At 44.2% G+C, this 72,089-nt stretch overlaps 1 long non-coding RNA gene across 1 annotated transcript; it reads right to left on the reverse strand.

Moving 5' to 3' along the window:
- Positions 1 to 18,021: 18,021 nt before the first annotated feature.
- LOC130267380 (uncharacterized) lies at positions 18,022 to 21,482 on the reverse strand. The gene is made up of 5 exons (XR_008843169.1): positions 21,264 to 21,482; positions 20,775 to 20,829; positions 19,071 to 20,555; positions 18,587 to 18,651; positions 18,022 to 18,364 (listed from the first exon to the last, which is right to left on the reverse strand). It is a non-coding gene; the product is annotated as an uncharacterized LOC130267380 (long non-coding RNA).
- Between the last annotated feature and the right edge of the window lie 50,607 nt (positions 21,483 to 72,089).

Consider the following 72,089-nt stretch of genomic DNA (forward strand, 5'->3'; position numbering starts at 1 on the left):
TGTAAGCTGTTAATTGTGAGCTCTGAATGGCTGTGTGAAACTGTCATAAATTTCATGCTGCCTGAACCACAAGTCATTGGGGTGCTCCCCGGTGGCTTCTACCTGCCTCATTGGCCTTGACTAATCTCTATGCCCAAACAGGGAAAGATCTTTCTATCAAGGCTGGTGGGGAGGAGAGAAGCCAGGATTTATATCAATGTCTTGTAGTTCAGGCAGCGTGAAAATGATGGCACGTTCCCTTTAAATTAAATAATAGAATAACTACATTTTTGGTTGTATAGCTGAAGCATTTATATCTGGCCTATGGTTCCTAAAAGTCCTTCTATCTCATAAGAAGACAACAGTATTATCTATAGCCCATGTTATGTGAAGTCTCTGGTACAGACTTTACATTGGGTATAAGAATATTTAAAGGTGGGGGTCACACATTCCATAGTTCCTTGTTTGTAAGTGTGAGGTCATTTTTTTTCCTCCTACAAATCAGCCACCCTACCCTTTAAAACACACCTGTGCTGCCTTCAATGCAGCAGACTAGTGTTTTCTCACTAAGGTGCCTCCAGCTGTTGCAAATTCTTGCAGAATGATCTCCCACTTAGCGGTCGCTCCACCCATTGAAGCAAAGACAGGCTCTCTCTGAACCCCTGACTAGTGATGTAATGTCTCGGGCTGCACTGCAATCTGGGAAAACCTGAGACAACACTCATTTTGTATGGTGTGAAAAATAAATGCAGTGGCAAAAAATCACAGAAGAATTGCGAGACCACCATAAAACACAGGTACAGACACTATATTATGAACTACACAAACTTTACAGCCCCTAGATTAGTCAAATAAAAAAAAAGAAATCCCAGAATACTCCTCTAACTTATACCTCTAATATACTTTAGCAACTCACAGCTCTTCACTGTAAGAACTATGGACACAAAACAAGGTAAGGATTGTGTCATGTACTGAAGCTCCTCCCCACTAAAGTGAATGGAGCCAAGCTGCATTATCACACATAACGCATGGACAGATATGTTGGCATTTTTGAAAGCTAGTTAACATGGACAAACCCTTTAAACCGGTGGTCTCCAAACTGCAGCCCTATAGATGTTGCAAAACTATAAATACCAGCATGCGCGGACAGATGTTGGCATGCTGGGATTTGTAGTTTTGCAACATCTGGAGGGCCAGAGACCCCTGCCTTAAACCATACATGATCTACTTGTTCTTTATACACAGCTCAAAAAAAATAAAGGGAACACTAAGATAACACATCCTAGATCTGAATGAATGAACTAATTATATGAAATACTTTCGTCTTTACATAGTTGAATGTGCTGACAACAAAATCACACAAAAATTATCAATGGAAATCAAATTTATCAACCCATGGAGGTCTGGATATTGAGTCTCACTCAAAATCAAAGTGGAAAACCACACTACAGGCTGATCCAACTTTGATGTAATATCCTTAAAACGAGTCAAAATGAGGCTCAGTAGTGTGTGTGGCCTCCACGTGCCCGTATGACCTCCCTACAATGCCTGGGTGGATGGTCTCCTGAGTTATGTTCTCCCAGACATGGACTAAAGCATCCGCCAACTCCTGAAAGTCTGTGGTGCAATGTGGTGTTGGTGGATGGAGCGAGACATGATGTCCCAGATGTGTTCAATCGGATTTAGGTCTGGGGAACGGGTGGGCCAGTCCATAGCATCAAATGCCTTCCTCTTGCAGAAACTGCTGACACACTCCAGCCACATGAGGTCTAGCATTGTCTTGCATTAGGAGGAACCCATGGCCAACCGCACTAGCATATGGTCTCACAAGGGGTCTGCGGGTCTCATCTCCGTACCTAATGACAGTCAGGCTACCTCTGGCAAGCATATGGAGGGCTGTGCGGCCCCCCAAAGAAATGCCACCCCACACCATTACTGACCCACCGCCAAACCGGTCATGCTGGAGGATGTTGCAGGCAGCAGATCGTTCTTCACTACGTCTCCAGACTCTGTCACGTCTGTTACATGTGCTCAGTGTGAACCTGCTTTCATCTATGAAGAGTACAGGGCGCTAGTGGCAAATTTGCCAATCTTGGTGTTCTCTAGCAAATGCCAAATGTCCTGAACGGTGTTGGGCTGTAAGCACAACCCCCACCTGTGGACATCAGGCCCTCATACCACCCTCATGGAATCTGTTTCTGACCGTTTGAGTGGACACATGCACATTTGTGGCCTGCTGGAGGTCATTTTGCAGGGCTCTGGCAGTGCTCCTCCTGCTCTTTCTTGCACAAAGCCGGAGGTAAGGGTCCTGCTGCTGGGTTGTTGCCCTCCTACGGCCTCCTCCGCGTCTCCTGATGTACTGGCCTTTCTCCTGGTAGTGCCTCCATGCTCTGGACACTATGCTGACAGACACAGCAAACCTTCTTGCCACAGCTCACATTGATGTGCCATCCTGGATGAGCTGCATTACCTGAGTTACTTGTGTGGGTTGTAGACTCCGCCTCATGCTACCACTAGAGTGAAAGCACCGCCAGCATTCAAAAGTGACCAAAACATCAGTCAGGAAGAATAAGAACTGAAAAGTTGTCTGTGGTCACCACCTGCAGAACCACTCCTTTCTTGGGGTGTCTTGCTAATTGCCTATAATTTCCACCTGTTTTCTGTTCCATTTGCACAACAGTATGTGAAATTGATTGTAAATCAGTGTTGCTTCCTGAGTGGACAGTGTGATTTCACACAAGTGTGATTGACTTGGAGTTACATTGTGTTGTTTAAATGTTCCCTTTATTTTTTTGAGCAGTGTAGTTTGGTCTATATGTTTTAACCTGATTGCCCACTTGTAGTTAGCGGCATATTCTCTTAAATTGGTCTTATTAGTAGCTCACTTTATCAATTTTGCACTATTAATAATACAGAAACAATTGTGAACCCACAACTAAGTAGAAAGTAGTACATTACAGCTCAGATCTTACCCTAACATGTCATGGAGACTCGCCGAGTGCTGTCAAGTTGTACAATATCCATCACACATAACTGCACTTGTATATACTCAGCATGCGAAGTATAGATTGTTGTTTATATTTCGGTATAATTTTCTTTTAATGTGATGATCCAATAGAAAGCTATTAACTTTAAGAGATAAAATTACGAAGCAGCAGGACACATAGATCAGTCTCATTGAGCAGTGCTAACTAGCATATGTCCTAAAGCCAAAACTATTGGCAGAGACATTATTTCACCATTTATCTAGCAAATGGTAGTGGTCAAGAAAAGCAGCACACCGCTGGAGATAAAGTAACGTTTGGTGTGATGATCTATCGATCATTTAGACATTTCTTCTTCTTTTTTTGTGATTGTTTATCATTGGTTAAATGGTCACATGACTTTTCATTCTGCCCTTTTTCAGATAAGTCTAAAGAAGAGATGTAGTAGGACAAAGGCCTTCAACTGGTCGATCAGTCCCAGCTTGGCCAGATGGTTATGTCTTTAAGACCCTTATGGAAACATGTCAAGGCAGAGTAGCTTGTTGGTGCCGACTTGGCAGCTAGTTTCTTTGGCATATTTTTCTGCCTTGAGGAATAGGTCAACTTATCCGATGATCACATCTAAAGGGTATGATAATAGAATGCTTTGGATTCACTTGGCTTGTTGTATTTTAGGTCATTCAATTCAATATTGCCATGATCTTAGAGGGGTACTCCAAGGAAATGAAACTTATCCCTTATCCATAAGTGTCTGAACGTGGGGGGGTCCAATTGCTGGGACTCCCCATTATCTTCTGTATGGGGCCCGCTACTCACATGTCCTTGGCCCACTCCTTCTGAGATGAACACAAGTGACAGCCGCTCAGCCAATCACTGGCTGGGATGGGGGTCTTGTCTCAGTTTGTTTGAGCGGTCCTTCACTTGCATTTGTCTCCAGAGGGTGGGGGCCAGAGCGTGCCGAGGATGGGTAAGTAGTGGGCCCTATGCAGGGGTGGGGAACCAGCAGTATGTGGAAGCAGCCTCAATAAGGGACCTGTGTATTTTACAGTACATCATTGCTGTCTGAACAGTGATGTAGATTTTCCTTTGATATCAATGGTAGAAGGATTGTTGGTGGATTTACATGGATTTCGATACAACATCTGTCTTGGGAATCCAAACAAAAAATCCATTGAGTATACATATTTGTGTAAAAAGATTTAGGTAAGATAATTAAGAATCAAATATTTTTCAACATATGCCATTAGTATTTGATCTGGAGTGTAAGAGTTGGATCTCTCTTCCTCTCTACTCCTGTGGACACTGTCAGATTCAAAAACGTTTTACATGATAAACATCTTGGCAAAACATTTACCTTTCTAATATACTTCATTAGAAAATTTGTATCTCCTTTTTATAAAAATCATGGCTTTTTTTTTCTTTCTTTTTTTTTAAAGGCCACTAGGGGTCCCCATACCATCCGGAACATAATCCTGTCCGGCTGCTGCATCATCTTTCTCTCAGCTGAAACACAGGCAGGGACAAAGTCCAGGAAGTAAAGGTTAGACTAGCACTCCTCTGTGCTCACTCCTGTCCTGTCTATCAGACTCCTTTCTGAGAGGAGGGGTTTACAGAGCAACCTTCTCTGATTAAATGAAGAGACTCAGCACAGCAGACACAGGGAGGAAGTTAATGCATGGTGAGTGAGGGCGGGCTCAGTGCTTGCCTCGGACACTCCCCTTCCTGAACAGAGTATGTCAGAATGAGTGAGCAGCAGGGGGATTTGTGAGCCAAATACAGTCATTGAAGAGATTATAAAAAAAGATGCATAAAGCGTCTGCAGGACCTAGTGAGCATCATATATACAGTACAGACCAAAAGTTTTGACACACCTTCTCATTCAGAGTTTTCTTTATTTTCATGACTATGAAAATTGTAGATTCAAACTGAAGGCATCAAAACTATGAATTAACACATGTGGAATGTGGAATTATGCACCCCCACACCATCACACCTCCTCCTCCACACCAGCACACCTTTGAAGTGAAAACCATTTCAGGTGACTATCTCTTGAATCTCAACAAGAGAATGCCAAGAGTGTGCAAAGCAGTAATCGAAGCAAAAGGATGCTACTTTGAAGAACCTAGAATATGACATATTTTCACACTTTTCTGTTTTGTCTATAATTCCACATGTGTTATCTCATAGTTTCGATGCCTTCAGTGTGAATCTACAATTTTCATAGTCATGAAAATAAAGAAAACTCTGAATGAGAAGGTGTGTAGGTGTGTCCAAACTTTTGGTCTGTACTGTACATAAATCTATTTTTGCATTTTAATCTTTTATTTGCCAGTTCTAGATCATACAGTTCTGTGTTGTATCATAACGTATGCATTATTTGTAAATGTATACTTACAATGTTTTACAGTAAAAGTCAGGATTTTATGAGCAGACGGGAAACTTGGAGCTCTTGGACTCTTGGATGTAAAACCTATAGAAGGGCCCCAATTACACACAAGTCATGGAGCAATGTGACCAAGAGTATCATCCAGTTTTCAGAACCTGGACATGACATTGCACCTCTATTTATGCATATGGCTATGGGTTATATATGACCATCAAGTACTAGATGGGCAGTAATATTATATAGTTACTGTTACATAAAGCATTAGCATGTAATAATTAGAACACTTTCTATTTGTATCATGTGGTGTTACAATATTAGTTCTCTAAAGCATCACATTGCTCCTGGGATTGCTTCTTATATATGACCACCTCCATGTACTGCACATGTACTATATCATGCTCCATAAATATAAGCTATAGAGGAGGTGATTAATCATTCCATTAGGAGAAGGGTGTTCATTCCATATTCAAGTCACTGCATATTACACACTTATACTAATAGATCTCTATGATTCATCTCTATGGCTTTGGAAAGAATCAAGAATAAACCATGCGGTCTCGCAGACTACAACACTTAATATAGGATGTAATGAAGTGCAATTATATATTATAATTCTTTGGAAAAGAAAAGTATCCGTCACTGCAACCTGGATAACTAGAACAATTGTATAACAATGAATATTATTGCCTCTGTGGTTAAGGGTATTGTGTCATTTGATATACCGTATATACTCGAGTATAAGCCGAGTTTTTCAGCACGATTTTTCGTGCTGAAAACACCCCCCTCGGCTTATACTCGAGTGAACTCCCCCACCCGCAGTGGTCTTCAACCTGCGGACCTCCAGAGGTTTCAAAACTACAACTCCCAGCAAGCCCGGGCAGCCATCGGCTGTCCGGGCTTGCTGGGAGTTGTAGTTTTGAAACCTCCGGAGGTCCGCAGGTTGAAGACCACTGCGGCCTTCAACATCATCCAGCCCCCTCTCACCCCCTTTAGTTCTGAGTACTCACCTCCGCTCGGCGCTGGTCCGGTCCTGCAGGACTGTCCGGTGAGGAGGTGGTCCGGTGGGATAGTGGTTCCGGGCTGCTATCTTCACCGGGGAGGCCTCTTCTAAGCGCTTCGGGCCCGGCCTCAGAATAGTCACGTTGCCGTGACAACGACGCAGAGGTGCGTCATTTGCGTCATTGTCAAGGCAACGCATCTATTCCGGGCCGGAAGCGCGGAGAAGAGGCGCCCCCGGTGAAGATAGCAGCCCGGACCACCTCCTCACCGGACCACCTCCTCACCGGACAGCCCTGCAGGACCGGACCAGCGCCGAGCGGAGGTGAGTACTCAGAACTAAAGGGGGTGAGAGGGGGGCTGGATGATGTTGAAGGCCGCAGTGGTCTTCAACCTGCGGACCTCCGGAGGTTTCAAAACTACAACTCCCAGCAAGCCCGGACAGCCGATGGCTGCCCGGGCTTGCTGGGAGTTGTAGTTTTGAAACCTCTGGAGGTCCGCAGGTTGAAGACCACTGAGGGCGAATGATGAGAAGAGGATGATGAAGGGGGGGTGTGGGGATGATGAAGGGGGGTGGGGATGATTACAAGGGGATGATGAAGGGGGGATGTGTGGGATGATAAGGGGATGATGAAGGGGGGATGTGCGGGATGATAAGGGGATGATGAAGGGGGGATGTGTGGGATGATAAGGGGATGATGAAGGGGGGATGTGCGGGATGATAAGGGGATGATGAAGGGGGGATGTGTGGGATGATAAGGGGATGATGAAGGGGGGATGTGCGGGATGATAAGGGGATGATGAAGGGGGGATGTGTGGGATGATGACAAGGGGATGATGAAGGGGGATGTGTGGGATGATAAGGGGATGATGAAGGGGGGATGTGTGGGATGATGACAAGGGGATGATGATGAGGATGTTAATGACGGGTCTGGATGATGACAGGGGGGGATAAGGTATTTCCCACCCTAGGCTTATACTCGAGTCAATAACTTTTCCTGGGATTTTGGGTTGAAATTAGGGGTCTCGGCTTATACTCGGGTCGGCTTATACTCGAGTATATACGGTAGTTATATTCTAGTTATGGCTTATGGCCTAAAGGCCCCATACACTTTAGCAGATTCGGCTAACTCTCTGAAGTGTTTGGGGTCTTCCCAACTCTCCCCTGAGAGATGATGTAGGGGAAGAGAGGGTTGTGCATGACCAACCATACTTAAAACCATCACTAAAAATCAGATAAAAAGCTATAGTTAACCCCTTAAGGACGCAGGACGTAAATGTACGTCCTGGTGCGGTGGTAATTAACGCACCAGGACGTACATTTACGTCCTGTGCATAACCGCAGGCATCGGAGCGATGCCCGTGTCATGCGCAGCTGATCCCGGCTGCTGATCGCAGCCAGGGACCCGCCGGCAATGGCCGACGCCCGCGATCTTGCGGGCGTCCGCCATTAACCCCTCAGGTTCCGGGATCAATACAGATCCCGGCATCTGCGGCAGTGCGCGATTTAAATGAACGATCGGATCGCCCGCAGCGCTGCTGCGGGAATCCGATCATTCAGAGCGCCGCACGGAGGTCCCCTCACCTTCGTCCTTCCGGCTCCCGGCGTCTTCTGTTCTGGTCTGAGATCGAGCAGACCAGAACAGAAGATGGCCGATAACACTGATCTGTTCTATGTCCTATACATAGAACAGATCAGTATTAGCAATCATGGTATTGCTATGAATAGTCCCCTATGGGGACTATTCAAGTGTAAAAAAAAATTAAAAAAATGTAAAAGTAAAAGTAAAAAAAAAGTGAAAAATCCCCTTCCCCAATAAAAAAGTAAAACGTCTGTTTTTTCCTATTTTACCCCCCAAAAGCGTAAAAAATAAATTTTATAGACATATTTGGTATCGCCGCGTGCATAAATGTCCGAAATATTAAAATAAAATGTTAATGATCCCGTACGGCGAACGGCGTGAACGTAAAAAAAAAAAATCCAAAATTGCTACTTTTTTAATACATTTTATTTAAAAAAATGATAAAAAATGTATTAAAAGTTTTTTATATGCAAATGTGCTATCAAAAAAAGTACAGATCATGGCGCAAAAAATGAGCCCTCATACCGCCGCTTATACGGAAAAATAAAAAAGTTAGAGGTCATCAAAATAAATGATTATAAACGTACTAATTTGGTTAAAAAGTTTGTGATTTTTTTTAAGCACAACAATAATATAAAAGTATATAATAATGGGTATCCTTTTAATCGTATTGACCCTCAGAATAAAGAACACACGTCATTTTTACCGTAAATTGTACGGCGTGAAAACGAAACCTTCCAAAATTAGCAAAATTGCGTTTTTCTTTTTCATTTCCCCACAAAAATAGTGTTTTTTGGTTGCGCCATACATTTTATGATATAATGAGTTATGTCATTACAAAGGACAACTGGTCGCGCAAAAAACAAGCCTTCATACTAGTCTGGCAATGAAAATATAAAAGAGTTATGATTTTTAGAAGGCGAGGAGGAAAAAATGAAAACGTAAAAAGTCCTTAAGGCCAAAATGGGCTGAGTCCTTAAGGGGTTAAGTATAGCACCAGAGATCATGCAAAAAATTCCAATCCGTTTCTTCATTCTAACATCTCCCTACACATATGGCACAAAATTTACTGTTTAATTAAGTCCATTTGGAGCTATGATATTAAGTCTATGTACCCATTTTACTTCCATTGTGCTAGGGGTTTCTTCCAATCTCCCCCCCTGGGGCTAATCAGGATTCAGTCAATGCCCCTTACCCGGAATCCTGTGGGGTCACTTCCATGGAATTATTTAATGTGTTTTGGAATTGTAGTTAAATTAGAGGTATCTTCTACATCTGCCACAGCCAAGATCCCCTGTACATATTCACGAACATATCGTCATAGTTCTCTCGATGTCAGTCCTACATAAATAAGGTTACAAGGACAGGTAGCATGGTAAATCACACCAATGGTGCTGCAGTTAATACTCTGAGTGATCATATATGTCTTGCCATTTACATCTGTACATTCGTTAGTTGTCTCAATGTTAGAACAAGCAATGCATTTCCCACTTGTCTTGCAACCCCATTTTGGGCCCTTAGTACCAAACACATTTTCAGGTTTTGTACCCGTGTGGTGGCTCTGTACTAAAACATCCCGTAGATTTCTTGACCTTTTATAGGTAATAGATGGAAATTCCTAGATATATAGTTTCAGTATTGGGTCTGTTAATAGCAGATCCCAATGTTTGGCTAGTACCTGTCGAACATCATTGGCTTGTGCGTGAAATTTTGTAATAAATGTCACCTGACTGTTCCTGTCCTTGCTCCTTTTGTTGTGTAACAGGGAATCTCTTCTTGAGCATTTCACTCGACGATAGTCGTGTCTGATGTATCTTTCACTATATCCTCATTCACAAAAGCGAGCACCAAGTTCCATGGCCTGTTCTTAAAAATTCTGGTCTGTTGAGCAGATTCCTCTTATCCTTAAGAATTGTCCCACTGGTATACTCTGGACTATTCTAGGGTGAGAGGAGTCAGCCTGTAAGAGTGAGTGACTGGTGTTGTTTTTCAAGACAAATTAAACTGTATACATCCCCCTCATCCACATAGAAGTTCACGTCCAAAATGTCCATATCTTTGCGACCAAATTTATATGTTAGTTTGATGTTCATATCGTTCTCATTGAGCTCTGTCATAAATTGTTGTAATTTATCAGTCGGGCCCTACCGCACAAATATGATGCCATCTATGTAGCGGGCCTAACATTGTACATGGTCGATCAGTGGATGTGGATTAGTGAGGAAGATGGTCCTCTCCCAGAATCCAAGAAATAGATTTGCGTAGGCCGCTCCCATCGCAGTGCCTTCCAATTGGACGTAAAACATTTGACAAAACATAAAGAAGTTGTGAGTGAGTACAAATTCCAGTAAATCCAAAATAAACTCCCCAAAATCCGAACTGTATTGTCATAGAGAGAAAATATTTGACTGCCCGTAGTCCATCTTCATGTCTGATTGAAGTATATAAGGATTCTACGTCGCAGGTAAAAATCCAGGTGTTCTCATCCAGGTGGACATGTTCAAGGCGTCGAAGGACATTGTTTGTCTCCTGTAGGAATGAGGGTAGTGTTTCAACACTTTTCCACAAGATGTGATAGATCAATTTACAGATGGGCTCACATAAGTTATTGCAGGTTGAAACAATTGGCCGTCCTGGGGGATTATGTAAATGTTTATGTACCTTGGGCAATAGGTAGAAGGTAGCAATCGTTGGATTCTGTACTTTAAGGCATTGTAGTTGGCCAGATGTGATGATACCCTGGGCGTGTGCACGTGATAAAATGACATTCATTTCATTCTGAAATTTAGATAAGGGAATGGTACCTGGGTCCTTTAGTATCTGTCAAGTCCTTTCTGTGGTTTAATACTACTTTAAGGCCTTGGTAAAACAGGGGACTAACAGAATAATATTGCATCTATTTTTCCTGAAAGTGCCCATTCACCAGTTTAGCTGTTGGCCAAAAGTTTGTTCGGCAAACAGCAGATCTCCTCATACTCATGTGTTCTCAATAGAGAAAGTAGGAGTAAGCTATTGTCATAAACCTCTGGAGGGCACTTATGTCTTTAGGAACAATTGGATGGGGCAGTTAAAATTCAACATTATGTTGGGAAGAGTTTGAAGGGCCCCATACATTTGCCGAAGATGACATGTTCCACTGACTTAAATGTATTTGAACCTCAAGACTGCAAAATGGCACTCTTGGTCATCTGCTGTGAAATGTATTACAAGACAGCTACAAGTTTTTGTGGCTTGCAGTAATTACTTACACAACGGGTTGCCGGGAGCACCGCTGTGGAGGATAGAACAGTGTGGAAGCCACAGTATTTAACTGGTGCTACAATCCATTCATTTTAATTATCATAAGGGTCCCGTCAGTATGACCCCCACCAATACAAGTGATGTTATAGCCAAGCAATCTGCCGTTACTTCCTATAGAATAAATTCCCTTTAAATATAAGTACTATGATCAGCATGTAGTTCTGTAAAAGTTTCGTACTAGTGTTTAAGCTGCAATATGGCCACCTGAAATAGGCTAAATACTAGATACATTTTGAAATAAATGTGTGTTTTTGTGCTTTAAATCAACCTGTTTCTCTAATGAATATGATTCTTATCAATAGACACATTAAAAGGAAACATTATAAAAGTCACAATGTCTAATTTCTAAGATCTCTCTTTAGATAAGTCAGACATTCATATAGTACAACCATTGGTGTGGCATTCAGAAGAGCGGCTGAGCAATGTGTCAAGGAGAGAACATCGAACAATGCTTATTGTCATATAATGTCAGTGTAGACAGAAAGGAGACATAATAAAAAGCAATGGCAGATTATAAGGAAACAGTAAGACTGAATTCTGCTTTTTTATTTGTTTGTCATATCTCATAAGTGATAAGTGGAAAGAACATAATACTGTATATGGACATGTGTTGTATTTAATCGGATCTCTACCTCCAGTTCAATAATATTCTACTTTGTTGCTCTTAGGTAATAGATATATTTAAAAGTACCTGGGTCAATAGGCTTCCTATGAAATTGGCCTTGGTCTCTGAATGCCGGCCTGCAGTAAGGAATTGTATTATCTTCCCCTCAAGAGACAAGGACCAATTCAACCGAATGTATTCTGCGTAAAAGCTGTGGACTATGACATGTCTACACAGATAGGACAGATAATAGATGAGAAGAGAAGAAATATACATGTAATACCTGTCAATAAAACCATTTAAAGGGGTACTCCGCTGAAAACATCTTATCCTCTATCCAAAGTAATCAAATAGTCACATGTCAGGAAAAGTAATACCAAAGAATAAAAGATAAGCCACATATATGGAAAAATAAGAAAGTTAAAGAGGTCAGAATAGGAAAAAAAGTTTGCATACTTAACTTTTTTTAAGTAATACATTAACAGACAAACATGTATGGGGTTTTGTTTGAATTGCTCTGACCCACAGAATATAGATGTCAGTTTTGCCATAGTGCACTACATGAATATGAAGTCCCCAAAATTTGCTTATTTGCTAGTTGTGCCTTACATTTTGTGGTAAAATAAAAAGGTGTCCTTACAAAAAGAAAAAAAAAAACCCTCACATGGCTCTGTGCATTGAAAATTGAGAATGCAGCAATTAAAATAGGATGTGTCCTTAAAGGGGTAGTCCACTGAAAACATCTTATCTCCTATCCAAAGGATAGGGAATATGATGTCCAATCGCTGGGGTCTTGTCGCTGGGGCCCCCTGTCTTTCGGTGCTCTGTGTCTGATGACTGGCAAACAAGGCTGCCACGCCCCCTCCATTTATGTTTATGGGAGGAGTCATGATGGTTACTAGTGTTGAGCGTGAATATTCGCCATTTTTTTTTATCACACAGTGATCTCATTCCTCCCTGCTTCCAGCTTGTGGTCTAAAGAAGGCTCCTATACTATTTACTGGATTAGACTGGAGAGCGAATATTCACAAATATCATCACTAAAATTAGATAGGTAAATAGATAGTGACGATTCGCAAATATGACATGAGAATATTCAAAATGAAAAATGTCATAGACCCATTATCACTTCTGTATAGACCAAGAATAGACCAAGAATTAGGAAATAGATAGATAGACGCAAAGTGAAAACAACCGTGAATATGTTGAATATTCAAATTTGCGAATATAGGGCGAATATTCGTCCATATATTTGTAAAATATTGCAAATCCGAATGTGGCATATCATCACTAATGGTTAAGTACTAACCGTCATACCCCCTCCAATAGACATGAATGACATCACAAATGCGGAAGCTCCAAACTTCCACGTTCTGGACGCTGCTGCTGCCAGCCTAGAGATCATTGCGGTCCCCAGCGACGGGACCTCCACGATTAGGCATCTTATCCCCTATTCTTTAGATAGGGGATAAGATGTTTTCAGCTGAGTACCCCTTTAAAGGGTTAACTTCCCTATTGAAGTCAAATCAAAACAAATTGGTGACACACCCGAAACATAAATTCACATGCTACAGTATTAAAACCTATATATCAGGTCAATTTCCCTAATTGTATTTTTTGCTGCTAGTCCATGGGCCATCTATAAGAACCTTCCCCATGGGTGACAGATCCACGCCAAAGATAGATAAAATACAACAGAACAACAAGGCTTGTATAGATCAAAATAGCTTTATTAAGATATAAATGCTCAAATTGCATACATTTAAAATGATGTAAAAGCATGTATACAAGGATAGAGACTACAGCAGGTGCCAGAACCGAACAGAAATGGAGGCTTACATATGGGATGTGACCACAATGTAGATAAACTATACCAAAGGTGCATTATATCCCCCCCAGTCCTCATCATCATGGGACTTATTGCAACAATACATGCAAAGTGCATATGTAGGAATAATAAACAAGTGATACTCCAAGACACAGGGAAAAGATGCATCCAAATAATGACAAAATAAAGGACAATCATTACCAAGTGGATATGAGAGAGTAAGCAAGCCTCCACCACCCGACGTTGTGGTGTAGGCTTGCTTACTCTCCCATATTCACTTGGTAATGATTGTCCTTTACTTTGTCATTATTTGGATGCATCTTTTCCCTGTGTCCTGGAGGAGTATAGCTTGTTTATTATTCCTACATATGCACTTTGCATGTATTGCTGCTAAAAGTCCTATGATAATGAGGACTGGGGGGATATAATGCACCTTTAAGATAGTTTACCTACATTGTGGTCACATCCCATATGTAAACCTCCTGTAATGTCCGTTTATTTGTTTTTGTAGTTTTCTGTTTAGGTGTGTATACACACTAGTTTGTTCTGAGCAGTTGCTATTCTCCCTGGATTGGGAATGGTTAATGCTCAGAACCAATGAGATCTTGGGTGTGTCTTTTTTAACCAGAGTTCTCTTGCATTCTCTGCTGGTTATTTTGTGCAATAATTCTACTATGATGTCTGTTTGTGCAATACTCTGACTATGTCTGCTTGAGCATTTACTTTGTATTTATCTTGTGATTGTATCTGAGTTTTAGACATGATTAGTCTTGTTTATTGTAGATGTTAGTCTGTTATATTTGTCTGTTTTAGGATTAGTATGTCTGTTCTGTTTAGTCTGTGTTCACACTGTGTTAGTCTAGTGTTACCTGTGCTCTGTGTGTAATTATTCCTGTTTGTTATATTGGAGTCTGTTCAGACTCATCCGGTTTTAGTCTAGTTTTTCCTGTGCTCTGTAAGTAATAATTCCTGTTTGGTATCCTGGAGTCTATTTTGACTCCGGTTCTAGTCCTGTGTTTCGTGTTTTTATATTTCTGTTTTCCACTGGCTCAGCATCCTGATCACACGGTGGTGTGTGCCACTGGCTAGTACTCTATTTGGCTGTGTTATGCTGTCTGCTTCTTTTGTGGAGCTTGTTAGTTTTGTGTCCTAGTGTGAACCTGATCAGTTTAGTGTTTTAGTGCTCAGTTCTTCTGTCCATCCCCTGAATTTCTTGGATTCTGCTGTATACCTGTTACATACTTAGTCTTGTTCATTTTATCATGTCTGCCGTTTATCTGCATTCCGGTTTGTGAACTGTTTGTTTGTACACTATATTCTGCCGTTAGTATTTGTATTCTGTCTGGTATATCTGTTTGTCTAGTAGTTTTCCGTTTCTGTTTCTTGGCTGCGACCGACTATGTATATTATTTGTTTTTACACCACTGCACTGTAGCGCAGGGAGGGACTGGCCCCAAGTTGTCGATCCACCATTTAGGGTTGATGGGCAAGTAGGCAGGGAGAGTGTTTTTAATGTCAGTTTAGGGCTCACTCTCCCTGTCCCCCCAGTCGGTGATGACACCTCCCTTTCTGTTCGATTCTGGAACCAGCTGTACTCTCTATCCTTGTATACATGTTTTTACATTATTTTAAATGCATGTCATTTGAGGATTTATGTCTTAACAAAGCTATTTTGATCTATATACGCCTTTTTGTTCTGTTGTATATGATCCATGGGCCATCTGTAACACAGTACACAACAATACATTAAATTGTCAGTTTATTGTGGATTTTGACTGCCCCTCTGAAGTTAATGAGAACGATCTACAAGTAAATTATGATGTATCCAAAGAAGGAGGTATTACACTTCATACTGCAAGGTGATTTCCATGCAGAATCTGCACAGATTTTTTTCAAAATCCTGTAGGAACATATCCCGAAAATCTGCTGACCCAGGTCACCGGGGAATGGATCCTCGTGGCTAGCCACATTGAATGGTCTTCAAAGTCTGGTTAAGGCATTAGGGGTGATATAATAAAGGAAAAACAACATTTGCCAGGGTCCATTGTTCTTTGCTTCACCAGATTTTTTTTTTTTTTTTAACCATTACTTATACCTCTAACGACCTAGCACAGGAAACAGATGGATATATATATATATATATATATATATATATATATATATATATATTTATACAGCTGGGTAGGTTGTAGTCGGAAATCTTAAGAGGAAGGAAGACGCAAGGAATTGTGCAACACTTGTTGTCTATGAACATATAACAATGACAGGATTAAACCAGAGGACCTTGGAATGCAGAGCATGGATTCACAATGAGCTAACATTAGAATCTGAGCTATGTATTGTTCTCACCTTCCATTGTAGCCTATAGTCCATATATTTATATAAATCTACAATCTTTATATTGTGTCCTATGCCAACCAGCTGACAAACAAAAACCTGAGTATAGAACGACAAGAAACACAGCAGGATCTTACCGGATCATTCAAATAAAGGATTCTTAGGAAAGGCATTATACTTCATTTACTTTCCTGTAAAGCATGGTTGGAAAGTATTAAAGACTGCAAAATGATTCACAATTCTACAAATCCATGTACAGTAAAAGCCTCTTTGAGAAGGCCACCCAAAATCGATTGAAGAAGATATCTCATGGAAATAAACTTTTAGATCGCAGGGGCCCAAGCTCTGGGCTCCCCACAATCTCCTGTACGGGCCCTCTGCTCTCCATTGGAGCGGCACTTCATGACCCCCGCCTGAAGCAGGGGCCGCCACGCCGTCTCTATATCTCTCTGTGGGAAGATAGCCAAATGGCTCTCCCATAGATTTATATGGAGGGGGAGTGGTGGCCCCCACTTTGGGCGGGGGTCGTGACGTGCCACTCCAAGGGAGAGCAGAGGGCCCTACAAGAGATCGCCGTGGATAGGGGATAATTTTTTTCCATGAGACTACTTTAAAAAAAAGTCTTCTATTTGGGTGGTCTTCTCAAAAAACATATGGCCACTATGCATAATGTGTAGTAGACTGAAAATCTGTTACACAAAATCTGGTCTGGGTAAGAGGGTGGACCTTAAGGGGTAAGAGGGTGGACCTTAAGGGGTAAGAGGGTGGATCTTAAAACAAGGTTAAATAATTTATAAGAATACATTAAGTTCAACCTATAACCGAACTGTGTTGATTCAGAGGATTACAAAAAAAAAGAGACAGATGCCAATTGCCCCATAACAAAGGTACATTTATTTCCCACTATCTAATTTGTCAATAAGAGTAAAGAGTAGAGCATTACAGCATTGGAATCCAGGGTTATAATATGGAGCAGTGGTCATATCTGGAGTCTAGGGTGGTGCAGGGGTTGAGGCAGAGACCACACTTGGCTTGCTGTGTGCTGTGTGCCTCTAATATAAGGTACAATATGACACAAAAAAACAATCTTAGAATTCCTTAGATAAGTAAAAGCATCCCAATGTTCTTACCACATAAAGAGACAAATGTCATATTGTAAAAATGGGGCTCGATCATTAAAGGGGTTATCCATGTCTGTCCCAGGTTAGGTGTGGTATTACAACTTGGCTCCATTTACTTCAATGGAACTGAGTTGCAGAGCCACACCCAACCTGGAGTCAGACAGGGAGCAAGTGGAAATGGTAACTCAGTGTTTCCCAACCAGGTGGCATCCAGCTGTTGCAAAACTACAACTCACAGCATGTCTTTTGGCTGTGTGGGCATGCTGGGAGTTATAGTTCTGCAACAGCTGGACTCATCCTGGTTAGTAAACACCTATCTATCTATCTATCTCATATCTATCTATGTATCTCCTATCCATCTATCTATCTCATATCTATCGATCATTATCTATCTATTTTTTTGTTTTTTTTGGGGATTATCTCTCTATCTCATTATCTATCTATCTATCTATCTATCTATCTATCTATCTAATCTATCTATATATCACCTATCTCTCTATCTCATTATCTATCAATCTATGTATCCAGGGCCCTCCAGGGCCCCACCTAAACGCAAGGTAGGCAGCCGCCTAAAGCGACATCTTAAGGGTACGTTCAGTTGAGCAGATTCACAGCGTATTTTACGCTGCGGATCCGCCACCAATGGACCTGTGATGGGTGACTCAGATGTGCCTGTTCGGAGCAGACACACTTCTGTGATATGCGAGTTGCCACGCGCATGGGCAGTATACTCGCACATTGTGCATCAACGCCCCCTCCCATAGACTTGCATTGAGGGGGTGGGGCGTGATATCACAAGGGGGTGGAGTTGTGACGTCACAAAACTCCGGCCCCGTAGTCGTGACCCTTCAGACATGGAGTGAACATCGCTCATCTGTGCAGCTGCCACAGGTGGGTGTCTGCTTGAGAGATTGTGGGGGTCCCCAGCGACTTTTTGATAGGGGATAAGATGTCTTAGGGCCCCATGCCGACAAACATACACACATTCTACCACAACTTATCTTATTTTTTTATTTTATTTTTTTTTTCATATATTTTTTGATTATTTTATATTTTTTGATTATTTTCAGATCATTTTATATTTTTTTTATTCTTTTTATGTATTTCAGATTTTTTTTTTACTCCCTTTTTTTATTTTTCCCTTTCCCCAAACTCCCAGCTGTTCGCATCCACTGCAGATCAGATCACTCTGCTCCGTCCGCCTCCATCTGCTTCAGGTCATCTGCTTTTTTTTCTTTTTTGCTCCCTATTAATAAAATAAATAAATGCATCTCATATAAATGTTATAAGATTGGGGTTATACACAGTGACAACTAGGAATACGTCATTTATGTAACCTTCGGGTGATAGTCTATAAGCCTTGTCTGACCCCCACAAGCACAAACAATACCACCATAGATCACTAAGTAGGAAATGGGGTCCCTTAGGAAATGGGGTCCCTGGGCAGTTGTAGTATAAAAATAGTTACCTCCTTTTGCCTCCACTACCACCTCTTCCAGTCTGGAGTACTTTATTTCCTCCTTATTATTATTCCTAAGAAAAAAAAGGGAAATGTAAATATATTTTCATGGATGATATTATAAAATAGTTGGGGAAATATTGGAATTCCCACAGTTACACAGACTGACCCCCCCCCCTCAGGCCCCGTCACACAATGAAGGCCGACCACACAAGTTGATCCAGAAGGAGCTGCACGGAGGAAGTAAGGGGACTTCCAGCCGCCATCTTGACTCATTTGACTCCCGCAATTACGCTGTTGGTCGTCTGATGAACGTCACTAAGGCGTCAATATGACAGATTCCTGATCTGTCTGGTGTCGCCCATGACAACCAATCACAGCTCAGCTTTAATTTTACCAGAGATGGTTAGGATATGAAAGCTGAGCTGTGATTGGTCGCTACGGCAACACCTGGCATCTAATTGTAAAGGGGACATCATAGAGGTGAACTTACCGGGTGCAAAAATACAGCACAAGAATAATCATTATCAAGGCCGCCCAGATCAGCCCCACCCCCAGGATAAGTAAATCCATCTTCAAGTCTGTGGAAGAGAAGAACCATCATTATATAGAGTTATATATAGGAATTCATCAAATACTCTACATTTCGGGGTCTGATCTGGTGTCTAATGGGGGCTCTGAATTAATAAAGGGGTTCAAATCTAGGATCTGCATTCATTTGAGGGTCTGATCTAAATTAGGGGGCAAGGGGGCACTTTTTAACACTTTTTGGAGTGTGAGGGGGGGCAATGGCAGTACAGGGCTCCGTCCTGCACACCAGATCTCTAGGAAATGGTGGGCAGAATGGAGCAACATGCTCCTGCACCCACCTCCCCCTCCCCATACTGCAGTGATATGTGCGATCACTGCGGCCGCTCAATCACTGCTGTACTGGAGGGTGGCAACAGTGCCGCCCCCCAGTACTGTATGGATGATGATTGGTGGTGTATATTACACCACCGGTCATCATCATTATCTGGGTCATTGGGTCACACCTGACCCAGATGACCCGGAACTGCCGCAGATCACTGGTTAGTATTTACCGGCGATCTGCAGCGATCGCTAACATGTGGGGGTCTCAGGATCCCCCTTTGCGATGTGCCAAGATGCCTGGTGAATGATTTCAGCAGGCATCCCGGACCGGTTCCCGCCGTACCTATACGCCCTCAGTCCTTAAGTACTTTAAAAGGGGAGCGTATGCATACGCCCGCCATCCTTAAGGGGTTAAGGGTATGTTCAGTCGAGAAGATCCACAGCGTATTTTACGCCACCGATGGACTCCTGCTGGGTGACTCAGATGTGCCTGTTCAGAACAGCCACACTGCTGCGATGTGTGAGTTGCCACACGCATGGGCAGTATACTCGCACATTGCGCATCAACACGCCCTCCCATAGACTTGCATTGAGGGCGGGGCGAGGTGTGACGTCACAAGGGGGCATAGTCGTGAGGTCAGAAAACTACGGCCCCGTAGCCATGACCCTTCAGACACGGAGCGTACATCGCTCTGTGCAGCTGCCACAGGTGGGTGCCTGCATGAGAGATTGCAGGGGTCCCCAGCGACCTTTGGATAGGGGATAAGATGTCTTAGGGCCGGGGGACCCCTTTAATCTTTACCACCCCCCCCCAACACTTTCCCCATCACCCCTATTGGGAGCTTAGTCCCCACACCCACAAACATACACACATACTACCATAACTTTTCTTATTTATTTATTTTTTCATATATTTTTAGATTATTTTATATATTTTTTATTACTTTCAGATTATTTTATATTTTTTAAATTATCTTTATATATTTTAGATTTTTTTTACTCCTTTTTGTTGTTTTTTTCACTTTCCCCAAACTCCCTGCTGTTCGCATTCACTGCAGATCAGATCACTCTGCGCCGTCCGCCTCCATCTGCTTCAGGTCATCTGCTTTTTTTTCTTTTTCGGTCCCTATTAATAAAAAATTAAAAAAAATAATAAAAAATACATCTCATATAAATGTTCTGAGATTGGGGTTATACACAGTGCCAACTAGGAATACGCCATTTATGTAACCTTCGGGTGATAGTCTATAGGCCTTGTCTGATCCCCACAAGCACAAACAATACCACCATAGATCACTTAGTAGGAAATGGGGTCCCTGGGCAGTTGTAGTATAAATATAGTTACCTTCTTTCACCTCCACTACCACCTCTTCCAGTCTGGAGTACTTTATTTCCTCCTTCTTATTATTATTCCAAAAAAAAAAAAAAAAAAGGGGAAATGTAAATATATTGTCATGGATGATATTATAGAAGAATTGGGGAAATATTGGAATTCCCACAGTTACACAGACTGACCCCCCCAGGCCCCGTCACACAATGGAGGCCGACCATACAAGGGGATCCAGAAGGAGCTGCACAGAGGAAGTAAGGGGACCTCCGGCCGCCATCTTGACAAATCAGACTCCCGCAATTATGCTGTTGGTCGTCTCATGAATGTCACTAAGGCGTAAATCTGACAGATTCCTGATCTGTCTGGTGTCGCCCATGACAACCAATCGCAGCTCAGCTTTCATTTTACCAGAGATGGTTAGGATATGAAAGCTGAGCTGTGATTGGTCGCTATGGCAACACCTGACATCTAATTGTAAAGGGGACATCATAGAGATGAACTTACCGGGTGCAAAAATACAGCACTAGAATAATCATTATCAAGGCCGCCCAGATCAGCCCCACCCCCAGGATAAGTAAATCCATCTTCAAGTCTGTGGAGGAGAAGAACCATCATTATATAGCGTTATATATAGGAATTCACCAAGTACTCTATAGCTGTATATAAGCAATAGCTGCTGCAAGACTACAACTCCCAGCATGCACGGACAGCCGTTGGCTGTCCGGGCATGCTGGGAGTTGTAGTTTTGCAACATTTAGAGATCCAAAGTTTGCAGACCACTGCTCTATAGAACTACCAGTCCCCCCCCCCCCCCATCACATTAACCCCTTAAAGGACTCAGCCCATTTTAACCTTAAGGACGCAGCCAATTTTATTTTTGCGTTTTTGTTTCTTCCTTCTCACCTTCTAAAATTCATATCTCTTTTATATTTCCATTCCCAGACCCAAATGAAGGCTTATTTTTTGCGTGACCAGTTTACTATGGTAAACAAAAAAACTAATTTTTTGTGTAAGGAAATTTAACCGAAAATCATCATTTTGCAAATTTGGGTTGCTTCGTTTTCGCGTTGTACACTTTACGGAAAAAAATTACATCTTTTCTTTATTCTCTGGGTCAATACGATTAAAATGATACCCATGGTTACATACATTTCTATTATTGTACGGCTTTAAAAAAATATTTTTTTACATAAACAATACGTTTAAAATTGCCCCATTTTGACAACCTCTAATTTTCTTATTTTACCGTATTCAGGGATTTGTGAGGGCAAATTTTTTGCGCCATGATCTGTTGTTTGTTTTGGTACCAGATTTGCATATATGTGACTTTTTGATCACTTTTTATAAAAAAAAAAAAATTGCAGTTTGATGTGACAAAAAACAGAAATGTTTTACTTTTTTCTTTACCTTAACGCCTTTCGCCGTAGGGGATCATTAACATTATATTTTTATAGTTCGGACATTTACGCACGCAACAATACCAAATATGTTTATTATTTATCTTTTTTTACGCTGCGCATGCCTCACCACCACACCCGAATGGAGCCGCATGAATCTAGACATCCATGCATTCATCGTCCGGCGTGCTCTCTCCACCGCCGCTGCGTCACGAGCCCCATGCCATACAGCCCGGGGAACTATCTCCGACCACATGAGGAGGACTTCTGAAAAGAAAGCGAGGAATCGCACCAGATCCGCCCGCATCATGGTCAGAAGCTCTGCCAGCCGAGTGGAGCAAAGATCATTCCCACCAACGTGTAGAGCAAGTAGCACAAGACCACAGGACACCCGACTGAAGGACACCACCTCCGCCAACACCTGGGGCCACCGCAGCCCCCCGACACCTCTCCAACACACCTCCACACCTTGGAACCCTAGATTCCTGCCTCCAGGACGGTTTGCCGACTGCTGAGCTGCCGGAACACATAAGAGTGCCCAAGCACCCACAACACTGGGCGACCACCATCTGCAAAACAAAACTAAAAATCAATCAACAAATCCGGGCATATGTACCTGGCATTACAGACAGATCGACAGCGCCCCATCCGCTGCACAGCCAACTCCGGCAGGCCCGCCCATGCCGCTTCAGTGGCAGCCCCTATCCGAAAAGAATGCGTACCAAAATCACGAGGATCCAGCCCCCTGAGGACAAGCAGCGCCTGAAAACAGACAAAAACTGAAACTGCGTTAGGGGAGAGCCGTCCTCATGCACAAGAAAAGACAAGCCCGCAGGCAGAACGGCCAAAAAAGAAGACACCAAAAAGAAAGGACATGCTGACCTCGAAACTGCATGCAACACCAGCCACGGCCTGCCTGATCCGTCTTGGACCGTCCGTTTCCCAAGCGCACAAAATCAGCGCCAAGAAAAACATCAGCCACCCCCAGTCTGCCAGACCGAAAACGAGAGGGCGGCAGCAATTCACCGATGCACAATGCACCGAAGAAAGCAACAGCAAAAGCCACCGAAAATAAAACACACTCGAAAGGAGTCGCACAAACACTCTGCATCGCATCCACCAGGCGGCCCAGAAGTGGAAAAGAAACTGGGCGACGAACATCAAGGCCGACACGCTCCCAAGTCCACCCCTTAAGAGCCTGACGTATAACAAACGACTTGGTTATGTCAGACCAGCCCAGAAGCTGAAAATGAAAAGCGACCCCCGCCATGCGACGTGCAGCAACCGCACCAGAAAAAACCCAACATTACGATTGCCTACCAGCTCCAGCCACTCAGTCCACACCTTACCATGAGAAGACCATGTAGCAGGTGCCACAGAGGCCTGGACAAGTGACATCAGGCCATCATCACGAGATTCCACAGACAAGCCGGGCACTGATGCCCCTCCAACTCCCCCTGAGGAGACAGCAGACGAAAATCCTGCCAAAGAAAATTGGATAAAGCGTCAGTAACACGTTTCTCCACGCCAGGAACCTGCTGTGCCCTGAACCACACATTGAGTTCTAAACAACGCAGCACTAAGCGCCGCAGCAATGCGAGTACAGGGGGGGAGCTGGAAGAAAGACCATTGATGGCCTGAACAACCCCCATGCTGTCAGACCAAAAACACACCCTCTGGTCACGCAACTCCCCGCCCCAGATCTCCACAGCAACCACAATCGGGAACAACTCCAACAAGACAAGATTTCGACAGAGACCAGAGGAACGCCAAGCAAAATGCTGCATGAAAAACCAAAGAGAATCCAACAAAAAATGGCAGAGGCCGGCATCACCAGGACCCACAAACAGAAAATCATCCAGATAATGCGTCACCGCCGACCAGTCTCTTATCTCACAACCCATTCAAGGAAAGAGCCAAAAAGCTCAAAGTAGTGACATGATATGGAGCAGCCCATCGGAAGACATGCATCATAAAAATACTCACCATCCACAAAACAACCCAGCAAATGGTAACAATCTGGGTGCACAGGCAAAATGAGAAAAGCTACCTCAACATCAGACTTGGCCAACAACGCACCCCGTCCTGCCTTCCTGACCAAATCAACCGCCCTAACAAACAACATGTATTGCACGGAAGAATCCTCCTCTGGTATACCGTCGTTGACAGTAGAACCCACCGGATGAGGATCAGACGGAACTTCCCCGCCTCCTTCTTAGGCACCAACCACAAGGGGGAAACCCTGAGAATTGCAAAAGGAGGAGACGGGAAAGGGCCCTCCATCCGACCCATAGACAACCCCTTAGACAACTTCTCCCACAAAACATCCGGATGATCCCTGACAGACTTCATGTTATGGGCAAAATGTGGAGAACTGTCAAACAAAAAGGGGATAACAAACCCACAAGTAAAACCAAAACGCAGCTGTCCCTCCGCCTACTTATCAGGATACCGGTCGAGCCAAGGCCCCATCGCGACTACGCTCACCGGGGTCCTTCGGGTCATTGTGGGCTGTAGGCTTACCCGGCAATTTGACGGAGGGGCGGGGACACTTCACGGCAGCATGAGCACCCCCGCAAGAGGAGCACTCATGCTTGTATTTGCACAAGCCAAAAAAACGGCAGTGGTCCTCATTAAAGAGCCAACATGCCCCCGGGTGGCGCATGACCACTGAGCTGGGCCCTGAAACCTGTCCAGCTGCAGCGGTCCCTGGCTAAAAGGGTGGTGCCTTGGGAGACAACATAAGCCGCAGCCAAACATCTGTAACCTTCACATCAGGTTGAAGGGCCAACCCATATCAGGTTGAAGGGCCAGCCGCCTCCTGAACTCCTCATCATACCACCACCACGCCGTACCACCGTGGGACTTGTAGGATGAGTAAATCATATCCATATACACAAAAAGTTCAGAACAATGTTCAGGATGCTTTTCGCCCATCACACATCCCAAAATGCTAAAGGCCTGAAGCCAATTGGACATAGTTTTCGCAACTTTGGGCCTGCGATCAAAAGGCCGCTCGCTCAAAGCCCAGCGTTCCTTGTCAACTGTATGCTGGTCCACAGAGATCAAAGACCAGATATCCACATACCCATTACTCCATATCTTGTCCTTAACATCCTCAGACAAATAGTTGTCAGGTTGTTGGGCGGGGCTGGAGAGGACCCAGCAGTCATGGTACATATTGGCACCAATGACAAAGTAAGAGGTAGGTGGAGTGTCCTTAAAAATGATTTCAGGGACTTAGGCCGCAAGCTTAAGGCAAGGACCTCCAAGGTAGTCTTTTCTGAAATACTACCAGTACCACGAGCCACACCAGAGAGGCAGCGGGAGATCAGGGAGGTAAACAAGTGGCTCAGAAGCTGGTGTAGGAAGGAAGGGTTTGGGTTCATGGAGAACTGGGCTGACTTCGCTGTCGGTTACCGGCTCTACCGTAGGGACGGGCTGCACCTCAATGGGGAGGGTGCAGCTTTGCTTGGGGAGAAGATGGCTAGAAGGGTGGAGGAGTGTTTAAACTAGGGACTTGGGGGGAGGGAACCTACAGCAAAGAGGGGGAAGATAGTGTAGATAGAGAGGTGGGAATTATAAATGTACCTGGGGGTGGAGCGGAGGGAGGGGTTAGAATAGTTAATAGGAATAGGCTTCATAGGAAAATAAAACTTACACCCTTGAATCCCATTAACCCCAATAACATAAAGGATGGAAATGTAAAGTGTATGTTCACAAATGCCAGAAGCCTAGCAAATAAAATGGGGGAGCTTGAGGCCTTGATACTGGAGGAACATATTGATATAGTTGGGGTCACTGAGACATGGCTGGACTCCTCGCATGACTGGGCTGTCAATCTGCAGGGGTTTACATTGTTTCGCAAGGACAGAACGAACAGAAAAGGTGGTGGAGTCTGTCTGTATGTAAGAAGTGGTATGAAAGTCAGTGTGAACGATGCCATAGTGTGTGATGATTCTGAGGATGTGGAATCATTGTGGGTAGAATTACAAAAGGAGGGAAATACTGAAAAAATAATATTTGGGGTAATCTACAGACCCCCTAATATCACTGAAGAGATAGAAGTTCGGCTTCATAAACAAATAGAGAGGGCCACCCGGGCAGGTACAGTGGTAATAATGGGAGATTTTAACTATCCAGATATAGATTGGGGTCCGGGGTTGGCTAAAACTACAAAGGGGCGACAATTCCTAAATTTATTGCAGGATAATTTTATGGGCCAGTTTGTGGAGGACCCAACAAGAAGTGATGCCTTGTTGGATCTGATCATTTCCAACAACGCAGAGCTGGTTGGTAATGTAACTGTGCGGGAAAACCTTGGTAATAGCGACCACAATATAGTTACTTTTGACTTAAAATGTAGAAAACAAAGACAGGCGGGGAAGGCAAAAACATATAACTTTAAAAAGGCAAATTTCCCTGGGCTGAGGGCTGCACTACAGGACATAGACTGGGAGGAGGTGTTCTCAAATACTGATACAGAAGGTAAATGGGACATCTTTAAATTAACTCTAAATAACTATACAGCTAAATATATACCAAAGGGGAACAAATATAAACGATTGAAACTAAATCCTACATGGCTGACACATGATGTTAAAAGAGCAATAAACAGCAAAAAAATAGCCTTCAAAAAATACAAATCTGATGGGTCAGCGATAACATTTAAACAGTACAAGGAGCTTAATAAAATCTGTAAAAATGTAATAAAAACAGCAAAAATTCAAAATGAGAGACAGGTGGCCAAAGAAAGCAAAACTAATCCTAAATATTTTTTTAGATATATAAATGCAAAAAAACCAAGGACAGAGCATGTAGGACCCCTTAATAATGATAATGGGGAGGTTGTCACAGGCGATCAAGAGAAGGCGGAGCTACTGAATGGGTTCTTTAGTTCTGTATACACTATGGAAGAAGGAGCTGACATTGGCCAGGTCAGTGCTGGTAACACATCATGTAATGTACTGAACTGGCTTAATGTAGAGATGGTACAAGGTAAGTTAAGTGATATAAATGTAAGCAAATCCCCAGGACCGGATGGACTACACCCAAGAGTTCTTAGAGAGGTAAGTTCAGTAATATCTGTACCCCTGTTCATGATATTTAGAGATTCTCTGGTGTCTGGTATTGTGCCAAGGGACTGGCGCAAGGCGAATGTGGTGCCAATCTTCAAAAAGGGCTCTAGGTCTTCCCCAGGAAACTATAGACCGGTAAGTTTAACATGCATTGTGGGTAAATTGTTTGAAGGACTTATAAGGGATTACATACAGGAATACATAGGGGATAATAGTATTATAAGTGATAGCCAGCATGGGTTTACTAAGGATAGAAGTTGTCAAACCAATCTAATTTGCTTTTATGAAGAGGTGAGTAGAAGCCTTGACAGAGGAATGGCTGTGGATATAGTGTTTCTGGATTTTGCTAAAGCATTTGATACTGTCCCTCATAGACGTCTGACAGGTAAGTTAAGGTCTTTGGGTTTGGAAATTTTAGTTTGTAACTGGATTGAACACTGGCTCATGGATCGTACCCAGAGAGTGGTGGTCAATGATTCGTACTCTGATTGGTCCCCGGTTATTAGTGGTGTACCCCAAGGTTCAGTACTGGGACCGCTGTTGTTTAATTTATTTATCAATGATATAGAGGATGGTATTAACAGCTCTGTTTCTATCTTTGCAGATGACACCAAGCTTTGTAGCACAGTACAGTCTATAGAGGATGTGCATAAGTTACAAGATGACTTGGATAGACTAAGTGTCTGGGCATCCACTTGGCAAATGAGGTTCAATGTGGATAAATGTAAAGTTATGCATCTGGGTACTAATAACCTGCATGCATCGTATGTCTTAGGGGGGATTAAACTGGCAGAGTCACTGGTAGAGAAGGATCTGGGTGTACTTGTAGATCACAGACTACAGAATAGCATGCAATGTCAGGCTGCTGCTTCCAAAGCCGGCAGGATATTGTCATGTATCAAAAGAGGCATGGACTCAAGGGACAGGGACATAATACTCCCCCTTTATAAAGCATTGGTACGGCCTCACCTGGAATATGCTGTTCAGTTTTGGTCACCTGTCCATAAAAGGGACACTGCGGAGTTGGAAAGGGTGCAGAGACGCGCGACTAAACTAATATGGGGCATGGAACATCTTAGCTATGAGGAGCGATTAAAGGAGTTACAATTGTTTAGTCTTGAGAAGAGACGTTTAAGGGGGGATATGATAAACGTATATAAGTATATTAATGGCCCATACAAAAAATATGGAGAAAAACTGTTCCAGGTTAAACCCCCCCAAAGGACGAGGGGGCACTCCCTCCGTCTGGAGAAAAAAAAGTTTAGTCTCAAGGGGCGACACGCCTTCTTTACCGTGAGGACTGTGAATTTATGGAACGGTCTACCTCAGGAACTGGTCACAGCAGGAACAATTAACAGCTTTAAAACAGGATTAGATACATTCCTGGAACAAAATAAGATTAATGCTTATGAAGAAATATAAAATCTCATCCCTTCCCCAATATCGCGCCACACCCCTACCCCTTAATTCCCTGGTTGAACTTGATGGACATATGTCTTTTTTCGACCGTACTAACTATGTAACTATGTAACTATGTAACTATGGGAACCAAGGGGGCTAACACCGCAAAAGAAAGTATCCTTTAAAACACTAGCCTAGGGCAGGGAAGGGGCGGGGGCAGCATCACCCACCGCCGAAAGGGGTGAAGACAGCCGGTCGCCCAGGGCCCTAAGGGCCTGCTCCAACTAAGAGCCAACTCCAACAGACCCCACACCATCCCCCCAAACTCCTGAGTAAGAAGACTTACCAGGTCCAGAAGAAGCAACAGGAGTGGGAATCACCGCAGGAACAATACCACCGCCCGAAGCGTGGGACGGAGGCACGCTGGCAGCCACCAGACTTTGAGAAACCGGCCGCCGATCAGAACGACCCCGGGAACCGCGCCGGGAACCATCCTCGGAGGCAGCTGAGGAGCTGGAGGATCCAGATGAGGAAGAAGGAGATCTTCAGCGGGAAGAGCAGCAGCAGCACCGTGTGTGTGTGTCTCCTGCTCTCAGGGGTAAAGTGACAGCTTGCAGCCCTTTAAAATCAGAGCTGGGGTTGCGCTGCACTGACTGGGAAGAGAGCAGAGAGGGATGCTCCTCCCCCCTCTTGGAGCAGGCCTGTGCTTTGTTTCCTGCTCCACCACAGGCCCAGACACCGCCCCCCCCCCCCCCCCCCCGTGCCTCCAGGAAGAGAAAGAGTATCCTCTGCACACGGCAGATGTCACCCTTGGAGTAAGTAACTTTCTGGAGGGGGGGTCAGTGGAAATGGTAACTCAGTGTTTCCCAACCAGGTGGTATCCAGCTGTTGCAAAACTACAACTCACAGCATGTCTTTTGGCTGTGTGGACATGCTGGGAGTTGTAGTTCTTCAATAGCTGGAGGCATCCTGGTTGGGAAACACCTATCTATCTATTTATCCATCTATCCATCTATCTATCTCATTAACTATCTATCTATCTCATATCTATAGCACGGTACAGTCTATAGAGGATGTGTATAGGTTACAAGATGACTTGGATAGACTAAGTGTCTGGGCATCCACTTGGCAAATGAGGTTCAATGTGGATAAATGTAAAGTTATGCATCTGGGTACAAATAACATGCATGCGTCGTATGTCTTAGGGGGGATTAAACTGACAGAGTCACTGGTAGAGAAGGATCTGGGTGTACTTGTAGATCACAGACTACAGAATAGCATGCAATGTCAGGCTGCTGCTTCCAAGGCCGGCAGGATATTGTCATGTATAAAAAGATGCACAAGGAAAACAAGGAGCCTCCAAGGAGGTGGCGGACATCAGAAGGCGCTGGACACACTCAGAGGGTAAAATCAACTTTAATCACCCATCATGCAACGCGTTTCACAGATTATCTGCTTCATCAGATTATCTGCCTGATGAAGCAGATAATCTGTGAAACGCGTTGCATGATGGGTGATTAAAGTTGATTTTACCCTCTGAGTGTGTCCAGCGCCTCCTGATGTCCGCCACCTTCTTGGCGGCTCCTTGTTTTCCTTGTGCATCTTTCTGAAGGTGGACCGGCTGCCGGCATACTTACACACAAGTTATTTTCCATTGTTACACTTGGCGAGTGTAACATTCTGGGTGAGCATTGTAATTACCTCTGTTCACCCTGGTTTTTAGTGGTAATGCGCTAGGTAGCGCCCTCTCTATTCCTTTGATGTATAAAAAGAGGCATGGACTCGAGGGACAGGGACATAATACTCCCCCTTTATAAAGCATTGGTACGGCCTCACCTGGAATATGCTGTTCAGTTTTGGGCACCAGTCCATAAAAGGGACACTGTGGAGCTGGAAAGGGTGAAGATACACGCGACTAAACTAATATGGGGAATGGAACATCTTAGCTATGAGGAGCGATTAAAGGAGTTACAATTGCTTAGTCTTGAGAAGAGACGTTTAAGGGGGTTATGATAAATGTATATAAGTATATCAATGGCCCATACAAAAAATATGGAGAAAAACTGTTCCAGGTTAAACCCCCCCAAAGGATGAGGGGGCACTCCCTCCATCTGGAGAAGAAAAAGTTTAGTCTCAAGGGGCGACACGCCTTCTTTACCATGAGAACTGTGAACTTATGGAACAGTCTACCTCAGGAACTGGTCACAGCAGGAAAAATGAACAGCTTTAAAACAGGATTAGATACATTCCTGGAACAAAATAACATTAATGCTTATGAAGAAATATAAAATCCCATCCCTTCCACCAATATCGCGCCACACCCCTACCCTTCAATTCTCTGGTTGAACTTGATGGACGTATGTCATTTTTCAACCGTACTATGTAACTATGTAACTATCTATCTACCTATCTATCTATCTCATTATCTATCTAATATATCTCATTATCTATCTATCTATTTATCTATCTATCCAGGGCCCTCACCACCTAAACACAAGGTAGGCAGCAGCCTAGAGCTTAAGGACTAAGCTCTTTTTCACCTTAAAGGGGTATTCCAGGAATTTTTTTTATTTGACTATGCTACAGGATCTGTAAAGTTAGTGTAGTTCATAATATAGTGTCTGTACCTGTGTGTGACGGTTTTGTCACAATTCTTCTGTGATTTCAACCCCAATATTTATTTTTAACAGCATACAAAATGACTGTTGTCTCAGATTTTTCCCAGCTTGCAATGCGGCCGAAGCCTGACTCACTAGTCAGCTGATGACAGGGAGCCTGTCTGCTTCAATGGGTGTAGCGATCTCTTGGTGGGAGAGAGATCAATCTGCAACAGCTGTAGGCACCCTGATTGAAAACCACAGGTCTTTTGATGGATGCAGCTCATTTATGTTTCAATGGGTGGGGTGGCTGATGTGTGGAAGGGAGGAAAATGGAATTGTGGGATTTGTAGTAAAAAAAAGAAAAGTCAAACAAGAAATATGAGTTCACACAAAGCTAGCCACAGTGTTATGGTAATCTCATTACATAACCATTTATCCCCAAGACAAGTGCAGATCCTTCCTAAGCCAGCAGGATATTGTCATGTATCAAAAGAGGCATGGACCCAAGGGACAGGGACATAATACTCCCCCTTTATAAAGCATTGGTACGGCCTCATCTGGAATATGCTGTTCAGTTTTGGTCGCCTGTACATAAAAGGGACACTGTGGAGCTGGAAAGGGTGCAGAGACGTGCGACTAAACTAATATGGGGCATGGAACATCTTAGCTATGAGGAGCGATTAAAGGAGTTACAATTGTTTAGTCTTGAGAAGAGACGTTTAAGGGGGGATATGATAAACCTATATAAGTATATAAATGGCCCATACAAAACATATGGAGAAAAACTGTTCCAGGTTAAACCCCCCCAAAGGACGAGGGGGCACTCCCTCCGTGTGGAGAAGAAAAAGTTTAGTCTCAAGGGGCGACACGCCTTCTTTACCATGAGAACTGTGAACTTATGGAACAGTCTACCTCAGGAACTGGTCACAGCAGGAAAAATTAACAGCTTTAAAACAGGATTAGATACATTCCTGGAACAAAATAACATTAATGCTTATGAAGAAATATAAAATCCCATCCCTTCCCCAATATCGCGCCACACCCCGACCCTTCAATTCCCTGGTTGAACTTGATGGACATATGTCTTTTTTCGACCGTACTAACTATGTAACTATGTACTATGTAACTATGTCCATTACTGTCTGCCAGGTACGTATTAAAATCACCTTATGGTGGATAAACCCTTTAATAATTGAGCCCTTTTTTGCAATTCTGACCACTGTCAATTTATGCATTAATAACTCTGGGATACTTTTACCGATTATTCTGATTCCGAGAATATTTTTTCGTGACATATTCTACTTTAACATAGTGGTACATTTTCGTTGTTACTTTCATCCTTTCTTGGTGAAAAATCCCAAAATCTCATTTTTCTAACTTTGAAACTCTCTGCTTGTAAGGAAAATGGATATTCCAAATAAATTATATATTGATTCACAAATACAATGGGGGAGATTTATCAAAGGATTTAGACTGGTTTTTCTTGTCTAAATCTGTCGCACAGAAAGTCGCAGTCTAAATATGTGCGACTTTTCAGCGACTTTTGCTGTAGAGGATTTTTAGAACATGATGCATGCAAGTCTATTTTAGACGGAAATGCACTGGAAAATGCATTGGTGCTGAATTTATCAAGTGCGACTTTTGTGCGACAAGTCGCATCTGCCCAAAATACGCTGAAATGTCAGACCATGTTGGAGCAGGTCTAAATGCAGTTTAAGCTGTAGACCCTGAAGTCTGAGCCCAGAATTTATTAAGGGTTGTGAGACCTTTGATAAATTAGGAGCACAATAGACAGGAGACTACCACATACGCTGGTCTATAAGCATACCCAGAATAGACTAGATTAGTAAATGTCCCCCAATATGTCTACTTTTTGTTTACATCATAAAGTTGACATGTTTTTACTTTTTGAAGACATTAGAAGGCTTCAAAGTATTGCAGCAATTTTCAAAATTTTCACGAAAATTTCTAAATCTGCATTTTTCAGGGACCAGTTATGTTTGAAGTGGATTTGAAGGGCCTTTCTGTGAGAAATACTCCATAAATGACCGCATATTAGAAACTACACCCTCAAAGTATTCAAAATGGCATTCAGAAAGTATGTTAACCCTTTAGGTGTTTCACAAGAATAGCAGGAAAGTGGAGGAAAAAAACCAAAACCTGTTCTTGTAGCCCCATTTTTTTTTTTAAAGTGGTATTAGGTGAAAGAGCCCCCAAAGTTTGTAGCCCAATTTGTCTTGAGTATCGAGATACCTCATATGTTGACAAAAGTGCGCTGTGGGATTACAACATTACTCAAGAAGGATAGAGCAACTGTGGGATTTTTTAAAACAAATTTAGCTGTAATGGTGTTTGGGGGGCCATGTTGCATTTAGGAAGCCCCCATGGTGCCAGCAAACAGCAAAAAAAAAAAAAAAAAAAAAAAAACACATGGTATACTATTTTGGAAACTACACCCCTCAAGGAACGTAACAAGGGGTATAGTGAGCCTTAACACTTCACAGGTGTTTGGCGACTTTGCGTTGAAGTTGGATGTGAAAATGGAAGATTTTTAACACTAAAATGATGTTGATTTTTCATTTTCACAAGGGGTAATAGGAGAAAATAGGCCCCAAAATTTGAAGCCCAATGTCTCCCAATTAAGAAAATGCTATGTGGATGTTAAAGGGGTACTCCGGTGAAAAACTTTTCTTTTAAATCAACTGGTGCCAGAAAGTTAAACAGATTTGTAAATTACTTCTATTAAAAAATCTTAATCCTTCCTGTACTTATTAGCTGCTGAATACTACAGCGGAAATTATTTTCTTTTTGAAACACAGAACTGTCTGCTGACATCATGAGCACAGTGCTCTCTGCTGACATCTCTGTCCATTTTATGAACTGTCCAGAACAGCATATGTTTGCTATGGGGATTTCCTTTTACCCTGAACAGTTCCTAAAATGGACAGAGATGTCAGCAGAGAGCACTGTGATCATGATGTCAGCAGACAGCTCTGTGTTTCAAACGGAAAAGAATTTCCACTGTAGTATTCAGCAGCTAATAAGTACAGGAAGGATTAAGATTTTTTTAATGGAAGTAATTTACAAATCTGTTTAACTTTCTGGCAACAGTTGATTTAAAAAAAAAAAAAAAGTACCCCTTTAAGTGCTCTGCTGGCGCACAGCAGGTCTCAGGACCGAAGGAGCGCCATTGGACTTCTGGAGAGAGAATTTTGCTGAAATTGAAGTTGGGGGCCATGTGCATTTTCAAACCTCCCATGATGCTAGAACAGCAGAAACCCCCCACATGTGACAACATTTTGGAAACTAGACCCCTCCAGGAACATAACAAGGGTTACAGTGAGTACTTACACCTCACAGGTTTTTTGAACAGTGGGCCATAAAAGTGAAAAATTTGATTTTTAATACTAAATTGCTGGTATTAACCAATTTTTTTTTTTTTGTTTCACAAGTAGTAAGAGAAAAACATATCCACAAAATTTCTTAAAGCACTGTGTGGGTGCAAAACAGTGCTTAGGAGTGGGACAGCACCGATGAGATTTGATGCCTAAAGTGGTCCTTTGCACTGCAATGGTTGAGGTTCTGCATTAAATAAAAAAAATAAAAACCAGCAAGTGACCACAATTTTGAAACTACACCCTTCAAGGAAGGTAACAAGGGGTAGAGTGAGTACTTACACCTCACAGGCTTTTTGAACAGTGGGCCGTAAATTTATACATTCAGAAGAAAATACAAAAATGAAGCACTCACATGTGACACCCTTGCAGAAAGTACCCCCCCCCCCCTGAGGAATGGGTATAGGGGTAACAAGGACATTTTGAACAGATTTATTTTCCAGGAATGGATGAAGGGTAGCTTTTGAAAATTGAACATTTTCAACCTGTGCTCTGCTTCATCTTTCTGGGAACAACTGACATGTGACCCCGAATTGTCACCTGGAAATACGACAGAGCTCATGAACGAGAACTCTTCGCATTTGAGGCCGATGTTTCTTATGGACCTAACAGTTACATACATTCAAAGGAAAATACAAGAAAGGAACACCCACATGTTGTGAGCCTATTACAAACAGTACACCCCCTAGGGAAGGTGTATAGGGGCAAAGTGGAGATTTGGAACAGACGGGTGTTCCCTAAATTTATTTTCCAGGAATGGATGAAGTGCACTATAGAAGCAGGGGGGGATGAAAATAGCAATTTTAATATGATATGCCAATTCCTAGAATGATGACCCAGAGTATAGCCGAAAGTAAAAATGATGCCCACCCCAAACCCTATGCTCTGAATTATCGTTCTGGAAATGTGATGTGTGTGGCCTTCCCTAACCTGTTACCTCAAATGCGCACCCCGCTTAGGTGGGGAGAGAGCACTGCACATTTGAGGCAACTGAAAACCCCCAGTGGTGTTGACTTCCATGACCCATTTTTTGGGGGGGGGGAAAGATATCAGGGGTATTGGGAGAGAGTTTATTTATTTTTTTTTTTTTGGGGGGGGTGTTTTGGTTTTAAAATTTGGAAGACAATATACTCAGGACTAGTAAATTGGAGTATAATTCTTGGGAATTAAAATTAGGGAAATGGATTAAAAATGCAGTGCTCCATGGAAGTGTGATACTCCCTGAATCAGTTTTTTATGCAGAGTCCCAGATGATCAGGGCAAGTGTCGCATTGAGTGGTGGTGTCCTTCCAAATCCCCCTCCTGTGACAGACTCTGCATTTTTTCTGGGATTGTCCCTTCTTTCCAGTGTAGGGGGCCACACCTGGAAAGTGATGGCTGGGGATGATCCGGTGGCCCACAGTTCCAGAGGTGCTCTGACTCGCTCCTTGGCGACCACCAAAGATTAGGGCCTTTAGAACTACCTCTTAAATCTGCAGGAATGTCCCTGTGTTGCCAGCGTACTGGGACAGTACAAAAGAGTTGTACCTCTACCATGTAGCCTGCAACTTTTTTGTACCATTTCCGTGTTTTCCGCATGGCATCATATGGCTTGAGGACTTGATCAGAATGATCAACTCCCCCCATATACCGATTGTAGTCCAGAATACAATCGGGCTTGAGGACCGATCCCGATAAGAGCATGTAGGGGATGGGTTGGAATGCCTTTTTGATTCTTCCGGACTGTCCCACAAGCGACCGGGGATCTGGCGGCGAGGGATGTGAAGAGAGGGATACTAGTATAAAAGTTATCTACGTAAAGGTGGCAACCTTTATCTAGCAATGGATGCAAAAGGCCCAAACGATTTTCCCGCTAACACCCAGAGTGTTAGTGGGAAATTCTCTAGGAAATGGTGGGCAGAATGGAGCAACATGCTCCTGCACCCACCTCCCCCTCCCCATACTGCAGTGATATGTGCGATCACTGCGGCCGCTCAATCACTGCTGTATTGGAGGGTGGCAACAGTGCCGCCTCCCAGTACTGTATGGATGATGATTGGTGGTGTATATTACACCACCGATCATTATCATTATCCGGGTCATCGGGTCACACATGACCCAGATGACCCGGAACCGCTGCAGACCGTTAGTATTTACCGGCGATCTGTGGCGATTGCCAACATGTGGGGGTCTCAGTACCCCCCCTTTGCAATGTGCCAAGATGCCTGCTGAATGATTTCAGCAGGCATCCCGGACCGGCCCCCGCCACTAGCCGGTAACTATACGCCCTCAGTCCTTAAGTACTTTAAAAGGGGGGCGTATGCATATGCCCACCATCCTTAAGGAGTTAAGGGTATGTTCAGTTGACCAGATCCACAGCGTATTTTACGCCACCGATGGACCCCTGCTGGGTGACTCAGATGTGCCTGTTCGGAACAGCCACACTGCTGCGATGTGCGAGTTGCCACGCACATGGGCAGTATACTCGCACATTGTGCATCAACGCCCACTCCCAAAAACTTGCATTGAGGGGGCCGGGTGTGATGTCATAAGGGAGCGGAGTCGTGATGTCAGAAAACTACGGCCCCGTAGTCGTGACCCTTCAGACACGGAGCGGACATCGCTCTGTGCAGCTGCCACAGGTGGGTGTCTGCATGAGAGATTTTTTTTACTCCCTTTTTGTTTTCTTTTCCCTTTCCCCAAACTCCCAGCTGTTCGCATCCACTGCAGATCAGATCACTACGCGCCGTCCGCCTCCATCTGCTTCAGTTCATCTGCTTTTTTTTCTTTTTCGGTCCCTATTAATAAAAAATAAAAAAATAAACGAAAAATACATCTCATGTAAATGTTATAAGATTGGGATTATACACAGTGACAACTAGGAATACGTCATCTATGTAACCTTCGGGTGATAGTCTATAGGCCTTATCTGACCCCCACAAGCACAAACTTAGTAGGACCCCCACAAAAGATCACTTAGTAGGAAATGGGGTCCCTGGGCAGTTGTAGTATAAATATAGTTATCTCCTTTTGCCTCCACTACCACCTCTTCCAGTCTGGAGTACTTTATTTCCTCCTCCTTCTTATTATTCCTAAAAAAAAAAAAAAAAAAAAAGAAAGGGAAATGTAAATATACTTTCGTCGATGATATTGTAGAAGAATTGAGGAAATATTGGAATTCCCACAGTTACACAGACTTGACCCCCCCAGGCCCCGTCACACAATGAAAACCAACCATACAATGGGATCCAGAAGGAGCTGCACAGTGGAGGTAAGGGGACCTCCGGCCGCCATCTTGAGTCATCCGACTCCCGCAATTACGCTGTTGGTCGTTTGATGTCACTAAGGCGTCAATCTGATCTGTCTGGTGTCGCCCATGACAACCAATCACAGCTCAGCTTTCATTTTACCAGAGATGGTTAGGATATGAAAGCTGAGCTGTGATTGGTTGCTACGGCAACACCTGACATCTAATTGTAAAGGGGACATCATAGAGGTGAACTTACCGGGTGCAAAAATACAGCACAAGAATAATCATTATCAAAGCCGCCCAGATCAGCCCCACCCCCAGGATAAGTAAATCCATCTTCAAGTCTGTGGAAGAGAAGAACCATCATTATATAGAGTTATATATAGGAATTCACCAAATATACCATATAGCTGTATATAAGCAATAGCTGCATATAAACCACAGCTGCTGCAAAACTACAACTCCCAGCTTGCACGGACAGCCGTTGGCTGTCCGGGCATGCTGGGAGTTGTAGTTTTGCATCATTTGAAGGTCCACAGTTTGCAGACCACTGCTCTACAGAACTACCAGTCACCCCCCCCCCCCCCCCCCTTCAAATTAAAGGGTACCCATAGTGTCTTAAGGGAAATTTCAATACATTTCAGGGGTCTGATCTGGTAATGGGGGATCTGGATTAATAAAGAAGTAAAAATCTAGGATCTGCATTCATTTGAGGGTCTGATCTAAATTTTGATCTGAATGAACATAAGGGTCAAGCCTCAGGTTTGTGCATTACAGGGGGTGGGCACAAGGATCACCAAAAACCCCATAGCACTTATCCATCCTCTATCCGTCGATTCACTGTAGTGTGAGGCTCAGTCAGCGGATCAGCAGGATTTTGCTGTTCTATTGTGACATCATCACATCTGCATCTGATGATGTCATAAGTGCATCCAGCAGCTGATTGGGCTCAATATATAAAGGGGTCTGAGGTTGGGATCATACAGGGATTTTGTAGGGGCTATAGGGGCCTTATTGGAGAATGGGTAAAATGTAATCACTGTTCTATGTGGGAGAATGTTGTTGTAAACTGGAACACTAAACCACTACAAGTCCCAGCATGACCCAGTACTGAATAATTACACAGTGCTGCAGGGTTCATGTTTCATATTATCCTGATCTATATATATGGATTTTATCAGTAAATTCGGATTAATTAATCAATGCAGGAGATGAAGGAGTAGTGAAATCTGTAATCAAATAAATTACAAAGTGTCTTATGTTATGGAGTACTCCAGCGAAAATGAACTTATCCCCTATCCACAGGAAAGGGGATAAGTATCTGATCGCTGGGGGTCTGACCATTGTGGCCCCCCCCCACGATCACTGGGATGGGACCCCGGCGCTCTCAGTGAGAAGCACATGTCATCTACTGTTAGACAGCACACGCTCCATTCATTCCTATGGGATCACGTGACCCGTAAGACCCAGAATTGCGCAAATCGCAAGTGCGATTTCACTTGCAATTTGTGCCAATCGCCAACATGGGGGGGGTCTGATGACCCCCCTCTGCATTTGCGCGGGGTGCATGCTGATTAATATCAGCAGTCACCCCAGCCCGATCCCTGCCCGGCGCTCAGCAGGGACCGGAATTCCCACAGGCGTACCTGTACGCCCTGGGTCCTTAAGACCCAGGTACAGAAGGCGTATGCATACGCCCTAGGTCCTGTACGGGTTAAAGGAGATCAATAGTGAGAAAAGAGAAAAAATGCTACACTCCAAAGTTGCTTATTTCAGAGGGATCAGAATGTTCAAAGCGGACAACCTCTTGACATAGAAGCAGGGCCGGACTGGGGATGAAAACCAGCCCCGGAAACAGCCCCACAGCATTGCATTGCAGATTTATCACTTTACAGTACACTATTTTTTTTTATATTATTCATTTCCTTGATATGTATTGAAGAAATAAATTGCTACTGTATTTCACTATACTGGAGTCATTTATATATGTGTAAATTTTTCATGCATTATAATACTGTATACGTCTATATAAGTCATACATTTACCAAGGAACAATAGTATGGGAGGAAAGGAAATATTACCATCACACTGTTACTGACCAAGTCCTCTATACTTAGACCGATATTAACCCCTTAAGGACATAGGGTGTATCCATACGACCCCGTTTCCAAGTCCTTAAGGACCGAGGGCGTATGGATACGCCCTGAGCATTTCCGGCCCCCGCCGCTAGCCGGAGGGGAGCCGGGGCCGGATGCCTGCTGATATCGTTCAGCAGGCATCCCGGCATATCGCCCAGGGGGGTCATTATGTCCCCCCATGTCGGCGATTGCCGCAGATTGCTGGACAATTCAGTCCAGCGATCTGAGGCAGATTCCGGGTCAATCGGGTCTCCAGTGACCCGATGACCCGGAATTACTGGCTGATCGGGGCCGTCAGAGACAGCCAGAGCCAGCAGGGGTGAGGTGGCACTGGTGCCACCTCACGATCGCCCTGATTCGTCGGCCGGATTCCCGGCCGACCAATCAGGGCGCCTGCTGCGGGTGTCACTCCCGCAAACCGCTCCGCCCCTCTTCCGGAGGACATGAGCGGGTGCGGGACGTGCACCCCGGGTGCTGGGGACCCCGATCCCTGTCGTCCCTGTTGGGATCGGGGCCCCAGGAGCGACGGCAGCGGCGGGACTGACCTGTTCCCTGAGCAGCAGCAGGAGGTGAGTGACAGCCTCCTGCTGTTGCTTAGCAACAGCTCCCAGCATGCAAAAAGGGCATGCTGGGAGCTGTAGTTATGCAACAGCAGGAGGCAGACCGCCACAACTCCCAGCATGCCCTTATGGGCATGCTGGGACTTGTAGTTTTGCAACAGCTGGAGGCACATTCTTTCTATGGAAAAGTGTACCTTCAGCTGTTGTATAACTACAACTCCCAGCTTGCACAATCAGCTAAAGTGCATGCTGGGAGTTGTAGTGGTGCATCTGGTGGTTGCATAACTACAACTCCCAGCATGCCCGTTGGCTGTCGGTGACTGCTGAGAGTTGTAGTTTTGCAACAGCTGAAGGCACACTGAGTTAAGTAGCAAACCAGTGTGTCTCCAGCTGTTGCATAACTACAGTCCCTAGCATCCCCAGCCAAAGTAGTATGCCTCCGGCTGTTGCATAACTACAAGACCCAGCATGCCCTTCCGCTGTCCGTACATGCTGGGGGTTGTAGCTTTTGCAACAGCTGAAGGCACACTGGTTGCAAAACACTGAGTTTGTTACCAAACTCGGTGTTTCACAACCTGTGTGTCTCCAGCTGTTGCAAAACTACAACTCCCAGCATGCACTGATAGACCATACATGCTGGGAGTTGTAGTTTTGCAACAGCTGGATGTTCCCCCCCCCCCCCCCCAATGTGAACATACAGGGTACACTCACATGGGCGGAGGATTACAGTAAGTATCCGGCTGCAAGTTTGAGCTGCGGCAAATTTTCTGCTGCAGCTCAAGCTGCCAGCGAGAAACTACTGTGAACCCCCGCCCGTGCGACTGTACCCTAAAAACACTACACTACACTAACACAAAATAAAATAAAAAGTAAAAAACACTACATATACACATACCCCTACACAGCCCCCCTCCCCAATAAAAATGACAAACGTCTGGTACGCCACTGTTTCCTGAACGGAGCCTCCAGCTGTTGCAAAACAACTACTCCCAGTATTGCCAGATAGCCACTGACTGTCTAGGCATGCTGGGAGTTTTACAACAGCTGGAGGCCCCCTGTTTGGGAATCACTGGCGTAGAATACCCCTATGTCCACCCCTATGCAAGTCCCTAATTTAGGCCTCAAATGCGCATGGCGCTCTCACTTTGGAGCCCTGTCGTTTAGGGCCACATATGGGGTATCGCCGTACTCGGGATAAATTGGGCTTCAAATTTTGGGGGGTATTTTCTGCTATTACCCTTTTTAAAAATGTAAAATTTTTGGGAAAACAAGCATTTTAGGTAAAAAAATATTTTTTTTTTACATATGCAAAAGTCGTGAAACACCTGTAGGGTATTAAGGTTCACATTACCCCTTGTTACGTTCCCCGAGGGGTCTGGTTTCCAAAATGGTATGCCATGTGTTTTTTTTTTTTTTGCTGTTCTGGCACCATAGGGGCTTCCTAAATGCGGCATGCCCCCAGAGCAAAATTTGCTTTCAAAAAGCCAAATGTGACTCCTTCTCTTCTGAGACCTGTAGTGCGCCAGCAGAGCACTTTTCACCCCCATATGGGGTGTTTTCTGAATCGGGAGAAATTGGGTTTCAAATTTTGGGGGGTATTTTCTGCTATTACCCTTTTTAAAAATGTAAAATTTTTGGGAAACCAAGCATTTTAGGTAAAAAAAAATATTTTTTTTACATATGCAAAAGTCGTGAAACACTTGTAGGGTATTAAGGTTCACTTTACCCCTTGTTAGGTTCCCTGAGGGGTCTAGTTTCCAAAATGGTATGCCATGTTTTTTTTTTTTGCTGTCCTGGCACCATAGGGGCTTCCTAAAGGTGACATGCCCCCCAAAAACCATTTGTCGCTCCTTCCCTTCTGAGCCCTCTACTGCGCCCACTGAACAATTAACAGACATATGAGGTATGTGCTTACTCGAGAGAAATTGGGTTTCAAATACAAGTAAAAATTTTACCCCTTGCAAAAATTCAAAAATTGGGTCTACAAGAACATGCGAATGTAAAAAATGAAGATTTTGAATTTTCTCCTTCACTTTGCTGCTATTTCTGTGAAACACCTAAAGGGTAAATACACTTATTGAATGTCATTTTGAATACTTTGGGGGGTGTAGTTTTTATAATGGGGTCATTTATGGGGTATTTCTAATATGAAGACCCTTCAAATCCACTTCAAACCTGAACTGGTCCATGAAAAATAGCAAGTTTGAAAATTTTGTGAAAAATTTCAAAATTGCTGCTGAACTTGGATGGGCAAGCTGTGCATAACTAGCTTGCCCCCTGACTGGTGAGCAGTAAGAGGTTAAGAAATATACAGGCAAGGTTTTTAGCCCCCTCCCCCGCCTGTAAAACTTGCAAATGGCTACAGTGGTATGTCCCATGGGTGGGGGGGGAAGGAGTGCACCAATCAGGGGTTTAATAGTTTCCCGGGCTTTCAGAGGCCCTCCCCTGGGTATTTATAGCTGTGGTGCCTCCCTTCCCCCCTCAATCTGCCCAGGACCCGGAGTTTTGTCTGCCGGTTGGTATGTATCTGCCCCTTATATTATGGCCCGGATGGAGCAGGAGGGTGAGGGTTGGCATGCTCGCTTGTGGCTAGCTGGCCTCCCCTCCTGTTGCACCCTGGCGTTAGGTTCGGGAGGCTGGCGGACCTCTCGCCCTCTCACAGTCCCGCTCTCCTTTGCCACCACCCCCCCCCCCCCCCGTCCGCCTGTCCTGCCCGTTCCTTTACTCCTCTTCCCTGCCCCGTTCCTTTAATCCCCTTCCCGGCCCTGGGTTTAATCCCCTTCGCGGCCCCTGGGTTGCTGCGGCTGTTTTGTATAGCCTTGCGCAAATGGACGTTTATTAACGTCCATTTGCGTGTTCCCAGCTATAATGCGCGCTCACAAGGCGAGCGCGCATCATAGCCGTCGGGTCCCAGTTGCTATTAGCAACCAGGACCCGTGCTAATGCCGGACATCGCCGATCGGGCAGATGTCCGGCATTACCTTTTTGGATGCGGCGATCAAAGTTGATCGCCGCATCTGAATGTATGTATAGGCGTCCCGGCTGCTCAGTCGGGCTGATCGGGACCATCGCGATTAAATCGCGATGTCCCGATCAGCTGGAACGCAGCAGGAGGGTCACTCACCTGCCTCCTGCGCGTCCGCTCGTGGATTGATTGCTCCAAGCCTGAAATTCAGGCTTGAGCAATCAATCACTGACAACCCAGATCATTGCCATGTTAATACATGGCAAGTGATCTGTGTGTGCAGTGTTATGGCTCCCTATGGAGCTATAGCATTGCGCACAAAAAAAAAAAAAAATAAAAAATAAAAAATTTAACCCTTGCCATGATAAATGTTTGGATCACTCCTCCCCCCCCCCTTTTTCCCCCATACATAAAAACATGAATTAAAATATAAATACATAACTAATAATAATTAAATAAATAAATAAAATAAAAACTGTATTACATCAAGCATGTATATGGTATCGCTGCGTGCGTACATGTCCGTACTATCTAAATATGTCTTCGATTGCAGCATTCCTTCAATGGCGTATGCGCAAAAAAAAAATAAATAAAAAAAAAAAAAAATACAAAAAAAAAAATTTACTTAATTAATTAATTTAAAAAATAAATAATTAAATATATAAAAATAAAAAAAATAAAAATAAAATATACAAAAAATTAAAAAAAAATAAAATAAAAAAAATAAAAGAAAAATTACAATAAAAAAAAAATAAAAAAATACAAACTGTGTAGATTTCAATACACAGGCACATGTGGTATTGCCACGTGCGTCAATGTCCGCACTATCAAGTTATATATCCTCATTTGATCCACGTGTAAGCGCGAATTAAAAAATTAAATATATAAATTCTACAGTCCCATATAGCGTATTTTGGTCGCTTTTCATACCTAAAAAAAATAAAATAAAATAAAATAAAATAATAAATAAAATATGTATATATATATATATATATATTTATATCGCAACTCTGTTTGACACGACAATTGTATCGCTGTAAACTTCGGATCACGGCGCATGGTTCAGGCAGCCACTGCACCCCAAACCCTCTCCGCTGCTGTCCCTCTTCCTGAGTTCTCTGCTGCTGGTTGCCCGGCGCCATTCCGGGCGGCGGCAGAGTACCCGCAACCAGGTGGTCTCCAGCGTGCCTTGTTCAACGCCTGCGGTGGTGAAGTGGTTCCTCCTGCTTTTGTGCCTTCTCCATCTTCTGGACTTAGTGAGTGTGCTGTTGCGGGGGGGCAGGGGGGGCTCTATTTTCGTGCCTGCCCTTGGTGCTTTGGCAGGCCAGTTGTCTTCAACTGGATAGCTGGGTTGGTTCCCTCTCCTTCCCCGGTTAGTGTGCTTATGGCTGTTCTGGTAGTTTCCACCTTTTGTTCCTGTGGGTTTGTTGGGTTTGGGTCTCGGATATAGGTGTATGTCTATGTTGGTCTCTGGTTGTGAGTTGGGTACGTCTCTTCTTGACGGGGTGCTTTGGTGTGGTATCAATTTCTGCGGTGCACGCTTAGGTGAGTGGTCTTTTGGCCTTACGCTCTGGATGACCGGGTTTTGTGGATTTAGCTCCTGAGGCTTGTTCCTTATTTTGAATCGGTGGCACCCAGTTACGGTTTTGTTTCTTTTGGTTTTCTCCCCCTTTGTTTGGTGTTTCTCTCCGTCACTAGTTGTAGTCCCTCTCCGCTGCTCTGTTTGTCCTAGTGTATTGTCTGATGTTTTCTCCTGTTTTGCTCCCGATCTTTGGTAGGCATGGGACTCCTGTATGTCGTGCTGGGTGCTTTAGCTGATGTGGCGGTGGGTAGGTTTCGCTTTGAGTCTCAGTTTGTCTTTCCTCGTGGTTTCTTTTGTTTGTGGTGGTTTTCCGGAGGGGGATACTCCTGTGCTCTACGCTTGTTGGGGTGTGGTTTGTTGCAGTCTTCCGCATGCCGCGTTGGCGTTGGTCTGCAGTTTTCCTGTGGACGGGGAGTGATTGCGTTTTCTCTGCTTTGGTTTCCTCGGGGCTCGCTAGGTGCCCCTGTTCCGGTCCTTGCTGGTTTACTGTAAGTTCCGCATGGAATATGGTTCTGGGCGGAGTTTTTTCCTGCAGGTTGTCTTTGGCAGCCGAGGGTGTCTGGTATTTGGGCCCCCGCATATGTGCCCCTGGTACGCTTTGGGCTGACATTTCGGTTGGTTGGGGTTTTTTCAAGGGTCATGCGGTGGCCTGGCCTGCTTTCAGTTCCCTGCACGGGGAGCTCGCTTTGTTCTCGGATGTGGCTGGTTTGGTCGGTTGTTGGTGTGGTGTTTGGTTTTCCAGTGGTGCTGTGGGGTGGTTTACCCCTGGGTCTTGGTAGTCAGTGGGTTTCTGCCATGCTTGGGGTTTTGTTTGTGCTTCTCCCTTGGTGTTGGTTGTGGGACTTTGGGTGCTTGCTTCGGCAGCTCATGTTCTAGGCTTGTAACGTTACTGTGTGGGTTGCCAGTCCCCTGCGCTTGGTTGCGCGCTAATTTTGTGATGCTTTTCTTCTTTTCTAGTGTGTGATTTGAGTGATCACGGGGCGTGTTTTTCTTCCTGTGCTCTGTCTGTTGCATCTAGTGCTTCGCTGTTTGGGGTTACAATTTCTTTCAGGGCTATGCTCCCTGGGTCGGTATTGGGTGTTGACGCTTTGTCCTGTTTTCTCTGGCTGTAGTTCCGGAGGGTTGCTTGTGTGGCCGGCCCGTGGGTCATCGGGGAGAGTGGTGTAATTTGTGGTCCGCTTTGGTGGCTCCTGCGACTTGGTCGCACTCACGGTACGGTACTTGCGAGTGGTTGGTGTTGGTGTGGAGGCCGGGATGTCTATCTACAGTCGTGGAGGGTCCCGGAGGTTCTAAAGGGTCTGTGGACAGGGGATAAAAAAAGAAAAAAAGAAAAAAAAAAAAAAAAAGTAATAAATAAATATTGGTTTCGGTACCTGGAATGCCCTTTGAAGTGACCTTACGAGGCTAATGTTTGATTTCCTGTTTCGTTTTAATAGGATGTGATAACGGAAGTTATCTGCTGTGTCACCTCTCCAAGGAGGTTCGAGATTTGGGCAGTGTTCTCAGTGTATCCAAATAACATTCTGAGTATGTGATGTGGGATCTTCACCTGTTCATGTGAATCAGCTAAATAAAATAAAATGAAAATAATAAATAATCTAAAAAAATAAATAAATAAAAAGTTGGGTGGCTTTCCCGCTGTGCTGCACGGCACATGGCAGGGGGTGATTTTCTTTCTGTTTTGCGGGTGGTGTATACATAGGGGCTGGGCCCGCGAGTGGGTGGCCTTGCTGTCGGCGACCGGTTTTTCCTATCTGTTTTTGGATCGCTTAGTGGCGGCTGCAGGTTTTTGGTTGTCGCTTTTGCGTTGTTTTTCTGATCCGAGTTTTTGCGCTAGCTTTTTTCAGGGCTATGTGGATGGGGCACTTTTTCTTTCTCCTCGTGTCCTTCCATGGGACTTGGGTGTCTGTTTTTGGGTGCCTATTTTGTGCGTTTCATGGTAAAAGTTTAAAAAAATAAAATAAAAAATAAAACTAATAAAGGCCCGTCGGTCCGAGACTGTTTAGGCGATCCGGGACACGCAGCTCGTGCTCCATGAGGGTCCGCGAATGACTGTTTTGTGAGTTCTGGATATGCTCTCTTTTTGTATCGGGGCCGGCGGAGGTGGCTGGGTTTCCGGAGAGGGTAGCGCTGCACGACGGCCGCGGGCGATCTGCATGTTGTGTTGCTATATTCGCCCAGTTTGATGTTTCCCAGGTGTGTTTTTGTTTTGAGAGCGGCTTTCGAGGTGGTGCGAGTGCTGCAGCACTCTTCGGTGTATGGGCGAGTCTGGGAGATGAGTTCACACGGGTTATAAAAAAAAAATAAAAAAAAAAAAATTAAAAATTGGTCCTGGTGGCAGGTACCCGGATTTCCTGGAGAGGAAAAGTGTTGAGCGGATTTCCTGGAGAGGAAAAGTGTTGAGCGGATTTCCTGGAGAGGAAAAGTGTTGAGCGGATTTCCTGGAGAGGAAAAGTGCTGAGCGGATTTCCTGTGTTGGGTGTGCTGGGGGGCTGGAGGTGGCCGCAGGTGTTGGCTATCCACTATCTCTTGGGTGGGGGTCGGAGCCCAGTGTAGGGCTAACTGGTCTCCTCCGTGGCGGTAAGAAGACGGTGAAAGCGGGGTCAACCCGGGGTAGACCTCCACACAGGACGGTGTGGCAGCACCTCTCGGGTTGGTAAGAAGCCAATCGGTGTCTTTGTTACAGTTAAATTGTTATTTATATAAGTAATTTTATAAATAAAGCTGTGGCCGATCCCCACCCACGGAAAAGTTAAATTGTTGTTGTGTCAGTTATTATTCAAGTATTTATTGTAGTAAGGGGGAGGGGTAGTTATAGCCTGCTAGGAGCTAATTGTGTCTCAGCAGTCTTGAAGCCCTCTGGTGTCTTCCAAAAGTAAAAACTCATAAATTTTATGATGCAAACATAAAGTAGACATATTGTATATGTGAATCCCAAAATTTTTTATTTTGAATATCCATTTTCCTTACAAGCAGAGAGCTTCAAAGTTAGAAAAATGCAAAATTTTCATTTTTTTCATCAAATTTGGGGATTTTTCACCAAGAAAGGATGCAAGTTACCATAAAATTTTACCACTAAGTTAAAGTAGAATATGTCACGAAAAAACAATCTCGGAATCAGAATGATAACTAAAAACATTCCAGAGTTATTAATGTTTAAAGTGACAGTGGTCAGAATTGCAAAAAATGCTCTGGTCCTTAAGGTGAAAAAGGGCTCGGTCCTTAAGGGGTTAACTACAATGGCCCTATAAAAGGAGGAATATTGTCACCATCCATACTACCATCATACTGTTACTGGCCAAATCCTGTATACTGAGGCCAATATTACCAATAATACCAGTATACAAGGAGGACTATTATCACCATACATATTATCATCATACTGTTACTGGCCAAATCCCTGTAATGGAGCTGGATGTGGATCCTCCAACCTGTGTGGCTGATTACACGGAGCGTATCGGGGAGCGGAGTCTAAGGTACCACTGGTCTTCACCGGAGCCCACCGCAAGGCAGGATGGGCTTGCTGCAGCAGGTGACACCCAGGTCGCTACCCCCGACATGGCTTGACCACACAGGTAGCTGGGCAAGGCGAGGTACAGGAGGATAAGGCAGTAGCGTAGTCCACGTAGTAGAAGGTCAAGGCAGGCAGCAAAGGTGCCTAGTTATTAGCTTCTGAAGTTGAGTTGTTGTTTTCTGTCTAACTGCTCTCTGATGACTCACTTCCCGGGAGCTGTGCAGTTCCTATGGGGATATTTTCCCATCATGCACAGCTCCCTGGACGTGACATCATCATTGAGCAGTTAGACAGAAAACTTCAGAAGCTAATAACTATTGGAAGGATTAAGATTTTTTAATAGAAGTAATTTACAAATCTGTTTAACTTTCCGGAGCCAGTTGATATATATAAAAAAAGGTTTTGCCTGAAATACCCCTTTAATCTCAGGCTAGGGGCACTGAAGATCCGGCAGGGAAGTGTGGGAGGTGCAGGGACTTTATAAGATAGTGTCAGGTGCAAACAGTAATTATGGGTGTACTGGCCCTTTAAATCTCAGAGTTCCGGCGTGCACGTGCCCTAGGAGACGGGGAAGATGAGACACAGGAGAGGAGGCGGTAGCCGTACAGAGTAAGTGACGGGCTGGGATTCGCATGCGGGCGCGTCCCGTGATGCGAATCCCAGCCCCGCCGACATCCGGGGACAAGTGAACACTACGCTCGCGGCCGGTGCTGGCACCCGGAGCGCGGATCGCAACAATCCTGTATACTAAGGCCAATATTACCAATAATACCAGTATACAAGGAGGACTATTATCACCATACATATTATCATCATACTGTTACTGACCAAATCCTGTATACTGAGACCAATATTACCAATAATACCAGTATATAAGGAGGACTATTATCACCATACATATTATAATCATACTGTTACTGACCAAATCCTGTATACTGAGGCCAATATTACCAATAATACCAGTATATAAGGAGGACTATTAGCACCATACATATTATCATCATACTGTTACTGACCAAATCCTGTATACTGACCAATATTACCAATAATAATATCAGGAGGAAATATTACCCCCAGAGACAATATAGTGGTAGATATAAGCTCTATACAGGCACATATGCTCTGAAGACCATATAAGTGATTACATACAGTTACATAAGGTGGTGTATTTTCTAACTGGAGTCATTCACATTCCTTTTTCTTTTCCATCTGCCCCAGACCGTCATGATGACTTTTTCCTTTCACAACTCGTCTCCACAGAACCTGCCAGACAAACAGTTTAGGCTCCGCAATTTTCCAGCACTTATAGAACTCTATACAGTAATAATAACCCTCTTAGTGTCCTACTCATTCGAGTGGGTAGATATATGGCTTGAGGTTAAGTAGGTAGGTTCCCCCTTCCCCTCATTAAGCAGATAGTTTGCTCCAGTAGGTTGAGAGGTCCCTTCATATGGTTTCCCCCATTATGGATGTGGCCCAAATAGGTAGATCCTCTTGTAGATAACTTCCCCTTGTAGTGTTGGGCGCGAATATTCGCATTTCGAATATTTATCGCAAATTCGCGAATATTGCAAATATATTAGCTATATATTCTAAATGACAAATATTCACTTTTTTCCACATATGTGCATATTCGCATATGTGAATATTTACATATTCCTTCATTTCATTAGAATGATGCAAATACACTTGTCAGAGGTTATCAACAACATCCCTAGCAGCCAATAGTAAAGTTGCCCACCACCGCACTGTTAACGAATACGCAAAATTTGCGAATACAGGACTAATATTCGTCTATATATTTGTGAAATATTCAAATTTGAATATGGGCAATGCTGTTCATCACTATCCCTTGTAAGCAGCAGCTGTCTCCTATAAGTAGGGTTTGTTCCCTGTAGGTAAGTCCCATTGTAGATAGTAGCCTGACTGCATATATTTGCAGCCCCCCAATTTAGTAGTAGCAGCAGTCCTCTTTATGAAGTAACAGCAGCAGTCCACTTTAGGTAGTAGTGATAGCAGGAGCCCCCTTTATGAAGTAACAGCAGCAGTCCCCATTAGGTAGTAGTGATAGCAGGAGCCCCCTTTATGAAGTAACAGCAGCAGTCCACTTTAGGTAGTAGTAATAGCAGAAGCCCCCTTTATGAAGTAACAGCAGCAGTCCACTTTAGGTAATAGTAATAGCAGAAGCCCCCTTTATGAAGTAACAGCAGCAGTCCCCTTTAGGTAGTAGTGATAGCAGGAGCCCCCTTTATGAAGTAACAGCAGCAGTCCCATAAATGTAGCAGTGACAGCAAGAGCCCCCTTTATGAAGTAACAGCAGTCCCATAAAGGCAGTAGTGATAGCAGGAGCCCCTTTATGTAGTAACAGCAGCAGTCCCCTTTAGGTAGTAGTGATAGCAGGAGCCCCCTTTATATAGTGAAAGCAGCAGTCCCATGAAGGTAGTAGTGATAGCAGGAGCCCCCTTTATGTAGTAACAGCAGCAGTCCCATGAATGTAGCAGTGATAGCAGGAGCCCCCTTTATGTAGGTAGTAACAGCAGCAGTCCCATAAAGGTAGTAGTGACAGCAGGAGCCCCCTTTATGTAGTAAGAGCAGCAGTCCCAAAAAGGTAGCAGTAATAGCAGGAGCCACCATTATGTAGTAACAGCAGCAGTCCCATAAAGGTAGTAGTGATAGCAGGAGCCCCTTTATGTAGTAACAGCAGCAGACCCCTTTAGGTAGTAGTGATAGCGGGAGCCTCCTTTATGTAGAAACAGCAGCAGTCCCATGAATGTAGCAGTGATAGCAGGAGCCCCCTTTATGAAGTAACAGCAGCAGTCCCATAAAGGTAGCAGTGACAGCAGGAGCCCCCTTTATGTAGTAACAGCAGCAGTCCCAAAAAGGTAGGAGTGAAAGCAGGAGACCCCTTTATATAGTAACAGCAGCAGTCCCATAAAGGTAGCAGTAATAGCAGGAGCCCCCTTTATGTAGAAACAGCAACAGCCCTATAACGGTAGTAGTGATAGCAGGAGCCCCCTTTATGTAGTAACAGCAGCAGTCCACTTTAGTTAGTAGTGATAGCAGGAGCCCCCTTTATGTAGAAACAACAGCAGCAGTCCCATAAAGGTAGTAGTGATAGCAGGAGCCCCCTTTATGTAGTAACAACAGCAGTCCCATAAAGGTAGTAGTGATAGCAGAAGCCCCCTTTACGTATGGACAGCAGCAGTCCCATAAAGGTAGTAGTGATAGCAGGAGCCTCCTTTATATAGTAAGAGCAGCAGTCCCAAAACGGTGGTAGTGATAGCAGAAGCCTCCTTTATGTAGTAAGAGCAGCAGTCCCATAATGGTAGCAGTGATAGCAGGAGCCTCCTTTATGTAGTAACAGCAGAAGTCCCCTTTAGGTAGTAGTGATAGCAGGAGCCTCCTTTATGAAGTAAAAGCAGCAGTCCCATAAAGATAATAGTGATAGCAGGAGCCCTCTTTATTTAGTAACAGCAGCAGTCCCATAAAGGTAGTAGTGATAGCAGGAGCCTCCTTTATGTAGTAACAGCAGCAGTCCCCTTAAGGTAGTAGTGATAGCAGGAGCCCCCTTTATGAAGTAACAGCAGAAGTCCCCTTTACGTAGTAGTAATAGCAGGGGCCTCCTTTATGAAGTAACAGCAGCAGTCCCATTTAGGTAGTAGTGATAGCAGGAGCCCCCTTTATGAAGTAACAGCAGAAGTCCCCTTTACGTAGTAGTAATAGCAGGAGTCTCCTTTATGAAGTAACAGCAGCAGTCCCCTTTAGGTAGTAGTAATAGCAGGAGCCTCCTTTATGTAGTAACAGCAGCAGTCCCATAAAGGTAGTAGTGATAGCAGGAGTCCCCTTTATGTAGTAACAGCAGCAGTCCCATAAAGGTAGTAGTGATAGCGGGAATCCCCTTTATGAAGTGACATCAGCAGTCCTCTTTAGGTAGTAGTGATAGCAGGAGCCTCTTTTATGAAGTAACAGCAGCAGTCCCCTTTAGGTAGTAGTGATAGCAGGAGCCCCCTTTATGTAGTAACAGCAGCAGTCCCATAAAGGTAGTAGTGATAGCGGGAATCCCCTTTATGTAGTAACCGCAGCAGTCCTCTTTAGGTAGTAGTGATAGCAGGAGCCTCCTTTATGAAGTAACAGCAGCAGTCCCATAAAAATAGTAGTGATAGCAGGAGCCGCCTTTATGTAGTAACAGCAGTCCCATAAAAGTAGTAGTAATAGCAGGAGCCCCTTTATGAAGTAACAGCATCAGTCCCCTTTAGGTAGTAGTGATAGCAGGAGCCTCCTTTATGTAGTAACAGCAGCAGTCCCCTTTAGGTAGTAGTGATAGCAGGAGCCTCCTTTATGTAGTAACAGCAGCAGTCCCATAAAGGTAGTAGTGATAGCAGAAGCCCCCTTTATGAAATAACAGCAGCAGTCCCCTTTAGGTAGTAGTGATAGCAGGAGCCCTCTTTATGAAGTAACAGCAGCAGTCCCATAACGGTAGTAGTGATAGCAGTAGCCCCCTTTATGTAGTAACTGCAGCAGTCCCATAAAGGTAGTAGTGATAGCAGGAGCCCCCTTTATGTAGTAACCGCAGCAGTCCTCTTTAGGTAGTAGTGATAGCAGGAGCCTCCTTTATGAAGTAACAGCAGCAGTCCCATAAAAGTAGTAGTGATAGCAGGAGCCCCTTTATGAAGTAACAGCAGCAGTCCCCTTCAGGAAGTAGTGATAGCAGGAGCCCCCTTTATGTAGTAACAGCAGCAGTCCCCTTTAGGTAGTAGTGATAGCAGGAGCCTCCTTTATGTAGTAACAGCAGCAGTCCCCTTTAGGTAGTAGTAATAGCAGGAGCCTCCGTTATGAAGTAACAGCAGCAGTCCTCTTTAGGTAGTAGTAATAGCAGGAGCCTCCTTTATGTAGTAACAGCAGCAGTCCCCTTTAGGTAGTAGTAATAGCAGGAGCCTTCTTTATGAAGTAACAGCAGCAGTCCCCTTTAGGTAGTAGTAATAGCAGGAGCCCCTCTATGAAGTAACAACAGCAGTCCCATAAAGGTAGTAGTGATAGCAGGAGCCCCCTTTATGTAGTAACAGCAGCAGTCCTCTTTAGGTAGTAGTAATAGCAGGAGCCCCTCTATGAAGTAACAGCAGCAGTCCCATAAAGGTAGTAGTGACAGCAGGAGCCCCCTTTATGAAGTAACAGCAGCAGTCCCCTTTAGGTAGTAGTGATCGCAGGAGCCCCCTTTATGAAGTAACAGCAGCAGTCCCCTTTAGGTAGTAGTGATAGCAGGAGCCCCCTTTATGTAGTAAGAGCAGCAGTCCTCTTTAGGTAGTAGTAACAGCAGGAGCCTCTTTTATGAGGTAACAGCAGCAGTCCCCTTTAGGTAGTAGAGATCGCAGGAGCCCCCTTTATGCAGTAACAGCAGCAGTCCCATAAAGGTAGTAGTGATAGCAGGAGTCCCCCTTTATGTAGTAACAGTAGCAGTCCCATAAAGGTAGTAGTGATAGCAAGAGCCTCCTTTATGTAGTAACAGCAGCAGTCCCATAAAGGTAGTAGTGATAGCAGGAGCCTCCTTTACGAAGTAACAGCAGCAGTCCCATAAAGGTAGTAGTAATAGCAGGAGCCCCCTTTATGAAGTAACAGCAGAAGTCCCATAAAGGTAGTAGTGATAGCAGGAGCCCCCTTTATGTAGTAACAGCAGCAGTCCCCTTTAGGTAGTAGTGATAGCAGAAGCCTCCTTTATGTAGTAACAGCAGCAGTCCCCTTTAGGTAGTAGTGATAGCAGGAGCCTCCTTTATGTAGTAACAGCAGCAGTCCCCTTTAGGTAGTAGTGATAGCAGAAGCCTCCTTTATGTAGTAACAGCAGCAGTCCCCTTTAGGTAGTAGTGATAGCAGGAGCCTCCTTTATGTAGTAACAGCAGCAGTCCCCTTTAGGTAGTCGTGATAGCAGGAGCCTCCTTTATGTAGTAACAGCAGCAGTCCCCTTTAGGTAGTCATGATAGCAGGAGCCTCCTTTATGTAGTAACAGCAGCAGTCCCCTTTAGGTAGTAGTGATAGCAGGAGCCTCCTTTATGAAGTAACAGCGGTATTCCCCTTTAGGTAGTAGTTATAGCAGGATCCCCCTTATGTAGTAACAGCAGCAGTCCCCTTTAGGTAGTAGTGATAGCAGGAGCCTCCTTTATGTAGTAACAGCAGCAGTCCCCTTTAGGTAGTAGGGATAGCAGGATCCTCCTTTATGAAGTAACAACAGCAGTCCCCTTTAGGTAGTAGTGATAGCAGGAGCCCGCTTTATGTAGTGACAGCAGCAGTCCTCTTTAGGTAGTAGTAATAGCAGGAGACTCCTTTATGTAGTAACAGCAGCAGTCCCATAAAAGTAGTAGTGATAGCAGGAGCCCCCTTTATGAAGTAACAGCAGCAGTCCCATAAAGGTAGTAGTGATAGCAGGAGCCCCCTTTATGAAGTAAAAGCAGAAGTCCCATAAAGGTAGTAGTGATAGCAGGAGCCCCCTTTATGTAGTAACAGCAGCAGTCCCCTATAGGTAGTAGTGATAGCAGGGGCCTCCTTTATGAAGTAACAGCAGCAGTCCCCTTTAGGTAGTAGTGATAGCAGGAGCCCCCTTTATGTAGTAACAGCAGCAGTCCCCTTTAGGTAGTAGTGATAGCAGGAGCCCCTTTATGTAGTAACAGCAGCAGTCCCCTTTAGGTAGTAGTGATAGCAGGAGCCTCCTTTATGTAGTAACAGCAGCAGTCCCCTTTAGGTAGTAGTGATAGCAGGAGCCTCCTTTATGTAGTAACAGCAGCAGTCCCCTTTAGGTAGTAGTGATAGCAGAAGCCTCCTTTATGTAGTAACAGCAGCAGTCCCCTTTAGGTAGTAGTGATAGCAGGAGCCTCCTTTATGTAGTAACAGCAGCAGTCCCCTTTAGGTAGTCGTGATAGCAGAAGCCTCCTTTATGTAGTAACAGCAGCAGTCCCCTTTAGGTAGTAGTGATAGCAGGAGCCTCCTTTATGTAGTAACAGCAGCAGTCCCCTTTAGGTAGTAGTGATAGCAGAAGCCTCCTTTATGTAGTAACAGCAGCAGTCCCCTTTAGGTAGTAGTGATAGCAGGAGCCTCCTTTATGTAGTAACAGCAGCAGTCCCCTTTAGGTAGTCGTGATAGCAGGAGCCTCCTTTATGTAGTAACAGCAGCAGTCCCCTTTAGGTAGTCATGATAGCAGGAGCCTCCTTTATGTAGTAACAGCAGCAGTCCCCTTTAGGTAGTAGTGATAGCAGGAGCCTCCTTTATGAAGTAACAGCGGTATTCCCCTTTAGGTAGTAGTTATAGCAGGATCCCCCTTATGTAGTAACAGCAGCAGTCCCCTTTAGGTAGTAGTGATAGCAGGAGCCTCCTTTATGTAGTAACAGCAGCAGTCCCCTTTAGGTAGTAGGGATAGCAGGATCCTCCTTTATGAAGTAACAACAGCAGTCCCCTTTAGGTAGTAGTGATAGCAGGAGCCCCCTTTATGTAGTGACAGCAGCAGTCCCCTTTAGGTAGTAGTGATAGCAGGAGCCCGCTTTATGTAGTGACAGCAGCAGTCCTCTTTAGGTAGTAGTAATAGCAGGAGACTCCTTTATGTAGTAACAGCAGCAGTCCCATAAAAGTAGTAGTGATAGCAGGAGCCCCCTTTATGAAGTAACAGCAGCAGTCCCATAAAGGTAGTAGTGATAGCAGGAGCCCCCTTTATGAAGTAAAAGCAGAAGTCCCATAAAGGTAGTAGTGATAGCAGGAGCCCCCTTTATGTAGTAACAGCAGCAGTCCCCTATAGGTAGTAGTGATAGCAGGGGCCTCCTTTATGAAGTAACAGCAGCAGTCCCCTTTAGGTAGTAGTGATAGCAGGAGCCCCCTTTATGTAGTAACAGCAGCAGTCCCCTTTAGGTAGTAGTGATAGCAGGAGCCCCTTTATGTAGTAACAGCAGCAGTCCCCTTTAGGTAGTAGTGATAGCAGGAGCCTCCTTTATGTAGTAACAGCAGCAGTCCCCTTTAGGTAGTAGTGATAGCAGGAGCCTCCTTTATGTAGTAACAGCAGCAGTCCCCTTTAGGTAGTCGTGATAGCAGGAGCCTCCTTTATGTAGTAACAGCAGCAGTCCCCTTTAGGTAGTCATGATAGCAGGAGCCTCCTTTATGTAGTAACAGCAGCAGTCCCCTTTAGGTAGTAGTGATAGCAGGAGCCTCCTTTATGTAGTAACAGCAGCAGTCCCATAAAAGTAGTAGTGATAGCAGGAGCCCCCTTTATGAAGTAACAGCAGCAGTCCCATAAAGGTAGTAGTGATAGCAGGAGCCCCCTTTATGAAGTAACAGCAGAAGTCCCATAAAGGTAGTAGTGATAGCAGGAGCCCCCTTTATGTAGTAACAGCAGCAGTCCCCTATAGGTAGTAGTGATAGCAGGAGCCTCCTTTATGAAGTAACAGCAGCAGTCCCCTTTAGGTAGTAGTGATAGCAGGAGCCCCCTTTATGTAGTAACAGCAGCAGTCCCCTTTAGGTAGTAGTGATAGCAGAAGCCTCCTTTATGTAGTAACAGCAGCAGTCCCCTTTAGGTAGTAGTGATAGCAGGAGCCTCCTTTATGTAGTAACAGCAGCAGTCCCCTTTAGGTAGTCGTGATAGCAGGAGCCTCCTTTATGTAGTAACAGCAGCAGTCCCCTTTAGGTAGTCATGATAGCAGGAGCCTCCTTTATGTAGTAACAGCAGCAGTCCCCTTTAGGTAGTAGTGATAGCAGGAGCCTCCTTTATGAAGTAACAGCAGTATTCCCCTTTAGGTAGTAGTTATAGCAGGATCCCCCTTATGTAGTAACAGCAGCAGTCCCCTTTAGGTAGTAGTGATAGCAGGAGCCTCCTTTATGTAGTAACAGCATCAGTCCCCTTTAGGTAGTAGGGATAGCAGGATCCTCCTTTATGAAGTAACAACAGCAGTCCCCTTTAGGTAGTAGTGATAGCAGGAGCCCCCTTTATGAAGTAACAACAGCAGTCCCCTTTAGGTAGTAGTGATAGCAGGAGCCCCCTTTATGAAGTAACAGCAGCAGTCCCCTTTAGGTAGTAGTGATAGCAGGAGCCCCCTTTATGTAGCAACAGCAGCAGTCCCCTTTAGGTAGTAGTGATAGCAGGAGCCCCCTTTATGAAGTAACAGCAGCAGTCCCCTTTAGGTAGTAGTGATAGCAGGAGCCCCCTTTATGAAGTAACAGCAGCAGTCCCCTTTAGGTAGTAGTGATAGCAGGAGCCTCCTTTATGTAGTAACAGCAGCAGTCCCCTTTAGGTAGTAGTGATAGCAGGAGCATCCTTTATGAAGTAACAGCAGCAGTCCACTTTAGGTATTAGTGATAGCAGGAGCCTCCTTTATGAAGTAACAGCAGCAGTCCCCTTTAGGTAGTAGTAATAGCAGGAGCCTCCTTTATGTAGTAACAGCAGCATTCCCCTTTAGGTAGTAGTGATAGCAGGAGCCCCCTTTATGAAGTAACAGCAGCAGTACTTTTTAGTCCCCTTTAGGACATCCAGAAGCCCCTTATTACAAATCTGGCCTAAGTCTTCATTCAGGTCATGTTTTCAGTGGGGGCTCTAGTTTAGCTTCCACCTATGTAGCTACATGTGGATCAGTGTATACATTAAAAACTTGTGCAGAGGAAAATTGCCCAGTTGCCCATAGCAACCAATCAGATCACTTCTTTCATTTTGGAGAGACCTTGTTAGAAAAGAAAGAAGCAATCTGATTGGTTGCTATGGGCAACTGGGCAAATTTTCCTCTGCACAGGATATAATAGGCTTGGCCCATTGAAGTCTATGAAGTCGGGCCGCCCTTCCCTTTTTGGCAGGATGCTGATATACAGCTGACAGAGCCCTGAAACCTTATGGGGGATATTTATCCAAGGATTTATGTGTTTTTTTTTTAACGTAACTTTGTTGCAATACTTTGGCGCAGTGTCTTTTTGCGCCAAAGTTTGGCGCATCTTCTCCACTGTCATTTTTAGAACTTTCTCAAAATCACTCGGTCCTGTGTGTGATTTTAACTTTAGTCAGTAATTCATCATTTGCGCCAATCGATCTTTGCCGCAAATTTGGCACAAATCCCGTTTATTTGGCGCAAGTCCCCGCCAAGAAATTTTGCACATGGAAAACACACTTAGCAATGTCAGAAAATGTAAAGGTGTCAAAATACATAAAAACATGTTATTTGTGAAAGCAACGACGCCTCCAGGGCTGCTCAATACTATCCTGCGACATAGTTGTCTCTGAGGGACCCTAACCCTCCGTGGAGCCAGCATTGGACATGGCCACACAGGTTCAGGAAAGGTAAGCACTAAAGCAGTGGTCTCCAACCTGTGGACCTCCAGATGTTGCAAAACTACAACTCCCAGCATGCCCGGAATTGTAGTTTTGCAACATCTGGAGGTCCGCAGGTTGAAGACCACTGCACTAAAGTAACAAAAAAAAAAAACCTACCCAAGTTGAAAATAAAATCCATTTCCCATGGTGACTATAAACTAGGGATCGACCGATTATCGGTATGGCCGATATTATCGGCCGATAATCACGATTTTGGGCATTATCGGTATCGGCAATTACCTTGCCGATAAGCCGATAATGCCCCGCCCCCCCGCACCGCCCCCACCGCACTGCGACCGCCCCCGACCCGCCGCACCGCACCGCGACCACCCTCCCGACCCACCGCACTGCGTCGCACTCCCCACCGTAGTGCTAGATTAACCGGATACCGTTTTTTTTTTTCTCCCACGGTATGGATTTGTGCCCATACCGCTATACCAGTCGGGCCCCTCCCCCACCCTCCGAGTCAATAAAAAAAATTTTACTTACCCATAATGGGGGGTGGTCCGGGCCATCCATCCTTCCTGTAGTGTTCGGCGGCATTCCGGGTGGAGGGTGAATCGGTCCGGGCTGTCCTTCTCCGGGGGTCCTCTTCTCCACTCCGGGCAGGCTCTGGCCTAGTAGGCTGCATAGACGCCGCTACGCCGTGACGTCAGGTGCGTCGCTGCGCAGCGGCGTCTTTGCAGCGTTACTAGGCCGGAGCCTGCCCGGAGTGGAGAAGAGGACCCCCGGAGAAGAAGGATAGCCCGGACCGGTTCACCCTCCACCTGGATTGCCGCCGGACACTACAGGAAGGATGGATGGATGGATGGCCCGGACCACCCTCCCCGGACGGTCCCTGCAGCAACTGGGAAGGTGAGTCAGGGTTCTGGGATGGACAGGGGTCTGTATAATATACTATACCTACAGTAGGCCCTCCAGCTGTTGAGGCCCTCCAACTGCCAACAGGTAAAATTCATAAATACCCCCCTATGTGAATAGGGTTATACATAGCACCGGCAGAATCATAAACTTGCTGGTTGTACAGAACTGACCTACATAATAATTCTAATATGTCTTAAAAAATGCACTAAATTCCCCAAATCCAAGGTAAAATATAAAATCCATTGTTCCGTTTTTCATGGAGACATATTTCCCTCTGCACGTATTTCCGTACTGTTTGCTTCATAAGCGATAATGAGCTCTGCCTACTAATCTTCACCGTCTATTAAAGATGTGAAAAGATGCGCAAGCGAGAACTTCCAAGGACTTCGTAAACACGGTCTTAAGTTTCTTTAACTTTTTCTTTCTCATTGTCGTCTGAGATTAGGAGTTGCTGCCTAAAAGCCTTTTCTTTACAGATGTTGGTTGAAGTCGCTCGGGGTAAATTGAAGATTCTTTTATAAAATACTCATTAGGCTCCTATGAATGTTCTTAGCCGTGGATCCAATTCCTTCCGCCATAAAATAAACTTAATTTATGGATTGCAAATGACTATAGTGGAAGTGGAGTGCACGTCTGCCCCGTTCTACTCCGACAATAAACAGTCAAACAAATCAAATAATATTTTCTCTAATAAACCAATTACCAATTTATAATGTCAGGATCATTTTTATGTATTTCATTAGGAAAGTAAAAGGCTTAGAACGAAGTCTTCCCAATTCTTTATACAGAACTGACAAATTAGGAGAAGCATAGAAAATGAATGTCATGTGTAGTTGGTCGATTTTCAATCCTTAAAGGGGTACTCCGCCACGAAAAACATCTTATCCCCTATCCAAAGGATGGGGAACAAGATGTCTAATCGCGGGAGTCCCGCCACTGGGGGCCCTCACGATCTCCGGCATGGCACCCTAGTCATACGCGCACAGAGCGAACTCCTCTCCGTGCCGGATGACTGTTGACTACAGCCGTCACGCCCCCTCCATTCAGGTCTATGGGAGGAGGCGTGACGGCTACGCAGTAGCCGTCACGCCTCCTTACATAGACATGAATGAAAGGGGTGTCGTGTTACATCACTGATGCGGAAGCTCCAAGCTTCTGTGTTTCAGACGCCCGGAGATCGTGGGGGTCCCCAGTGGTGGGACTCTCGCGATCAGACATCTTATCCCCTATCCTTTGGATAGGGGATAAGATGTTTTTCAGTGGAGTACCCCTTTAAAAGAGTTTGCCCATGAATACTACTTGATTACCGGGATCTAGTGACCCTCCCCCCGATCTCCAGAATGGAGATAACAGGGAACCAAGTCTGTCCTTAAAATATAGTGGCGCTCTTAAATGCACATCACTACTACATTCATTCTCTATAGGAACTGCCGAACATAGCCAAATTCTGTAGTTGGCTATCTTTATCAGTTCCCATAGAGAATAAACAAAGCAGTGATGTACATGTAAGAACACAATTCCTTTCACAGGAGAGGCTTGGTTCCCTGTTCTCAGGGAAGACTCTTGTTTCCCATTTTGGATATTGCAGGGGAAGAGGGAATTACCTCTATTAAAAAATGTTTAGCCTGCCAGTACTTATTAGCAGCTGTATGCTACTAGTATAGTGTATTAAAAAATGTTTAGCCTGCCAGTACTTATTAGCAGCTGTATGCTACTAGTATAGTGTATAGGAGCCGGGAAGAACCAAATCTGAAATCTGGAATGTGCTACCACAACCCAATTACTTGTACTATACTGGAGCAGGGACTCTTACCTTTGACAGGAATCCCTTCTGCCTATACATCTTTTGCATGGAAAACTGCTGGGCAGTAAGGGAATTTTTGAGTCAGGATCCATATCTGAAACAAATCTGACAGACATATTTTGGACACAAAATGAATATTAGAAGATAAACTATTCTCTAGTTGTTATTAATCTCATATAAGGTACAGAAGCTTGATGGCTGCAGTTCACTCCAGGTAGCTCTATAACTTTTTACCATGCTACCTGTGTGTGGTGGCGGATTTGGGATAAAGCCTTGTGGGGGTGTAGGGTAGTTAGGGTGTTGCTGTTCGGAATAGTTAAGGGCGCTGTTAACCCTTGTCACTCGTGACGCCAGGGTGAGGGGTAAATGCTGTATTCTGGATAGGCCTATTGCCACCCTTCCCAAGAGCAATAGGTGATGCAGAAATAAAGGATTGTCCACAACCACTGTTAACTGAAAACTTGCAGGAACTTTTACTGAAGAATTTCTGTACATGCAGCAATAGTTACAGTCCACATAACAGAGTCTCTATAGATTTAGCTGAGCAGCGATTGACAGTTGGTTGGGATCAGATAAGCTCAATTTAGCTTCTTAGGGATTGTATAGCAGAGATCTGCTGGATTTAGGGGTACGTTTAGGTCCAGTGATCTTGCGATGAGTAGTGGGGAATTGTTTAGTCTATCCGCTATGTTAGAGGCCGAGGCCGCAAGGCTTCGGCCTAGTAAATTGTCTTGTAAGCTGCGGAGGTCCTACCTCTTCCAGAGTCAGCAACCCAAGAGAGAAGAGAAGAAGAGAAGAGGACGATCTAGATGGCGCAGGTCCCTTATATGGGCAGGGGCTGGCCGTTTTGGATTGGTCCGTAACAACTCACCGTTACAGTGCATTGTGGGTGAACACGTCACGGGAACCTCCAAAGGTCCTGTAACCATAGAGTTCTGAACTAATCACGTGACCCGCAGGTCCTGCTACGCTTGAATAGGCAGGCAACCAAATATACACATATTTATATACTTATATGAACTTCTATACAGTCACTGACTAACTGAGAGGTGACAAGGGGAAAACTACAGAAGAGGGCCCCCGACGTCCTAGGGACTCTGACTATGGGGACCTCTGCAAAGGTAACGTATAAAATATGGTACCGGGACACCACATGTGCATTACCCTTTACCTTTTAAGCTAAAACTATCTTCTAAGATCAACTTCTTCCCACTGTTGTCTTTTTCCATGCTGTGTCAGTTCTCCAGAATGTAACACCCAGAACAGTCTGATTATTTCCAGACATCAAACTCTTCATCAGTCTCCAGTATAAAGAAGCTGGACTTCTACTGCTAGAGGGTACCAAGTTTTTTCCTAAAAATGGCCCCAGTAGGCCCAGTAGACCAGAAGACAAGGCACCAAGGGGTAAGGGAAGGCAAGTCTAGGTCCAGGTGTAGATATTGGGCAGGCAGCAAGACAGCATTGTCAGGAACATGTAAAAGGCTCAATGTCAACAGTCCAGGTCAAGCACAGGAGAATCAATACAGTACAGAAGAATCAGGAGAGCATTAGTAGTTTCTAGCAGAGATAAGACGGGAACAGACAACAGATAAGGAGTGTTAATGCTGGCCCTAAATAGCAGCAAGAGCAAATGTGAGCACCCAGAGGTGGTGACTACCAGGAATGAGTACGAGGAGTGGTGAGTGCGAGTGTCAGTGTACAATAACATGTAATTATGCATTGACAACAATAATTCAATTACCCAAAATCTTGGTCCTTTCAGTTATTTTGGGTAGAGCAATTCAACATCCCAGTAGCTGTAGTACAAGATATTCTGTATAAAATTGGGAATGACAGTAATATGTGCTTATATCTTACTTTATGAAATTATCTACAATCCTGACATTTCATGGCTTTATCTTTCTATCTGTATTTTGTTGTCTACAGTTTCTCCTTAACCCCTTAAGGACCCAGCCATTTTACACCTTAGGACCCGGCCATTTTTTGAACATCTGACCACTGTCACTTTAAACATTAATAACTCTGGAATGCTTTTAGTTATCATTCTGATTCCGAGATTGTTTTTTCGTGACATATTCTACTTTAACATAGTGGTAAAATTTTGTGGTAACTTGCATCCTTTTTTGGTGAAAAATCCCCAAATTTGATGAAAAATTTGAAAAATTTAGCATTTTTCTAACTTTGAAGCTCTCTGCTTGTAAGGAAAATGGATATTCAAAATAAAAAAAAATTTGATTCACATATACAATATGTCTACTTTATGTTTGCATCATAAAATTGGCGTGTTTTTACTTTTGGAAGACACCAGAGGGCTTCAAAGTTCAACAGCAATTTTCAAATTTTTCACAAAATTTTCAAACTCACTTTTTTTTTTCAGGGACCAGTTCAGGTTTGAAGTGGATTTGAAGGGTCTTCATATTAGAAATATCCCACAAATGACCCCATTATAAAAACTGCACCCCCCAAAGTATTCAAAATGACATTCAGTCAGCATTTTAACCCTTTAGGTGTTTCACAGAAATAGCAGCAAAGTGAAGGAGAAAATTCACAATCTTCATTTTTTACACTCGCATGTTCTTGTAGATCCCATTTTTTTTATTTTTACAAGGGGTAAAAGGAGAAAATTTAGACTTATATTTGTAGCCCAATTTCTCTCGAGTAAGGACATACCTCAAATGTCTATGTAAAGTGTTCGGCGGGCGCAGTAGAGGGCTCAGAACCAAAGGAGCGACAAGGGGATTTTGGAGAGTACGTTTTTCTAAAATGGTTTTTGGGGGGCATGTTGCATTTAGGAAGCCCCTATGATGCCAGAACAGCAAAAAAAAAACACATGCTATACCATTTTGGAAACTAGACCCCTTGAGGAACGTAACAAGGAATTAAGTGAGCCTTAATACCCCACAGGTGTTTCACGACTTCTGCATATGTAAAAAAAAAAAAAAAAAAAAATTCACTAAAATGTGTGTTTCCCCTCAAATTTCACATTTTTGCAAGGGTTAATAGCAGAAAATACCCCCCCAAAATTTGTAACCCCATCTCTTCTGAGTATGGCGGTACCCCATAAGTTGACCTGAAGTGCACTATGGGCGAACTACAATGCTCAGAAGAGAAGGAGTAATATTTGGCTTTTTGAGAGCAAGTTTTGCTAGGGGGGGCATGTCGCATTTAGGAAGCCCCTATGGTGCCAGGACAGCAAAAAAAAAAACACATGGCATACCATTTTGGAAACTAGACCCCTTGAGGAACATAACAAGGAATTAAGTGAGCCTTAATACCCCACAGGTGTTTCACGACTTCTGCATATGTAAAAAAAAAAAAAAAAAAAAATTCACTAAAATGTGTGTTTCCCCTCAAATTTCACATTTTTGCAAGGGTTAATAGCAGAAAAGACCCCCCCAAAATTTGTAACGCCATCTCTTCTGAGTATGGCGGTACCCCATAAGTTGACCTGAAGTGCACTATGGGCGAACTACAATGCTCAGAAGAGAAGGAGTAATATTTGGCTTTTTGAGAGCAAATTTTGCTAGGGGGGGCATGTCGCATTTAGGAAGCCCCTATGGTGCCAGGACAGCAAAAAAAAAAAACCACATGGCATACCATTTTGGAAACTAGACCCCTTGAGGAACGTAACAAGGAATTAAGTGAGCCTTAATACCCCACAGGGGTTTCACAACTTTTGCATATGCAAAAAAAAAAAAAAAATTTTTCACTAAAATGTGTGTTTCCCCCCAAATTTCACATATTTGCAAGGGTTAATAGCAGAAAATACCCCCCAAAATTTGTAACCCCATCTCTTTTGAGTATGGAAGTACCCCATAAGTGGACGTCAAGTGCACTGCAGGGGCGCCACAATGCTCAGAAGAGAAGGAGTCACATTTGCAAACTTTGCTGAAATGGGGGGGACATGCCGCATTTAGGAAGCCCCTATGGTGCCAGGACAGCAAAAAAAAAACACATGGCATACCTTTTTGGAAACTAGACCCCTTGAGGAACATAACAAGGGGTAAAGTGAGCCTTAATACCCCACAGGGGTTTCACGACTTTTGCATATGTCAACATTTTTAAGTTTTTTTCACTAAAATGTGGGTTTTCCCAAAAATTTTACAAGGGTTAATAGCAGATAAGACCCCCCACAATTTGTAAATACATTTATTTGGAGTAAGGACATACCTTATTTTTTGATGAATTTGGCATGGCGGGTGCACATCAGGTCTTGCTTGAGTGGGAGCGCAGTCAGGGACCTTGAGCTTGATATGGAGCCAGGATGTGGGACCCCCCCCCTCAAAGAGCATTAATGGGGGGGAGCACTGAGCCCTAAAATAGGGGAACATTATGGGGGACAACGGGCCGTAGCTGGGGTAGACAGGTGGGGTACAGAGGCCCGTAAATATGGGGTAGAGTGGGCCAGAAAATTATAAATCATAATTTAAAAAAAGGATATATTCCCAGAATGATGACCCAGAGCATAGCCAAAACTAAAAAAAATATCCCCGCCCCAAACCCCATGCTCTGAATCATCATTCTGGGAATGTGATGTGTGTGGCCGTCCCTAATCTGTTTCCTCAAATGCGCACCCGCTCAGGTAGAGAGAGAGCGCTGCGCATTTCAGGCAACATAAAAAGTCCTGGATGATAGTGACTCATGACCCATTTCTGAGAAAAACACCCCCAGAGATCTTATCAGGTTTTTTTTTCCTCAGGTTTTTTGGGGCAATTTAGTGATTTATGGGGGTTAAATTTTGGAATGTACTCTGGACTTGGTACATTGGTCAAATTATGGAAAATTCAAATGAAAAGGGAAAATTTAGGGCTCCATGGAAGTGTGATACTCCCTGAAGCAGCCTATGCAGAGGCCCGGATTATCTGGGCAAGTGTCACATTGATACGTGGTGTCCTTCCGTCTCCCCTTCCTGTGACACACTCTGCATTTTTTCTGGGATTGTCCCGTCCTTCCTGTGTTGGGGATCACACCTGGAAAGTGCTGGCCTGGGACGATCCTGGCGCCTATAACTCCAGACCCTTGGGAAGTCCGGCCTGATCTTTCCCGGTCAGCAAAGATCAGGAACCTTAGGACTTCTTCTTGATACTGAAGGAATGTCCCTGTGTTGCCAGCGTACTGGGATAGTACAAAAGCGTTGTACATGGCAACCTGTACCAAGTAGACCGCAACTTTTTTGTACCATGCCCGTGTTTTCCGCATGGCGTTATATGGCTTGAGGACTTTATCTGAGAGATCAACTCCCCCCATATACCGATTGTAGTCCAGAATACAATCTGGCTTGAGGACCGGTCCCACGGTACCTCGCACAGGGACAGGGGTGCTGTCATTCCCATGAATAGTGGTTAGCATAAGGACATCCCTCTTATCCTTATACTTCACCAACAACAGGTTATCATGGGGATAGGCATCTGGACCATGGAGGCCTCTCTGGTTCTTCCGCACGGTCCCACAAGCGGACGTGGATCTGGCGGAAAGGGATGTGAAGAGAGGGATGCTGGTATAAAAGTTATCCACGTATACGTGGAAACCCTTATCCAGCAATGGGTGCAAAAGGTCCCAAACGAGTTTCCCGCTAATACCCAGAGTGGGGGAACAATCTGGGGGTTCAATACGGGAATCTCGTCCCTCATACACTCTAAACCTGCAAGTGTACCTGGAGGTACTCTCGCAGAGTTTATAGAGCTTCACGCCATACCGCGCCCGCTTCGAGGGAATATACTGGCGGAAGATGAGTCTCCCCTTAAAACTGATGAGAGACTCATCTACCGAGAGGTCCCTGAGCGGTACGTAGGCCTCCAAAAATTTTCACCTACCTGTCCCTGCAAGAGACTATCCCTATTCTAACGGCTCCAGAGGGGGCTCCGGAGCTCTGAGGGGGGATCCCCGGTCCTCTCTGCGCTGCTGTACCCGCTGACTGAACGCAGCGAGCGGGTACAGCGGCGGGAAGGACCGTTAACCCCTCCTCTGCCGCGCTACTATTGGCCAGACGATCGCTGGCCAATAGTAGCGTTGCTGGGGCGGTGACAGTATTGTCACCACTCCCCAGCAACAGCAGGTGATTGGTGGTGCATGGTACACCCCTGATCACCCTGTATTTCGCGGTCATCGGGTCACAAGTGACCCGAATGACCCGAATCGACGAAGATCGCTTGCGTGAATTCGCAAGCGATCTCCGGCGATCGCCAACATCCGGGGGTCCCGGGACCCCCCTCGGCATATGCACGGCAAGCCTGCTGAAAGATTTCAGCCGGCCAGCCGTTCCGATCTCTGCCCGGGGCGCGGCAGAGAACGGAGAAACACCAGGACGTACTAGTACGTCCTGGGTCCTTAAAGCCCAGGGTGCCAGGACATTCTAGTACGTCCTGGGTCCTTAAGGGGTTAAAGAGTTACACCACTGGAAAACATTTTTTTCTTTTTTTTTTTTTTTATCAACTGGTGCCAGAAAGTTAAACAGATTTGTAAATTACTTCTATTTAAAAATCTTAATCCTTCCAGTACTTATCAGCTGATCAGCTGCTGTATGCTCCACATGAAGTTCTTCTCTTTTTTAATTTCCTTTCTGCCTGACCACAGTGCTCTCTGCTGACACCTCTGTCCATTTTAGGAACTGTCCAGAGCAGGAGCAAATCCTCATAGCAAACCTATCCTGCTCTGGAGAGTTCCTGACATGGACAGAGGTGTCAGCAGAGAGCACTGTGGTCAGGCAGAAAGGAAATTATTCAAGAAGAAAATAACTTCCTGTGGAGCATAGAGCAGCTGATAAGGATTAAGATTTTTTTTAATAGAAGTAATTTACAAATCTATTTAACTTTCTGGCACCAGTTGATTTAAAAGAAAATGTTTTCCAGTGGAGTACCCCTTTAAGATCAGCTAAATCAGAATAAGGAAACTCTTTTCCTGGAGAATCGGGTTCCCTGTTGGCCCCTTGTTATTCTGATGCTTAATTACACAAAGGGAAAGGGAGGGAAATACTTTTAATTGGTTAATTTTTTATGAAGTTTGCAATAAAATATTTAGAACTTAAGTCTTTGACTGAACAAAGTTAACACGCATTTGCCCTATGTGAGTTGAATCCTCTTGTTGACCAACAGAAAGGCGAGGGCGATAAATTTGAATATTGTTGTCAGGGCATCTAACCAGCCTGCTGAATGAGTCCTGCTTACAAAGCAGCAACAAAAAATGACCTCGGGATATCTATTATACTAGTATGATAAGGATAATAAAATGTCCCAAGCTTTTTTGTTAGTTTACAAAACATTTTATAGCTGTTTACTTAAAGGGGTATTCCATGATTTTAAATTTTTTTAATCAACTGGCTTTAGAAAGCTAACAGATTTGTAAATTACTTCTATTAAAAATGTTAATCCTTCCAGTACTTATCAGCTGCTGAAGTTGAGTTGTTCTTTTCATTTCACTACAGTGCTCCCTGCTGACACCTCTGTCTGTCTCAGGAACTGGCCAGAGTAGCTGCAAATTTCCATAGCAAACCTCTCCTGCTCTGGACAGTTCATGAGACAGACAGAGGTGTCAGCAGATGTCAGTTCCTGAGACAGACAGAGGTGTCAGCAGATGTCAGTTCCTGAGAAAGACAGAGGTGTCAGCAGATGTCAGCAAATGTTTCCATGAAATACCCCTTTAACCCCTTAAGGACTCAGCCCATTTTGGCCTTAAGGACTCAGACAATTTAATTTTTACGTTTTCATTTTTTCCTCCTCGCCTTCTAAAAATCATAACTCTTTTATATTTTCATCCACAGACTAGTATGAGGGCTTGTTTTTTGCGCGACCAGTTGTCCTTTGTAATGACATCACTCATTATATCATAAAATGTATGGCGCAACCAAAAAACACTATTTTTGTGGGGAAATTAAAACGAAAAACGCAATTTTGCTAATTTTGGAAGGTTTTGTTTTCACGCCGTACAATTTATGGTAAAAATGACATGTGTTCTTTATTCTGAGGGTCAATACAATTAAAATGATACCCATTATTATATACTTTTATATTATTGTTTCGCTTAAAAAAAATCACAAACTTTTTAACCAAATTAGTACGTTTATAATCCCTTTATTTTGATGACCTCTAACTTTTTTATTTTTCCGTATAAGTGGCGGTATGGGGGCTCATTTTTTGCGCCATGATCTGTACTTTTTTTTGATACCACATTTGCATATAAAAAACTTTTAATAAATTTTTTATAATTTTTTTTTTAATAAAATGTATTAAAAAAGTAGGAATTTTGGACTTTTTTTTATTTTTTTTCGTTCACGCCGTTCACCGTACGGGATCATTAACATTTTATTTTAATAGTTCGGACACTTACACACGCGGCGATACCAGATATGTCTATAAAAAAAAAAATTACGCTTTTTGGGGGTAAAATAGGAAAAAACGGACGTTTTACTTTTTTATTGGGGGAGGGGATTTTTCACTTTTTTTTTACTTTTACTTTTACATTTTTTTACATTTTTTTTTACACTTGAATAGTCCCCATAGGGGACTATTCATAGCAATACCATGATTGCTAATACTGATCTGTTCTATGTATAGGACATAGAACAGATCAGTATTATCGGTCATCTCCTGCTCTGGTCTGCTCGATCACAGACCAGAGCAGGAGACGCCGGGAGCCGCACGGAGGAAGGAGAGGGGACCTCCGTGCGGCGTTATGAATGATCGGATCCCCGCAGCAGCGCTGCGGGCGATCCGATCGTTCATTTAAATTGCGAACTGCCGCAGATGCCGGGATCTGTATTGATCCCGGCACCTGAGGGGTTAATGGCGGACGCCCGCGAGATCGCGGGCGTCGGCCATTGCCGGCGGGTCCCTGGCTGCGATTAGCAGCCGGGATCAGCCGCGCATGACACGGGCATCGCTCCGATGCCCGCGGTTATGCTTAGGACGTAAATGTACGTCCTGGTGCGTTAAGTACCACCTCACCAGGACGTACATTTACGTCCTGCGTCCTTAAGGGGTTAAAGGAGTATTCCAGTGCAGGAACACTTATCTCCTATCCAAAGGATAGCTTCGTGTGGGGGTAAACACTAGTGTTGCTCGCGAATATTCACAATGCAAATTTTATTCGCGAATATAGCACTATATATTCGTAATTACAAATATTCGTTTTTTTTTTTTTTTCACATTACACATCACAGTGATCACCCCTCTCTGCTTCCAGTTTGTGTGGTGTAAAGAAGGCTGTAATACTACTGTGTGAGACTGGTGCGCAAATGTTCGCATATGCTGTTTTTGTATATGCTAATTTTCGCATATGCTAATTTTTGCATATGCAAATTTTTGCATATGCTAATTTTCACATACGCGAATTTACGCATATGCGAAAATAAAACGCGAATATTATGAATATGCAAATTTAGCGAATATATGACGAATATTCATCCATATATTCGCGAAATATCGCAAATTCGAATATGGCCTATGCCGCTCAACACTAGTAAACATGTACTGGTCCTGGGGACTGCCGGGGAACAAAGCAATCCGGCAGTCCCCAGGACCAGGATGTGTTGACCCCCACACGAAGCTGCGGCCAACACGCCACCTCCATGTATCTCCGGCTTTCCCATAGAGATTCATTAGATAGGGGATACAGATAGAGACCCACACAGAAGCTCCTGAGTGAATGTATTCTAGCTAACTCTTCAAGCCAGGACATCACGGCACAAATTACTCTATAACTTTATTTTACATTGAATGGTCTATTTCAAAGAGTCACCGCTAAAGGAAGTTACTACCATCTTAAATAACAACATGGCGGCAGTGTAGCAATGGTATCACTGACAAGAGATGGTCATGTTGGTTTATTCTTTGGACAATTCCAACAAGAAAGTTCCATCATTTGCTCAACTTGAAAATTTTACTGAAACCTACGTGGATTAAGTTCTTTATAAAGCTTTATGTTAAAGGAAATGTGTCATATTAAAATGGCCTATTGTGTAAATAAAATGTTTATGTTAAAAATGCACTGCTCAAAAAAATAAAGGGAACACTAAGATAACACATCCTAGATCTGAATGAATGAACTAATCGTATGAAATACTTTCGTCTTTACATAGTTGAATGTGCTGACAACAAAATCACACAAAAATTATCAATGGAAATCAAATTTATCAACTCATGGAGGTCTGGATATGGAGTTACACTCAAAATCAAAGTGGAAAACCACAATACAGGCTGATCCAACTTTGATGTAATGTCCTTAAAACAAGTCAAAATTAGGCTCAGTAGTGTGTGTGGCCTCCACGTGCCCATATGACCTCCCTACAACACCTGGGCATGCTCCTGATGGGGTGGTGGATGGTCTCCTGAGGGTTGTCCTCCCAGACCTTCAGTAAAGCATCCGCAAACTCCTGGACAGTCTGTGGTGCAACGTGGCATTAGTGGATGGAGCGAGACATGATGTCCCAGATGTGCTCAATCGGATTCAGGTCTGGAGAATGGGCGGGCAAGTCCATAGCATCAATGCCTT

The sequence above is a fragment of the Hyla sarda genome, chromosome 4 (assembly GCF_029499605.1).
Source record: "Hyla sarda isolate aHylSar1 chromosome 4, aHylSar1.hap1, whole genome shotgun sequence".
NCBI classification, from domain to species: Eukaryota; Metazoa; Chordata; class Amphibia; order Anura; family Hylidae; genus Hyla; species Hyla sarda.